A 72,089-nucleotide genomic window follows, 5' to 3' on the forward strand; every position below is an offset into this window, starting at 1 on the left:
CTTCCGTGGAGTTGACCCCCAATGCCCCCTAAGTTAATCAAGGACCACGATAGAATCCACGATTTTTGGAGCCCTTGACGGACCGTGGTGCCCTCCATGGAGACAATCTCTCCTAAGCCAAACTCACTCGTAGGACCACGGCCACCGCCACAGACTGTGGTGAGATTCATGGGACGTGGTGGCCTTTCGTCCAAGTGTCTCATCCAAATTAAGTTAGGGGTGTTTTGGTATTTTCTCTATTGACTCATTAATGTATTTGGATGGTTTTTGAGTTAAAATCATATTCTATTAACTACCCTAAACTCTCATAACTCTCTCATTCACTCCCTAACACCCAAATTATAAAATCCTATCTCTAAAGTTCTCTCCCAAGGTTCATCTTCTTTCTCAAAGCAAATTACAATGGTTTCAAGCTCAAGTCTCCAATTCAAGTGTAATTCAGGGCTTCTAAAGTCTAAGGTATGTGAGAATTCATCCATGGATCCTTTCATCCATGGAGTTCCAAGGTTTTCTCTAAAATTCTCTTGATGAATTCTCCTTCTAAGCCCTAATTTTCATGAAATTGCATTTGATCTTCTTAATTATAATATATTTCATTATTATTGATCTACTTATGCATAATTCACATTACATTGCATGATTTCACATTGATTTTTATTGACACATGCCATATAATATTATCAAGGAGTTATGATCATGATTTATAAAGGATTTCTATGAATGATTATCAAGGCTTATGAATGACCCTTGAAAAGTAATGAATGATGATGAACTATGAACTCAATGATGTGTCAAGCAAAGTATTAAGGTTGTGATGGATTTTCCTCACATACTCATGTTAAAGTAGTGAAAGGTTTTTCTCACCAATTCATGAATTCTTATGAATCAATCATGTTAATAAGCTACTCTTATGATTACTTTATGATGAGGATTGATATCTTTTATTGTCTTTCCTAATAATATTAATGACTATGATTTATGACTTTTCGTTGGGATAATAACTAAGAAACGAGAGGACTTTAAGGTGGGGTTTGGTTCGGTATCCAAAGTAACTACCCAAGAAAATTCTAGTAGAAACCTAAATCCTTAACCACATTGCCCGCGTATGTTTCTTATGCCAATATGGCCTAGCTAGTGGATCTACATATAACTCATGATGTTATGATGCCCTCACGGTGTCTCCCTTAGCAAAATAGCTACTCCCTTCTCGATGTGGGAGTTACATCGGATTTCATGTTGTAGGTCGCATGGTCTTATTATTGGTTAAAGGTCCTATCCCACACCAAGGTATATGAAAAGGTACAAGTTTTCAGGATGATGTTTGATGCATTGACCACATGATTATGATGTTTAAGTGTTTTCAAGGTTTTACTTATTTTTTAAGATATTGGTCATGCATCCAATGTTCATATTAACTATGTCCTATTTTCATTGTCCATGCATACTTCTCACATAGTTAGTGTATTCCATGTACTAGCTCATACTTTTGCCTATATTGTATCATAATATAGGGACGAACGATCATCACGCACCTTCCACTTGTGGCTAGAGTTGAGCTTTACTTTCTTATAGTTGTTGAGTCCTCATGCTTCCGGGATAAGACTTTTTATCTTTTCGTCGTTCTTATGACTTTTATATGTTGTTATGGGTGAGATAGGAGCTTGTCTTATGCCTCAATCTAGACTAGTAGAGGCATGTTAGATGTTCATGGAGTGTATGTTGTCGCATCCTTTGATGTTGTTTTCTCCTTTATTGGGACATTCCTATTGAGACTTTACTTCTGCATCTATATTTAGCGTTAATGCTTTAATTACCTTATGTATGCTCATGAATGATATGCTAAGAGTCTTGGTTGGAGTTCGATCATCATGTCACACCGAGGGTCTAGCATGGATCATGACATGATGATTGTGGCAAATAATTGTGGTTGTAACTGATAGGTGGTGGTAGTTGATAAATGGTGGGCTACGACAACCGTTATTAATAAAAGTATATAGAGTATTGGTGAAATGACATTTTTGATTTTTTTTTGAATAGATAACATCTCGTGCCCAAAAGCTCAGAAATTGATTTTCAAGGGTTGTATCTATCATCTAATACGAGTTAGCGATACAAATTTTAAAACTCCTACCCTTGAGTCAGTTTCGATTGTTAATGAGTTTTCAAAAGTATTTCTCGACGATCTCTCTGGTATCCCTCCTAAAAAGGAGATAGACTTCGGTATTGATCTTCTCCCCGGTACCCAACCTATCTCTATCCTTTCTTACCGAATGGACCCGCAAAACTTAAAAAGTTAAAAGAGTAGTAGAAGATTTGTTGGATAAGGATTTTATTAGACTAAGTATCTCTTCATGGGGTGCTCCGGTTCTCTTTGTTAGAAAAAATGATGGTTCTCTCTGCATGTGTATTGGCTATCGACAATTGAACAAGGTCACGATTAAGAATAAATATCCCATTCCAAGAATTGATGATTTATTCGATCAACTTCAAGAACCAAACTACTTTTCAAAGATTGATCTTCGATCGGGTTATCATTATGTCACGACCCAAAAACTGAGGTCATGATGACACACATCTCAAAACCCAATCTGATGTGTAACCCTAAAAATAAATCTCATACAAGACTTCCAAAGGGAAAAGTGATGCCACGATTTAAATAAAAAGAAAAAAAACAATGAAGAAATTATCCCAAAATCTGGTGTCATAAGTATAAAGAGCATCTAATACAAGGTTCGAATCTGAAGATACAACATAAGTCTCTGAATGATACAAAAGACTGAAAAATAAAGATAGACTAGTGACGATCCGAATTCTGGGACCTCACCACTAATCTGAGAATACACAATCCGCTAGAATATTAACTGTCACGTACCTCAACTAGTATCTGTATCAAAAAGGGACACAGAAGTAGGGGTGAGTACAATTCACATGTACTCAGTAGGTTTTAGCTGACTGAGTATAAGGAATTAATCAAACCTATGAAATAAACTAAGGAACGCTTCCACCTGCATACAGAAAAGTCCCACTTCGGCATCGGTGCCGCCAGTTTATATATATAGTGGCACGAGTAAAGTAAACCCATAATAACAACTCATAATCACAATTAATCAAATAATTCAATCAGCACAAATGTCAATGCAATGCAATATGATGATGCAATGATGTGGTGGTACGGTGGAATCAAGACTGTCGCACAGCCTGTCGTATACACCTGCCGAGCTGTGCTACCAAGCAGGACCCATGGGGGTCTCGCAGACCATATACCTCAATCACAATATCTCATTATCCTTGTCACCTCCTCGTGGTCAAGGGATCACAATGCATCCACTACCCTGCCGGAAAACTGCCTCGGTTAGGGACTCAAGATACAAAGGTTAGGATCACAATGCATCCACTACCCTACCGGAAAACTGCCTCGGTTAGGGACTCAAGATACAAAGGTTGGGATCACAATGCATCCACTACCCTGCCGGAAAACTGCCTCGGTCAGGGACTCAAGATACAAAGGTTTAAAGGTGTTTCATTTTCTTTCTCAAAAAGAATTTCCATATTTCTCAACTTCCCATGTTTTATGGTATGATGAATGAGGATGAATGCATCAAAACACATATGCATGGAAGTAATAATCAACTCACATGTGGTATAAGGTTCAAAGTTCTCAAAACTTAACCTACACATGATATTCACCCTCAATAAATAGTAACGGGAAGAACACACTTTCATTTAAATATTCACCCCTTTCTCAACAATATTTCAATACTCAAGTATGCTCAAAACCCCCAACTCAATCTCTCAAGCGGCATTACAAGTCAAATAATATACTCAAGCCTCTCTCTTAGGCAAATCATAATTCACATGCTCTCAAAGCAAATAAGATAACAAATAAGGCCCCCACACGGGCTATGTAATACAAATAAACCCCGTCACGGCAACACATTAATAAATAAGCCTCCACACGGACATCACAATATATATAACATTCTCAACTCATACTACAACCCCATCTCAAAGTCTATAACATATGAATGACTAATTACCCCATCTCAATCTCAAAGAAAGATAGCCAAACCTACCTCAATTGCCGAAACCGCACTCGAATACCTCCACCGGACAAACAACTCTCGAATTCAGCGCTCGGAATAACAACCCACTATCAACAACGAAACATACACGTCACAAGGAGTCCAATGACACCCATATTGATAGGTTTCGGAAGTGGAGGTAAAATGGTCCAAAAATTAACTATTTTTGAAAAGGGTCAAATCTGTAAATTTATTGAAAAATCTCATTCTATTGGTAATAAGGAACTCATGGTTGAAAAACCCATAAAAATAGAGCTCAAAACGAGTTGGAAATCACAATTTTCCTTAAATTCAGATTAGGGAAGAAACAAAGATTTTTGGTGTTTGAAACTAAAATTTAAGAGTTAAAATCGTCAAAAACTTAATGAAAAAGGAAGGTTTTAGGTGAAAAATCACTTACCCAACACTTTGCCTCGAAAATTTCTTCTCAAATCACCTCAAGGAGTTCAAGAACTCAAACAAATAATGAAAAATATTAGAATGGGAAGAAAGGGGCATTTTCTGCCCAAAAAGTTACTATTCACGCATGTTACTGATCACGCGTATTTTGTATAAATTTTCGAAAATCACCCTCAAGGTCATTACACATCAACTCTGACTAAAAGAATGTGACATTTCGAAGGCGACTTTTAAAACTTGATATGATCACTTTGAATTATTGGTTATGTCTTTTGGGCTAACGAATGCTCCTGTAACTTTTATGGATTTGATGAACATGATTTTCAAAAAATATTTAAATATTTTCGTAATTATGTTCATTGATGATAATTTGGTCTATTCTCAAAGTGAAAAGGAACATGCAGACCATTTGAGGATTGTGTTGCAAGTCCTCAAGAACAGTCAGTTATTCTCTAAGTTTAGCAAATGTGAGTTTTGGTTGAGGTCAGTTGCTTTCCCTGGCCATATTGTCTCCGGTGAAGGTATTATGTTTGATCCTAAGAAGATCGAGGAGGTTAAGAATTGGACTAGATCTTTGTCTCCTTCTGATATTCAGAGTTTTTTGGGTTTAGCCGGTTATTATAGACGATTTGTGGAAGGTTTCTCTTTCATTGGATTGTCCTTAACTACTTTGACTAAAAAGAAGGTAAAATTTCAATGATCATAGGCATGTGAAAAAAGTTTCCAAGAATTGAAATATGGGCTTACTCATCCCTTCTAGTTGGTCCACTGCCAACTCTAATACACTACTTCACAAGGTTTCTCCTAGCCACTCCTCCCTCAAGTCGACCACCATGGTTCTGACTTGCACACAATCCCATATCTGGGATATTGGAACATATCTAACCATCACAATGTGATAAACAAACATATACATGAATACATTACTAACTACTATTTTGGGAGCAAAATACAGTTTTACAGATGACTTTACCACATTTAATGTCATAGATAACATTCAAACTTTTGATCTTCTCACATTAATTATTACATAGGATGGGTCTGATCAATTATCATTGTGCCAATTTCAATTACAACAGTCATCACATATGAATTCATATTCAATCATAAGTATTCAGTCAATAATGGTTCTCTCATGAAATCCATATCCAAATTGTTAGTTTGTACCGGCATGGGACTCGATCTATTATATGTGTCAGAACGTGACATTCATCTAATGTATGTATCAAAATATGACACTCGATCTAATATATGTGTCAAAATATGACATCCGATCCAATATATGTGTAAAAATGCGACACCCGATCCAATATCACAAACACAATTACAATCATAGTTCACATACTTGGACAATCGAGTAACAAGTTCATTGCATGCAATTGATCAAAATAGTCATTTCATTAAGTCCATTATATTTTTTCCTAGTTTCATGCATACATGCAGTACTATCAATTGTAGTTTAACATGCACACATAACACAAACAGGAAATAAACTATCACCTACAATTTTACATAATGGTTTATACCTCGATATACATTAATAACTAATATTGAACCTCCCCTTTTGATCGTCGTAAGCCTTAAGATCTTACACATACCCGGTGGTTACTCCACACTTAGTGTCACAACAGTCATCAACCTCCTCAATAGGTATTACCAAGGTTTACGTTCAAACATGGGTCCACTATCATTAGTCACAGGCTAATCATGATCCGTACACATAAAATCTTGTCCTACACAGTAATAACCACTTTCAGCCATCCAAATTCCGTGCCCGAAGGCTTAAGCATGAAATCTCCTGTCAACTACAGTATAATATGCGTGAGAACAGGTTTACAACTATTCAATTTAGAGAAAACCTAGCCTACCTGAGCGCCAAGCAGCAATAGAAGGATTATCGCACGATCCCTGACTTTCGAACGGAGAAATAATGAAAACGGGCCTTAAATTTGTGCTTTGTAGACTTCCTTACGCTAGAATTCTCTTCCTCCCTTTTTCCTAGGCCTAGAGCAACTTTTGAAAGAGTTTTTAGGTGACCCTCACCTATTTTGATACTTAAGAGAAGAAGGAGGAAATAAGAATTTGCGTCTTTTAATTCTACCCCGATGTGGCGATAACTATGCCGCCATGGCAGCACCGTTGTGGCTGGAATACTCCCGCTATGGCAGGATGGTAAAGGTATGATCAACTTAGTTCACAAAATTTTTGGTCCCACCTAACTAATGATGGTTTGAGTCGTTACAATAGGTGTTTGGACATGCGATTTCATCTTGTGATTTCAAATAATGAGATGAAATCAACGTTTGAACATGCAATTTCATCTTATGATTTCAAATTATGAGATGAAATCTCAAATTTCCCAAAAAGTTTGAAAATTTTTTAAATCATGATTTCACATTTTTTAAATACAAAAATTGATCCACAAATTTATATTTTGTATAAAAAATATATTGTTTTATATTTACCAATCATTTATTTTCTATGTAAACAAAATTTATAGTTGATATTACTACCCTTATCAACCTTTAAATCATTTATATCGGATATAAACATCACTCTCACCAACCAAAATTTTTATTTCTTCAAGTTAATATCAAAGGAATAATGAAATATTCAGAAAATATGAATTGATGATATAATTATTAATGATATTGATCAACAAACGGTTCAAAGTAACAATATTGATTCGTCTTCTGCATGCTCATAGTGAGGAGATTGTTAGGACTATGTAGAAGGATTATATTAAACAACAATACACTATAACTCATGTTCAATTTTATTTATTTATTGAACTAAAATTAGATCAATAAATGTTATATATATATATATATATATATATATATATATATATTTAAAAAAATAGGTTTGTGATATTTTATTATACTTTTTGTTATAAACTTTTGCTAATTTGCTAAGATTGTATAAAGAATTGGGATAATTATGATACTTTTTATAACGTTTGAGTTTTTATGTTTATAAACAAAAATATAAATTACATATTCAAATAAAATTTTAATGTTATCACATATAATTTCATCTCACATGATCAAATACGTACTTAATATGAACCAAAGAGAGTACCACTTAATATATTTTGTTTTTATTATGAGCAAGCTCTTGGAAAAACATCTATTTTAAAATATTGCTATATGTGACATTTCAATATTTTTAATATTGAACCAAGTGTCACGGTACTTTTCAAATTGTGAAGATGAGTCATGTGACACTTGTTCTAAATTTGCTTTTCCAATTGATTTCTCCTATCACTTCCAAGTTCCACTCCTTGTAAATATTGAAAATTTATGTCTTCACAAGAAGGGAACGAATAATGTTTGTGTAATCATTATTCCATTATAATTATTTTTTTAATTAATTTTTGTATTATTTAAATTTTATTATAAAAAAGACTTGTTTAATCTTTCAAAAGTATTTCTCATTAAATGATTTTTTAGGTTAATACTAACATAATATCACGATCCTGACCTATCGTGATTGGCACCTACACTAACTCTTCGATGGGAAAATAGGTACTACACCCAAAACTCAACATACTTAACGAAACAAAAGCATTTAAAAATGCGGAAGGAATTTTAAATAATGAAATAAGGATTGAGTTTTCATAACTCAGAAAGTTAAACCATTCAACCAAAACATGCAGAAATTTACCCCTAGAATTTGAAAGTCCTTGTATCAACACTCTTAATAAATCACAAGTCTAAAAAAAGAAATGCAACCCCGAAAAGTCATAAAAATAAAGTGTCTAGAAATTCAAGTCTGGAAAAAAGGGACCAAGACAAAGAACTCATGGTAATCTGAAGGAACTGGTTCACCCTTGAATTCTATCACTCAACAGTCGTCTATGCGAGGTCTCTCAACAACCGCCTGAAGATGTCCTATACTCAACAAAGAAAGAGCAAGTATAATATCAGTACATTAAATAACGGTGTACTAGTTGGATCACATGGCTTTTCCAGTAAGTGAGATATGAACAAGTAACTACAAAACAGTAAACACACATGTATAGAATACCATTTATCATCTCATAAGTAGTGCATATATATATATACACACAGGTTAACAGTCTCAATTTCAATACACAATCAAGAATGGTTCGCTCATGGAACCTACACTTCAACTATTAATGTGTTGGAACGTGACACCCAATCCAAGTACTTGTTAAAACGTGACACCCGATCTAGTTATATGTCAGAACGTGACACCTGGTCCTTTCAAACACAACACAATCACCATTACAATGCATACTCTTAATAGTCATAAATACCAAGAATTGGTTCATTGCATGCCATTGACATTAAACAGTCATTTTATGTGGTTCATTTCATCTTTCCCAATTTACATACATGTATGCATACAAATGAAGCAGTTAACGAGCACATATGACACATACGGAAAAACAAAACTATCACCTACCTCGAAATCAAGCTTTGAGAATTTAAAGAGTTAGAGCTTTCCCTTTTCGAAGTCTCTCGTCTTGTTCTTGGTCTAAAAACAACAACAATTACAAGAAATCAATAAATAATAGCCCATAATACTCGGATTATATCCAAAATACTAAACTTGGCCACTTTCATTTATTTATATATCCACACAATAGAGAATTATTTTACCTATATATATGATCTAATTTTCCCGCAGATAGTGTTCGGCTGACCACCCTTATTTGGGTGTAGCTCCGCCCCTAATATATATATATAAAGAGAGAGAGGGAGAGAGTGTTATATTTTTACCCTTGTTTCTTAATAATCTAAGAAATATGGCAAGCAATGTTTCTAGTGAAACTATTGATGATATTGATGTTGGTATTGTTCTGTCTGTCTGTGTTTTAGTCATCTTGTCAGATATTTATGGTATTACAAAATACAAATATGTCAATAGACACAATTACATGTTCAAAGTTTATAATAAAAGATTCATTAAAATTGCACGTTAATCCAAAAAAAAATTGAGAAATGATAATTTTGTTAGGCCAGTAATAAATTTGATTGATGCAGATGAATGATAATATAATATTGCGGTCATTTTTCAAGTAAATGTTGAGATTCATGTGACAAACTGAGTAATAAATTTTGATATTATATACAAGACATATTTGTGTAAATAAAAATGACATTGTGTCTTATACCGAAGTTGAAGAAAAAGAAAAAAATATTTATCTTGATTATTCAAGGACAACTTAAATTTTTGAAAAAGAAAAAATTCTTCTCAAACTTATATTTGGTAAAACTTTATAATCGAATGATGTATTGCATGTTTCTAATACTCAAACCAACTTGATTTTTGTAGAACAATTAGAAAAAGTTGGGGTGATATTTACTTTGAAGATGATGAGGTCGTGTCGAATAAAAATAATATTTTGATGGACAAAGAATTTTGTAATCTTGATTTATTTATACTTTAACTTTATTGATGATAGCAGTAAAAATGCATCCACTTCTACTTAAATGATTGAGCCTATTTCTCGATGACATGATTGTAAACATTAAAATTATAGTGGATTTAAATCCGTAAATTAATTTAGACTATATTAAATTTAAGAAAATAGTTTAAATAATATGGCAATTCAAGTCAAATAAATGAGCCACTAAAATCATGTCACGTGTCGAAGTTATGTGACAATCCAAGTCAAATTAAATAGGCCACTAAAATCATGTCATGTCTCAAAGTTATGTGGCAATCCAAGTCAAATTAAATAAGCCACTAGAATCGTGTCATATGCCAAAGTTAGGTGACAATCCAAGTCAAATTAAATAAGCCACTAAAATCAAGCCACATGTCAAACTTATGTAGCGATTCAAGTCAAATTAAATAAGCCACTAAAATCATGTCAAAGTTATGTGTCAATCTAAGTCAAATTAAATGAGCCACTAGAATAATGCCATGTGTATATGCAATATGTTATGACCAATCAAATTGAAGTTTTCACCAAAGGCATCTGATTGGTTAGTTCAAACCGACCAATCAAATCACACAAGCATACCACTCCCTACAATTATAAATAGGGATCCTCATTATTCTCAGGAGAAGGGGTTTTTGAAGAACAATAAGCAAGAAAAGAATTCATGGATCAAAGGCCGCAAATTTTCTACAAAGCTACAAAGTTCAAGTAATCAAATTCAAGTTCAAGTTCAAGATCATAAACAAAGGCAAATATCAAAAAGTTTGAGATCAAGTTACTTGTTCATATTTATTATTCGCCATAACCGTACAAGTGTTCGTGACGAATAATTCAAATCCAAATTTGAAGACGAAGATTCAAGATCAAGCTATTCAAACCCTTGACTCTAAATCAAATTCAAGTTCAACATATTCCATATTATTTGAAGAATCAGAGGATTATAATAGAGATTGTAACACGCACTACATTTTGAAATCAAATATTACACTTTGTTACTCTAATTTTTCGGTCTTGATTATTTATTTTTCTCGGCTCAAAAATTTGTTGTTTACAATGCTAGATTAGAATATATTAATATCTCATATTTAAAGAATATGATGTTACCTGACTTGATATATGACTCAGATTAAAATTATATTAATAAGTGTGAAATATATGTTCAAATTTACTTAAAAAATCATATATTCAATAAATAGAAATTGAATTATTATCTCTGATTTAGGAGATTTAAAACACATAATGATTACACATAGTACAAGATATTTTGTGATCTTTATTGACATTTTTCTGAATTTACTAAATTGTATTTAGTTAGAAATAAAGATAATGCTTACGATGTTTACGATATACAATATATATATATATAACACATTAAATTTGAAAATAAACTTAGTCGAAAAATCAAGAGAAATAGATTATATAGAGATGAAGAATATTTATCTTTAAATTTTTTGTGAAAAAAAAACTATTCATGAAACAACTTCGTCTTTATTTTTTCGAAATAGATTATATAGAGATGAAGAATATTTATCTTTAAATTTTTTGTGAAAAAAAAACTATTCATGAAACAACTTCGTCTTTATTACCTGAATCTAACGAAATTACTAAAAGAAAAAATAGAACATTACAAAAAATAATGAACTACATGTTAATAGTTATAATGCACATGATAAAATGTGGGATGAAGTTATCTTATTTGTCGTTTACAAAATAAGATTTCTCATAATTCTTTTCGACAAAACTTCTTATGAATGTGGAATGATTATAAATCTGACTTGTGTGTTACTTATAAAATAAAAAATTTCATAAAAGAAATGATAAAACTCCTTGTGAATTATGAAAAAATTATAAATGTAATTTGAAATATTTAAAAGAAGGGAAAAGTCTCAAATATGCCATTGAATTTTGAGAAAAGACTCATCTATTCCATCCGTTAAAAGTTTGACTCACATCTATTCCATCCGTTAACAATTTGACTCATTTATGCTATTTTCTTTTGAAAAAATGCTCATCCATGCCATTATTTGTTAATTATTTTCACAAGCTTTTGAGTCATCAAATATATGTTAAAATATATTTTTACATGGTGATTTAGAAGAAGAGATTTATATAATTCAACTTGAGGAATACAATTTTTGAAAAAGAAAATAAAGTTTGTAAATTAATAAAATCACTTCATGTCTTTAAACAAATTACTAAAAAGTGACATAAAAAATTTGATCAAGTCTTAGTGAAACACGAGTTTTCTTCGGTTGAAATAGACAAATATGTTTATACCGAAGCAACAAATTTTAAATATGTGTGTCACGATCCGAATCCAAGTATAAAGGCACTTATCCTTTTTCACCGGACAAGTCAGCCTAAACCCTAAATAGTTTCAGAAAGATAATGTGGAAGCAATTTAAATAGATAGATATACATAAAAGCGGAAGTCTTAGTCCACTACAATACCCCAAGGACTGACTGTCACATGTACAAGCCTCTAATATAACGGAAATTAAAGATAAGTACAAGTCTCAATGTCTTTATTTCTCAAATAGAACAAAACATAATAAAAAGGGACAAGGGAGATCGCCAACATTGAACAACTACCTCTCAAGTCTTCTAAAAAAGCCACGGATGAAGAAAGGAAAACTAAATCATTGTACGGTCTTGGAACCTAGACAAGTGTCGATAGGAAGGAGTGAGTATCAAATAACACAGTACTCAGCAATTAAATCACTAAATAGAGGTAAAGCTAAATAGAAACGAATACTCCTGTCATGCCACCCTAACCTCCATAACTACAATCTACAAGTAGAACAAACCAATCTAACAGTCTATAACTCATGTAGCATGTAATTCAATGGTACATCTCAGCAATTCAGGTGCACCAGATAAGTATCAATGGTATCACATGTATATTTGTCACAACTACACAAAAGTATGGGCATGTCCTTAGATAATCAAATAGATGTAATGCAATGCAATGAATGCCCAATGAGATGAATCAGATATGTCCATGCATCCATCATGGCATGTGACACGACCCTTGATATCATTTAGTAACAACCATGGTGTATGACAAGTTCCTCGAATGTCATATTGTAACACCCCTCAAAAAAAATTCCCTAAGATTTGGACCCTTCTTGTATACGGGTGGGGTCGAACTCGAGTATTGTGAAGTATATGCATGAGTTAAGATGAGTCCCTGAGAAATTAAGCAGTGTTAGAGGTGATGTGGGGTCACAAAGGACCCCTGGGACCAAGCTAAGTCCAAAAGGTTCGTCGTGGCCAAGTTTTAGGATGAGTTCGTTTAAGGGGTCGACTTCTAACAACCCTATCTTTTGAAAGACGACAATTTGGGTGGCCCACGACCTACCAAATTAAAGATCATCGAGTCTTCTTTCCATCGCCACCAAGAATGTAATTTTTGGGGTTCGGAGTCAAAAGATACGACGATCCTAAGATGAACTAGCACGGCAGGAATTTCAGGCCTGGGGTGCAACTGCTGGGAATCTGGGCTTGGCGCCGCAGTGGCGCGATGCACCACTATCGCGCCAGGAACATGCCTCAGTAGTTTGGTCTCTGGCGCGGCGCGCCACTAACAGATGTGCAAGTTTTAGGCCTAATCGACTTGGCATTGCAATGACGCGATGCACCACTATCGCGCCAGGAGCGTTTTCAGCCTATTTTGGAGAAAGGACAATTTGGGAATTGTCCCAAATTATATATATTCGAGCCTTGGGCATTTTGGGACCATTTTCAGCCTCTCCCTCTCTCTCTAAAAAGCCTTAGAAATCTCTCTCTCTCTTCTTCTTCTTCTCCATTTCCAACAAGAAATTGTTCCAAGAGCTTCAAGACTCCAAGTTTCCATTGAAGACCCAACAACAAGGTTTTTTCAAAAATCTATTCTAAGGTATGTAAGGTTATTCAAAGCATGGGTTGAGTCCACCCATGTGCCCTACTCTTCTTTGAGGTTAGATGTCCATGAGAATGGAGTTTCTTGATATGGTTTATGTTTGAATGAGTCTTGTCTCCTATTAATTTGATTCTTATTGTGTTGAAGTTGTTGAGCTAAGAATTTCTAAAACCTTTATGTTAGCATGAGTTGATGGAGATAGTTTGTTAATATGCTCGGTTGATTTTCTTAACCATGTGATTATGTTGAATGTGTCAATTCTTTTAAATGTGTTATTTCTCTTGAATTGTTGGTTTAAAATTCTTAGAGTTGTGATGATTCCTAAGGAGGTGATAAATGAGGAGAGGATTGGTTTGTTATATTTGTGAGATGTTATAAATGCATATCTAATTTAGACTTGAATGAGTTGATTTGAGGATAGAGTTGACGAGTTGGCAAGGTTCTAAACGAGACTTACCATTGTGACTTGAATGAGTTAAATTGAGGATAGAGTTGATGAGTTGGTAAGGTCCTAAATGAAACTAGCTGTGAGGGCTTGTTTGAGATGATTGGAGGGAGTCTTATGAGCATGGAGTCATGGGAGGAGTATCGAGCACCAAAGCGGGTGAGAGTATAGTCCATACTCGAACCCAAAAAACTATGCCGCCAATGTGGTTGGGATGGAACCGTTAAAGTTGGATGCTTCCCGTGGGATCGAACCTTTAAACTTGGATGTTTCCCATTTTATTGTCCTAAAATGATAGGACTTGACTAATTGATGGAATTCATGATTAGGGAGGCATTCATGCACTGGCAAGGTATGGACGGACGTGGCAACAACGTCTGATTGTTGTACTATCACTAGCTCATAAGTGATGGTTGTCGGATAAGAGAAACTCCCATTTAGGTCTCGATAGTGCTCCGAGTCAGTTGAGTTGAGTGGCATGTGAATTGGTCCCATCTAAACCATTTCTTGTTAAACTTAACTTAGGACCCTTGAGTGAGTTATCACTTCTTTATGAGTTGAGATTTCCGAGTTAGTTGATCCTTTTTTGATGTTGTTTTATTCGGATTTCTTTTACATACTCGTACATTCTATGTACTGACGCTATTTAGCATGCATCATAAAATGATGCAGAGACAGGTACCAGAGATTATCAACCAGCGCACCATTGAAGATCTACACACTTCCAGCTACTTGGTGAGTCCTTTTAGTTTCCGGAGGATGTTGAGCCCCCTATATAGTTTTGTGTTGTTTCCTTTATTTTTGATTGTTGGTAGCCATGGGTTTGTCATTGGAACCTCCTAGACTTTGATAGAGGCTTCATAGACAAGAGTGTGGGGAGGTTGGGCTGTTATTTGAGGAGTCTTATTATATTTGTTTTGTTGAGTTGATAGTGTTTGGCCTTCTGCTCCCATAATGAGAATAGTATGTTTATGACTGAATCCTCCATTGAGTGAATGTGATTGAATGATAGTGTGACTAAATCAGGTGGTTCGCTTGAAGGCCAAAAATGGATTTCGAGTGCCGGTCACGTCTAGGGTACCCTCCCGGAGCGTGACACATATAGTATCAACCAAGGCATGTGACACGTCCCTCAAATCCTCTTTGTTTTTCTCTTTCATTTATACATTAGCCAGAATCATTTCCCATCGGCATAATCATCAATTGTACTTCAATATTAATATTCAAAAGCAATACATATGAACATGCTCACACAATCGGTGAGAAAAAGATGAAGTCCAATACAATACACAATTCATCAAGATAATTACGGTGTATTTCCCATATTGAGTCAAAAATATCAATCATTTCAAACACATTATATCATTCATCAAATTTCCTTTTAATTACCCTATTAGTCGACCTTAGGAGTATTCATGATTCACAATTAACCCAAATTCGTAGCTTATTACTTCCTAACATACGTAGCAAGAAAATACAAGGTTCTACAAAGCTTAACGAAGGTTTAGAGTTTTACTTGCCTTAGTATTGACCTCGACATCTCTGAAACTTGTGTTTTTCCTTTACGTCGATACTCCAAATGAACAAAATCTAATCAAATAATGATTCAAAATAAAAAACTGAGTCTAATGACACCAAGAACACGAAATTCGGGTAAAACGGTTAAATGGCTAAAAAATTGATATTGAAAATGGGGTTTAAATTTGGAAATTTTTATAAAAAATATTCTTTAAAATATTTAGAACTCATTGACGAAAATCATTTTGAAAATGAAGCTGTATTCAGCTAACAATCATCAATTTATCAAACTCAAGTTTTTGAACAAAATCCTCTAATTTTGAAATCCAAAAACACTAATTTTGATGTTAAAAAGGAGTTATAATCAATGGGTTATAAAGATTCTAGTTCAAAATATCTTACCCAAACCTTCTTGAAATCGCACCTCCCCGAGCTCCCAAAGTCTGAAAATGGAGAAAAAAGACCAAATCCCAAGTTTTGGGAAGGGTTATCGTTCAGGGATTTTTATCCGTTCATGATTGCGACTCACTTAGCCCATTCTCCAGGTCAAGCCATCTGGCCCTCCGACATTACGATCAAGGCTCCGCGAACGCGGAGGCCTATAGAGGTCTACCTTTGTGAACGTGGCATAAAGCCTTGCGAATGCGATAAAAGGGAACTAACACCAGATAACAACAACACTTTAAGCACACACAAGTCAAAGATTGATCCCTCGAGATTTCTTTGAAATTTTATGCACACAATCCAAATATGCTACCCCACTAAATTCGACGTTTCAGAATCAATGGAATCGTCAGAATTTAACTTAAGGTCTCCTTGACCCAGAACTTAAAGAGTCATAACTAAACTAAATATATGCTTAGAAATACCAGATATAGCGGCATTGTCATGCCCCGAGAGGGACCTTAGACGTGACCGGCACTCAGAAATTATTACTGACTCCCAAGCGAACCACTTGGCCCGTTCACCCATTCATTCATTCAATCAGCGGAAGACTTAAAATAAATAGATAATTAAGTGGGCAATTTCAATCAACAATCTAGCTCAAGGAAGAATGTTCATGGGCCAACAAATCGAACTCCAATCTATGTCATTAAAATAGCCTGACAAGAACAATTCAAGGAAATAAAGTACTCAATCGACCTATCACTATCTAGTCTATGAAGTTTTTATCACTACCATCTAATTAGTTCCAATGACAGGTTCATACCTACCTCAGATCAGAATGAAAAGACTAAACTCAACGCACGAATAACATAAGTGGTATCCTCCGAATGTAGGGGAGGACTCGCCAATAAGATGAGTGTGAATAGATCCTCAATGGTGCGCCTATTAATGATTTCTTAAACCTGTCTCTGCATCATGAAATGATGCAAGTCCAAATGGACGTTAGTATGTGGAATGTAAGAGTATGTAATATGGCAAAATGAAACATGCATCAAGGTATAATAATATCAATTCAGATATCTCAAATCAGAAAGATAAGAGATTAAATCAGGATGTCATAAGTCTAAGGTACGAATACGATTTAGGCAGAGACCAATCATATACAATCCGATACGATCCAATCATATATACAAATCGATCCAATCAAATCATATACAATCAACTCAATAATAAAGGCAAAGGACTCAACTCAGTAGATATGCAAATTAGAATTTAGCAATATTTTACAATTCGACTTAATCATCTACAATCTCAATCAAACCAATCATATCATGCACAATCAACTCAATTTGAGAGTTTTTCTAACTGACAACTATCACCTATGAGCCAGTGATGCACAACAAAGTGGTGTTGTTGCCACACCCATCCAATACCTTACCAGGGTAAGGGATGATTCACTTTCATTGAATTCACAATCAATCAAAGTCCATCGTTTTGGGACTTAAGAGGTTTAACCCTCCATCCTACGCTAGCTACGTAGTTCATGAGATATGAGTTATACTATACTCTTACCCAAATCGATGATCAATACTCCTCCAAAGACTCAATATGCTCATATCTATCAGGTAAAATATTCAAATCATCTTATCTGGTCTCATTGGACCCTTTTCAAAACTCAATCTATCTCAATCATCACTTCTTTCAATCAAACAATCCTTTCAAGACTCATTCATGACTCATCAGGACTCCGAGTCAACAATCATTAAAGTTTTCATTTAAGACATGCTTTCAACTCAATCATGTAGTCCCATCACTCTTTCTCAAAATGGTTATTTATCTCGAGGAAATATTCATGTTTCAAAGTAGTAAGATGCTTAAAGACATCAACTTGACTCATGCTTAATGCATCCTCTTTCAAGACATTCAAAATCATGCTTTCAAACTCAATCAATGCAGTAGATATTAAATGTATATAAAACATAATTTTAACTCATGAACTCATTCACAAAATAGATATTTTAATGTAAACATGCTCAACTCGTTTATACTCAAAATACTCATGCTTAAAATAAAAATCAAGAAACTTCTCAAACTCAAATCATACCTTTCCAAAACTCCAACTCAAACAATCATTTATACTCAAAATGTTCATAAGATTCCAATCAAATCGAATTATGCAAATCATATCATGTAGTCACATTAGACTCTAATCCATTACATCTCAAAACATCATCATCAACATTACCTCTTCATCAACCATTTCACTTTTTAAAAATGAACATCATTTACATCATCATCAAACATCTTGCTCCAAAATCCTTATTTAATTCTATGCTCAATTTCATCAAACTCATTAAAATATGCATCATATCACTTTGAGAGCAATACTTTATTTATATATGAAAACCATCAATCTCAACCTCAAGGCAAATTATGACAAAAATAAAATCTCATCTTAGATTCATGTGAATAAATACATGAATGTATACCTCAAATACTCAACTCAAAGACATCATCAATACATATGAATTTATATACAAAAACTCAATAGAAATTTTAGATAACTCAAGAACTCAATTCATGGAACTCTAAACTCAACTCAGCTCGAATTAATGAAGATGTAGAGCATGAGGACGAACTTAGTCCAACGTTGTGAATAGCCTTACATACTTGAAATGAAGATTATCTCACCGAAAATCAAAGACATGGATTGAAGATCTTGAATCTTAGCTCTTCTTCTCCTTTCTAGTCTCTTCTCTCAAATCTCCTAAGGTGAAGGAGAGGAAAACCTCTTTGGGAGCTGATAAGGGGCAGATTTTTGTCCCAAAATGAAGTGAGTTAGATTGGGAAAGGTGGGAAAAAGACCAAAAAAACCCTCAAAATATTGAAAACGGGCAGAAATTTGAACTAGGGTGGAACAAGTCCGCATCACAGAGTTGTTCCCCTATAGTTTATTTTTTTCTAAAATTTTAAGTTGAACCAAAATTGGCCAAGTCCGCGATGCAGACTAGTCGCGTACCCTTCTGGTTAACTTGACATAAATTTTTATTCCAAACTCCACAAAATCCAATCTTAGTGGCGTTGAAAATAAGAATCAAAGACCTTTCATTTGATAGGTCATGGGCCACCTAACTCTTAATATTGTGAAAGTTATGGTCATTTGAAGTTAACCCTTGTATGGACTCATCCGAAAACTTAGCCGATAGAAATTTTTTGGGCTTGACTTGGTGTTAGAGATCCTTTATGACCCTAAACCACATCTAATACATTTTAAATACTTAGAAATTGATCCTATATCATATATAAAATTTGAAGTCTTCGAGTTCAAGCCTATACGCATACGAAAAATGATCTGAGTCTTGGCGAAAACAATTTGGGGTGTTACAAGGATCTCTAAAAATTCAACCAAGGCCAACCCTACGCTCAAAATCATCCCCCGAGTCCAACATAGTCGTCGAAATTTCATTCCGAGCATTCGACCTCCGAATGTTTACAAAAGTCAACTCTATGGTCAAAACTCAATAATTTCCAACTCAAGGCCTCAAATCCATGATATAACCCAAATTTGATTCCGCCAACTCTACTAGATCAAATTTCACATTTCGAAGATGATGGAATCGACAAAATTTTATTTCAAAACTCGAAACTCCGAATACCACTATTTGACAACTTAAGCCTTCAAAACTCAAATCTTTCCAACAACCTTAAGTTTTCATGGGATTTCACCAAACTTACTTCGAATATTGATCAAACCTTACTCAGAAAAACTACCAGAAGGGGTAAAATGGTCATTTTCTGAAAATTACCAAAAATGACCTTCAAAATCATTACAATGTGTTATATGCTTATATGTTGATGAGATGCTTCTATTTGATACACATTTAAATATAATGCAGTATACCAAATTATTTTTATCTACTAATTTTAATACGAAAGATTTGAGTGAAATAATATATATAATATTGAAAGTTAAAGTTTTAAAAAGTAAAGATGATATAATATTGTCACAAGAACATTATATGGTAAAACTCCTTAAAAATTTGAATATTTTAAGATTACACGTATGGTCAATCCTTATAATGCTAACTATCAATCGAAAAAAATTAATGATGACCAGTCCACGTTACAACCTTTAAGTCTTATTGGATCTAAAACTTGACTTTCTTGGAATTAGTAGAATAATTACATCAAAGACAGACTTATAATTTATCATACATGACGTATGTGAAGTTCTTTGTTAGAGTGAGTTGCTTCTTGTTTTATATGCCCTGTTGTGTGAATTATCTATGCTTAAGATGAGCAAGTGTTTGTGAGGGCACATGCTTGACACAAGATAAGTGGGTTGTTCGATCTTCTGAGTTAAAAGTCATAAAAGTGTCAACACGTATTTAAACAAATTGAGTCAGCTCTTGAGGCTAGGATGTTTTGAAAATATCATTTGCAAAATTTAATTTTGAATGATTGCATGAGTCAAAAGGTTGTTGATTGAGGTTGTAGCATCCTTAGCTTGGGAAAACTTTTTCAAATTGATATAGCTTTGTAAGTATCTTATTAGAGTCAAAAGTATGAAATTGTAAGGCTTGTTCGAGAACGAGCACAAGCATGAGCACGAGCTAAGTGTGAGGTGTTATGTGACACCAAAAAATCATAGATTTAGCTATCATTTGCCTCACATTTATTGCTTTTATTGTCTTTTTACCCATTGAATGTCACACCCCATAAGGGTATCCTAGGTGTGACCGGCACTCAAAGACTATTGTTAGTCCTTATGTGAACCACTTGGTCTGTTCACACATTAATTCAATGAACACTCTATCAGCAGAAGACTTAACCCATCAACAAAATAACTCAAAATGGTAATCAAATAGCTAACTTATAGAATAAGGCCAAAGGACAACAATCTCTCTAATCCAAACAACAAGACTAGTATGAATGAAACTAGACAAAAGACAATATCCAATCAACACATCAACAATCTAGTCTATGAAGCCTCTATCAACTGTCTAAGTGGTGCCAATGATAGATTAATGGCTACCTCAAATCAAAATGAAAAGACTAAAATCATAGCAGGAATAACATAAGTGGTATCCTTCGAATCCAGGGGAGGACTCATCAATCAGTTGAACAGAAACAAATCCTCTACGGTGCACCTGTTGATGATCTCTAAAATATGTTTATGCATCATAAAATGATACGGGTCCAAATGGACGTCAGTACATGAAATGTACGAGTATGTAATATGGTTGAATGAAACATGCATAAGGTAGAATAACATCAACTCAAGTGACTCAATCAAGAGTAAGAAACTTAATCAAGATATCATAAGTCTAAAGCAAGAGTAAGATTTAGACGGAGACTAATCATATACAATAAAATCCAATCCAATCAGAGTACTATCAAGACCTATATGGGAGTTTCTCTTATGTAATGATCTAGCCCATCATTACTAAATATATCTGCGGCAAAGGTATACAAATCTCTTTCATCATAATATGACTAGTATCAATTCCTTGATGTGAGAGTGCATTAGTTGTGAATTAAGGTCGTACTATGCTCTTATCTAAAAGTTAAGTTGAAAGTGTCTTTTCGATTTAGTTTTGGACTTGAGTTCAAACCAGGGTCAATTTCAAATAACCATATCTCTCAACCTATAATAAATTAGATAGCTCATGACCAATCAAATTAAAGGTCTACGAGTCTTCTTTCCAACACCACTAAATTTACCTCATTTGGAATTTGTAATAAAAAGTTATGCTCTTTTTATTAAGCACTATCTGTGTTGAAGCTGCTGTGGCGGGATAGATGGAATTTAAAGTCGGAAAAAAACCAGAATAGTTTATTTCATTCCCACTTCTTTCTTAAAAGAGCATAAGTGATCTACGGTGATTTTCTACTGGTTTTCACTCCAATATGTGCTAAAAGTAAGTAATTTACTTCATAAACTAGTAATTCAATTCCTAGAACCCATAAATATTAGTGGGTGATCATTGAGGGAGGGTTTTGGCTTGAAACTAATGGTAGAAAAATCCTAATCTGGGTGAGAAAATTATGGAATTGGCTTGGAATTTGGGATTTCATATAATCTGGAAGTATATAGGCCATTTGTAATTGAAGAACTATTTTTCTCAAGTACCAAAATCAAATTTGGCTTCTACAAATCAACTTACACGGGAAAAAATGCCAATCAATCCAATATACCATTGCATTCTTCTCAAAGACAAGAAATTGATTTAAATTCTTTAGAGTTCGATCCAGTGAAAAGAAGTTCAATCTTGAACTATCATCCAAATGATCGTGATGTAATTAGGAGAGCATACCTTCGATAAGGTCCTTGTCAACTTAAGAATCATATTTTTCGTCAAACAGTTTTTTATGGAGCTATGTGTCGTTTTAATCCTGAATAATTTGAAGAATATCATGATTGGTTGGAATATAGTGTAACTAATGATGCAACATATTGTTTAAATTGCTATTTGTTTAAAGATGATAACATTCATCAAGGTGGAGGTGAAGTATTTTCTACTATAGGTTTTAAGAGTTGGAATAAGAAGAGAAGTTTGAACCAACATATTAGTGGGTCAATTAACATTCATAATCAAGTAAAAAAAAGTGAAGATCTAATGCGATAACAACAGTCTTTATATTTGCATTTGAGAGATAATATGATCAAGTTAAGCATGAGTATTGGCTTCGCTTGCCTGCCTCAATTGATGTAGCAAAACTTCTTTTGAATCAAGAATTTGCATTTTGAGGTCATGATGAATCTAAATCTTCACTTAATAGGGGTAATTTTCTTAAAATTCTCTCATGGTATGCGAAACACTGTGATAAAATTCATGATTATATATTGGAATGTGATCCTCAGAATGATCAAATGACTTCTCCAATGATTCAAAAAGATATTGTGGTTGCATGTAAGATAGAAACCATCAAAGCTATCATTGAGGAATTAAATGGTGACTATTTTGCCTTATTGGTTGATGAATCTTTTGATGTGTCACGTAAGGAGAAAATGGCTATTGTTTTATGATATGTTGATCGAATGAGATTTGTGATGGAGTGATTGATTGATATTGTACATGTTCAAGATACTAGTGCTTTATTTAAAGGGGCAATTATTAATGTACTTCCTCAACATTCATTGAGTCTATCCTACGTGCGTGGATAATGTTATAATAGGGAAATTCGTAAGCAAGGCGAGATGAATGGACTTAAAATGTTGATTAGGCAAGAAAGTATCTCATCTCACTTTATTCATTGTTTTGCTCATCAACTTCAATAAACTCTTGTTGAGGTTTATAAAAAATGTATTCAAATAGGAGAGCTTGTATTATTGGTTTCAAATATTTTGAATGTGTTGGGAGCTTCTTTTAAGCGTATGGATGAATTTCGAGATTCTCAAAAGAAAAGAATTCAAGAGGCATTAGATATGGGAGAGCTTATAATCGGTACTGATTTGCATCAAAAAGTTGGTCTTATAAGAGCCATTGATACTCGTTGGGGATCTCACTACAAATCTTTTAGTAATTTTATTTTTATGTTTGGCTCTATTATTGATGTTCTTGATTCACTTGTTGTTGATGCATATTCTACAGATGAAACAACTAAGGCAACAGGATATCTCAAAGCTTGTCAAACATTTAATATTGCTTTTATGTTGCATTTGATGAGAGACATCTTAGGAATCACGGATGAGCTTAATAAATCTTTGCAAAAGAAAGAACAAGATATTGCAAATGCTATGTTACTAGTTGAAGTAGCAAAGAGAAGATTGCAAATACTAAGAGATGATGGATGTGATGCACTCATTGATAAGATATCCACATTTTTAACAAACGTAACATTTTTTTTACCTAATTTTGATGAGCCATATGTTAATTCTGGAAGATCAAGGCGTAAACCTGCTGATTATACAGTCTTACATTATTATCATGTTGAAGTATTTTGTAAGATTATTGATTGGCAACTTTAAAAACTCAATGATCATTTTAATGAGGTGACTATTGATTTGCTTCATGGAGTTTCTTGTTTGAATCCAATTGACTTAATTTTTAGTTTTAAAAACATTTTTATTGATGTTATTGTAAAAACATTTCAAGAGATGAAACCGCGTCAAGTATGGTTGTAATAATGTGATTATGTTTTTCTTTCATTAGTAAAATTTATTTTATTGATTTTTTGTGTGCTTACTACTTTATATTTTGGCACCCCTCAATTTGAATCCTGGCTCCGCCACTGCCGACAACAATAGCTTATGAGCGATAGATACATTCGCCATAGTTTTAGCATTACGGCAAACCCGTGCGTCTTGAAATAGGGATATTCATAGCAGTTGGTGTCATGTAGAATCCCAAGATCCAAAGAGTAGCCTCGAATGCCAGTGATCGTACAACAAGTTCGTTGTTGTTGCCACAACCATCCAATACTTTGCCAAGTTAAAGGACGAACCAACCTCCAACAATCAATCAAGTCCTATCTTTTCAGGACAATAAAATAAAGAAATATCCGACTTAATCGTTCAATCCTATCCTACGTTTGGCGATGTAGTTATTGAGTTTGAGTTATTACTTACTCTTTCCCAATTCGATGCTCAATACTCCTCCCAAGACTTAGTGCTCATAAGACAATCAATCCAATTAACCAATCAATAAGTGTCATATAGACTCTCATCAATTCATGAGTTCAGCAGTTCTATCCAATCAATCCTTTCAACCAAACATTCTTCCAATCATTCACAATCATTCATTTAAGAGTAGTTGAGACAATCATTTATGACAACATTCAGTTGAGACCATTCAATTGGATTCAATTATGAAGATATAAAGGACTATCAAGTTTTATCAAGACTATCATCGTGCTCACATCCCAATCACAATCATGCATTCACAAGTTCAAGGCTCTAGACTCAATCCATAGACATATACATTTAATATTAGTCAAAATACTATTAGGGTTTATGAAATAATTAGTTCAAATCATTTGTGGAAGAAACAAGTTTGTAGAAAACATCAATTTTGCAATATTATGTAAAATATATTAAATTTAAAGAAACATTCTCAAGAACACAATCATGGGGACTCAATTCATTCACAAATCAACCTATCACAATCATGGGGCACATGAAAGAACAAGGTTCATGCTGTAGTTTAGCCTTACATACTTGAAAGAATTAGATTCTTGAAGAGCTTTGAAGAACTCAACGAATGCTCTTGGAATCCTAGTTTTTTCTCCTCTTGAAATAACTTAAAACGTGTGAATTTTTTATTTGTCTGAGGATTTGGAATGAATGGGGAGGTTGTAAGATGATAATATAGACTTAGGGAAGTTAATTGAGGGTAAAAGGTCAAGAATATCATTCTGGAAATGTAAGAAAACCATAATAATTAAAAGAATGATATTTTAATGAGTCTCGTCGGCCAAATTGGCGAGCTAGAGGTCTCCTCGCCGAACTATTAAGTAAGTCGCTAAAAGGGTGCTTTAGATCGCCTAAAATAACAGTTTGTGAAGGTTTTCAGGTCCATTCAGTGAGCTAAGTTGGGGTATCACAGAGCTATGCGATGAGTCGCCAAATTGGCTAGTGAGCTCGCCTAACTGTCCTGTCTGTACATGCTTTACTAAAACGATCATAACTTTCTACTCCAAACTCCAAATGAGGCAAACTTAGTGGCGTTGGAAAGAGGACACATAGATATTTAATTTGATAGGTCAAGAGACACATAATTCTTAATATTCTGAGAGATATGGTCATTTGAGGTTGACCCTTATATGATCTTATACGAAAACTCAATTGGTAAATGATCTTTGAACTTGACTTAGTACTAGAAGTTCCTTGGGGCCCTAATTCACCTCTAATACACTTCAAATACTTAAGAATTGATCCTAAAACATATATACAATTAGAAGTCATCGGGCTCAGACTATATGAATAAGAAAAAAGGCTCGGGTCTTAGCTTAAAATTTTTTGGGGTATAATATTGAATTTATGAAGTACGCTTGAGTTGAATGTTTTTGATGTGTAGGACGAAAGTGAAGGAGTTTGAGCATAAAAAAAAGCTTAATAGAGCTTTAACGTGTGAGTACATAGAATCCAATAATCACCAACCCAAAATTAATTCAAGTGCAATACTAAGAGCGGGGATTAAATGTGAAAAAAAATCAAAATATGATAAAAAAAAAATGTACTATCGTGCCATGCTAGGCAAGGCTCAACACGCCGCGACGGAGGACAAGTGCCAAGCCCCAAACAGGAAAAAAGATTGCTGGTCAAAAGGCCTGTCGTGAGGCGCCAAGTAGAGCTGGTTGCGTGGCGGCAATGCAAAGATCGCTGGTTAAGGAACCCTATATATTCATCATAAACACGATTTTTAGTGGATCATCAAGACTAGAACACAAAGAAAGGGAGAAGAGCTTTATTTTAGTAGATTTTCATTATATTCTTTTCATTTTGATCATTGAACACGTGTTATTCATGAATTCTTTAGGTTGTAATCAAGGACGGATCTAGATGGTGTCAAGTGGGTTCATATGTGTTATAAGTGAAGGAGTATGAGCTAGGGGCATTTCTGTCTTTGCTATTATCTGTTAAAACCAATTAGTTAGTTAATTGGGTGAGTTGGTTGTAACTGATTAGTTGTTAAGATTCTGTTGTGAGTATTGTGTATTAATAAATATACACTGATGTGTAATGAGGTACAACACACAATACACAATGAAAAAGATATTTTCATCTCTCTCTCTTCTCCACATTTCTCTTCTTCTTCTTCGTCTAATTTCTCTCTTCTTTCCTTGTTTCTTCTGAGCTAAAATCTGCTTTAACAAAGTAGTCTAAGCTAAGATTAAGCTTAGAATGAGTTTGTTCATGGTATCAGAGCCTGTATCGCAGTGATTTACTGCGATAGACATTCGATTTTTGAGTCAAAGAGCCGAGTTAGGTTCACAGATTCATCAAGTTTTTTTTTTGATATACAGGTCTAAGCTCAGGTGAAGCTTAGATCGTTCCTACAACTACAGAAATCAAAGGAATTTCTTGAAATATGACAGGTAAAGAAACCCTAGGTCAACGGGTTCAGCCGAATCAAAGTAACAATTTCATATCTGGGCAAGGTATTGATTACAATCATCCTCTTTTCTTAAGTCCTACAGATGTAAGTGGAATCAATATTATCTCATTTCAGTTGATTGGTGTGGAGAACTACACTCTATGGAACCGATCGATTAAGCTAGCTCTACTAGGAAGAAACAAATTAGGGCTGGTTGATGGTACATGCAGAAAGGAGATGTATGGTGAGGAACTGTGGAGTCAGTGGGAGAGGGTAAATGCTATCGTCTTGTCGTGGCTGATGAATTCAATGTCAAAAAGTTTGCTCAGTGGAGTTGCATTTGCTTCAAGTGCAATGGATGTGTGGACTGGTTTATAAGAAAGGTTTGACAGAGTGGATTGTTCAAGGACCTACAGCTTGCATAAAGAAATTACAACTCTGCAGCAGGGGACGGCTTCAGTTTCTGCATATTACACAAAGTTAAAAGCTTTGTGGGATGAATTTGAGGTGTTAGTACCTGCACCTGGCTGTAACTGTGAGAAGTCCAGAGGCTTTGTTGCTCACCTGAATAGGCAGAGATTATATCAATTTTTAATGGGACTTAATGATTCGTATCATCAGGCTAGAAGCCAGATACTTATGATAGATCCACTACCAACTGTTAATCAGGCTTATGCCATGGTAGTAGGAGATGAAAATCAAAAATCTGTTGTTGCAGGCATCACTACTTTGGGCACCAGATTTTAAGTCAAAGAAAAAGATACAAAGTGCAAACACTACATATATTGACTCAAGTACCAGTCAACAACCTGCTCATGCTCATTTCTCTTATGGATTGAACACCAATGTATATGACAAATCAGTGTGGGAAAGGAACATCAATGCACAGTATAACACAATAGCAGCCAGCACATTCACAAAAGATCAGTATGATCAAATTCTGAATATGCTGAATCAACATTCACACTCAAAAGTTACTGCCTCTGATGAAAATAAAGCAAATGTTGCAGGTAAAACATTATTTGTCACTAAAAATAGTGATGTCTGGATTGTAGATACAAGTGCAACAAACCACATGGTGTCAAATTTGGATATGCTGAATAAGGAGTCTGTGTTAAAGCTAGATATTCCTAAGGAGGTGTCCTTACCAAATGGAAGTACCACACCAGTAACACACACTGGTTCATGAAGCTTGTCAACTAGAAGCCTTATTACTAATGTGTTTCACATACCAGAGTTCAAATATAATCTGATGTCTGTCAGCAAAATAACAAAGGAATTAGGATACTCAGTCTCCTTCTTTCCTGACTTTTGTGTTTTCCAAGAGCTTTACACTGGAAAGGTGAAGGAAGTTGGTAAAAAAGAAGGGGGCTTGTATCTGCTGTGGAGACAGTTATCTCAAAGCAACAATAAGGAGTCTGCTCTGGCTGTTGATTCTTCTCATGTCACTAAATTAGAGTTATGGCATCAAAGGCTTGGCCATGTCTCCTCAACAATACTTGCAAAAATGTTTACTCTGACTAAACACACTATGTGTCAAGTTTCTAAGTGTCTAGTTTGTCCAATGGCAAAACAAACCAGGTCTACTTTTCCTTCTAGTAGTATCAAAAGTACTGACTGCTTTGAATTGTTACATGTTGATCTTTGGGGGCCTTACAATACAGCTACTTTTGATGGCAACAAATATTTTCTTACAATAGTTGATGATTTTTCAAGGATGACCTGGTTATTCTTGCTTAAACAAAAATCAGATGTTTGTGTATCACTTTCAATATTTCTGAAGTATGTTCAGACTCAGTTTGGGAAAGCTGTCAAAGCAATAAGAACTGATAATGGTACAGAATTTGTTAATTCAGTTTGTGCTAATCTGTTTAAAGAACTAGGTGTCATACATCAAAAATCTTGTCCCTACACTCCTCAGCAAAATGGTGTTGCTGAAAGGAAACATAGACATTTACTTGAAGTCACAAGAGCACTAAGATTTCAAGGTAAAATTCCTATTAAGTTCTGGGGTCACTGTGTCCTAGCTGCCTCCTATCTTATTAACAGACTTCCTAGTAGTGTGCTTGGGTTTAAATCTCCTTATGAAAAACTATATGGTGTAAAACCTGGTCTTTCCCACTTGAGGACATTTGCCTGCTTGGTTTTTGCAAAAAATCTCACTGAGCATGATAAACTCCTGCCCAGATCAAGGTCTGCTGTCCACATGGGCTACTCTGAAGTGCAGAAAGGCTATATATTATTTGATTTGCTTAACAGGTCTTTCTTTGTGAGTAGAGATGTTCTCTTTAGGGAAGATATCTTCCCATTTGCCACAGATGACAGGTCTACACATCAGAGGTTGTTTGTAGATACTCTTTATGATTCAGTTATCCCTACATTGGATCTTGTACTCTCACCAATTCCTTACCAGGCTGTTGTCTCACCAATTCCTGCTCAGCCTTCTATACATGCAGATGTTGAGCAAGCTGAAGTGCAGCTACATATTGCTTCAATTGTTCTTGAGGAGCCTCCTACAGTAGTTTCTCAGCTTCCTAAAAAGTCAACAAGATCTAAACAATCCCCTGCCTTGTTGAAGGACTTTGTCTCTTTCAACACACTTCAAGATGTCCCTTATCCTATATCTAACTATGTCTCCTATTCTCATCTATCCCCTTCTTATTAATGTTACATTGCAGCTACATCCACTGTGGCAGAACCTGCCAGCTATGCTGAAGCAATCAAGATCCTAGGTGGATTGAGGCCATGCAAGCAGAGATCCAAGCCCTGGAGAGCAATCATACCTGGGAGATTACTCCACTCACTGCAGGCAAGAAAGCTATTGGATGCAGGTGGGTTTTCAAAGTCAAATATAAATCCACAGGTGAGATAGACAGATTTAAGGCCAGGCTAGTTGCAAAGGGGTATAGCCAGCAGGAAGGAATTGATTACACAGAGACTTTCTCTCCAGTGGTTAAGATGGTGACAGTGAGGACTGTTTTATCTATTGCAGCAGCCAACTAATGGCACATTCATCAGATGGATGTCTTTAATGCTTTCCTACATGGAGACTTAACAGATGAAATCTACATGCAACTTCCTCAGGATTTTGTCAGTCAAGGGGAGAATGTGTGCAGACTGACAAAGTCTTTGTATGGTCTCAAGCAAGCCCCAAGACAGTGGAATCAAAAACTCACTGAAGCCCTCCTAAGACTGAAGTTTACATAGAGTCAATATGACTACTCTTTGGTCATCAACAAATCATCAGAAGGAGTTGCTATAGTACTGGTGTATGTAGATGACATGCTGATCACTGGCAGCATCTTGAAGCTAATAGAAGAAACTAAGAAAGCCTTACAAAAGGCCTTCAAGATGAAAGACTTAGGGGAGCTTAAATACTTCCTTGGAATTGAGTTTACAAGGTCCACAGAAGGAATACTTATGCATCAGAGAAAGTATACACTTGAACTCATAGCAGAAGTGGGAATGTCAGCAGCTAAACCAGCAAGCACCCCAATGGATGCAAATATCAAATTGACATCCAAACAATATGATGAACATGTGAACAAGAATCAAGAGGAATCAGATGATCCCCTAACAGATCAATCAACATATCAAAGGCTTATAGGTAAGCTACTGTATCTCAACATGACAAGGCAAGACATATCCTTCAGTACTCAGACACTGAGTCAATTCTTAAATCAACCAAAAAAATCTCATATGGATGCTGCACTAAGAATAGTCAGGTATCTAAAGAGACAACCTGTACACGGCATACTGCTCTCAAGTCACTCAAACAACCAGGTTAGTGCATATTGTGATGCAGATTGGGCTGCTTTCCCTCTAACCAGGAAGTCAGTCACCGGCTACATGATAAAAATTGGAGAGTCACTGATATCATGGAAGGCCAAGAAGCAATCCACAGTGTCAAGAAGCTCAGCTGAATCTGAATATAGAAGCATGGCCTCAACTGTGTCAGAGTTGGTCTGGCTACTGGGTTTGTTAAAAGAAGTAGGAGCAGAAGTTGAAATGCCAGTACAGGTGTATAGTGATAGTAAAGCTGCGATTTAGATTGCTGCCAATCCAGTGTATCATGAGAGAACCAAGCATATAGAAATAAATTGTCACTTTATTAGAGAAAGGCTGCAACAAGGCTTAATTCAAGTACACTATCTCCCAACTCAACAGCAGCCAGCAGACATACTAACCAAAGGTTTGCCTAAAGCTCAGCATGAATATCTCTTATCCAAGCTAGGGGTGTTGAACATATTTACACCACCTAGCTTGAAGGGGAGTGTTATAAGTGAAGGAGTATGAGCTAGGGGCATTTCTGTCTTTGCTATTATCTGTTAAAACCAATTAGTTAGTTAATTGGGTGAGTTGGTTGTAACTGATTAGTTGTTAAGATTCTGTTGTGAGTATTGTGTATTAATAAATATACACTGATGTGTAATGAGGTACATCACACAATACACAATGAAAAAGATATTTTCATCTCTCTCTTTTCTCCACATTTCTCTTCTTCGTCTTCGTCTGATTTCTCTCTTCTTTCCTTGTTTCTTCTGAGCTAAAATCTGCTTTAACAAAGCAGTCTAAGCTAAGATTAAGCTTAGAATGAGTTTGTTCAATATGAACCCGTGAAAAAAATTACAATATATATATATATATATATATATATATATATATATATATGTGTGTGTGTGTGTTTTGTCTTCTGAAAAATACAAGTATAGATAAAATATTGACTCCACTTGACCAAAAGAAAGCCTATGGTCTACTGGCAAAGTGGTTCATTTTTGTAAGATGGTCCGTCCTGGGTTTGAAATCAGACAACAACACAATACATTATTTTACTCTTTTTCTTGTGTGCTTGGCCTCATTATTTTGATTAAACCATTTATTTTAATTTTTTATTTAATAAATAAATTATTAATTAAATAATAATTACTATATATTAATTAATATAATTTAGTTTAGTTGCTTTTTTTTTAAAATCTCCTTCATTTGTTCAACCAACTTGGTAAATTTTTTAGGTTCGTCACAAGTTGTAATAGAATCATGAGTAGCTAAACTTACAGTTTTTAGTGTTGTGGTATCAACATGAAGGTTGATGTTTGATAATCGTACTTTATATAGATTTTTCAATAATGAGTTATTTACTTTTTCTTCAACTTCATTATTTAATTCTTTTGGCCAATTATCGAATACTATCTGTGGGGCGTAAATTGAATTAAAAAATAATAATTTGCGTGCATATTAAGAAAAAGTAGAGTTTGGTTGTGAACCTTATAGGAAAAGGGGAATGATTCCTAACATGGATAGGAATATACATGTTATCCTTGTTCAGTTGTTACAAATGACATATCACATGCACTTTACTATCGACCAACGACCATAGAAATATAAGTATTAGGAATAGTCGAATAGCCTTAAGAGTTGTTGGCAAAATGCTTAATAAAGTATAATCAACCTACAACTAGTAACTCAGGAAAACACTTAAGCCTATGATTTGATAAGTCAACCGGATTGTTATATTACCATGACCCTGGATCTCTCTCATCTAAAAACAAAGTCTTTTGACTTCTTGTTAAATTTCATATTAATTCTAGTAAAGTAGTACAACAAGACGAAATTTCCAAAGTTGTTTGTTACTCGCTGAATAGTTAAAGTGAAAATTCAAAGTAGACAATCAATTCGACAAATTCTTGTGGATCGATAAAACACTTAACCTCATATATTACTTGTTCGACTGTGTATACTTGCGTATGAGTTTACCACAACCATAAGCATAGAAGAAGAAACTGAGTTCTCCAAGGGATAACAAATAATTTGAACATGTCAAACCTATAGCTGCAAACGTTTCACATCCTGCAGACTTGCAAAAGAGATGTTCACTGGATCTTTAGCCATATATTGATCAGTAAACTTTACCACTGAACAGTAGAACAAAGCTTCATGTCTCTTTCTATTAATTCCAATACACATGTACACAGGTAAAATCTAACCTTTTTTTATCAGTCTTGCACAGGCATAGTTGCCATACAGATATTCAGAAGCATCACATTAGTAAATATCACATGAAGATACAAAAAAATCTAGATTTCATCATCATTTTCGGTAGGATTAAGATTCTTACTATTGGAATGAGTGTCAAAAAACAAAAAAACACTTCCATCATGTGGTAGAGACCTTTGTTACCTTTTCTTACATAGATCATCTTTCGTATTCAAAACGATTCCATTGGCAGATTTCTTGACTTCCAACTCCAGAAAATTTTGGAAGCTTTTCACTTTTTTAAGTTTTTCAAGGACTTATAAAGTACTGCTGTCACATATTTGGTGCGAAATCTCTGTGTTGAACTTAGTACCACCATTGATTGACTGCTACGGGTTTTCTGTATGTAAAGATGGTTCAATACTGCTGGTAATGGCTTCTGAAATGTCTCCATACTACCAGCAGATGAAGACGGTTGGTCCAGGGGTGTCTGTTGTAACAGAGGAGGCAAATCAGGTAGTTTTTCGTTAAAATCTTCTGAACTGAAAGGCACACTGCTGTAGCTTGATTCAGGGGAAGGAGGTGCTTCTGACATATTGGTGTTATTTAGGACCTCTGGAATAATATCCTGCATAGCATATTAGTTAAAAGTAGAATCATTATGTTGTGTATAGGAAAAGAAAATGTCATGACAGTGCAATAGCCAGAGATAATTAACATGCTCCGTGTTGACTATTGTCCTTGATGGTTCATCATAGGAAGCAAGAAGTAGAACCTTCAGCACAATAAGAAATTCCCTTATTAGAATTTCGAAAAATTAGTACGTGTGTTATTCAAATTATCAAAAGTCTCATGTGGAGTAGGAAGTCAAATCTAATTAAGAACTGACTGCATGAGGTGACAGTGTTCAACAAGAGTACCTTATGCTGAATTTCTCCGGATTTAATAACGTTAGAAGTAACAGTGTACAGAGAGGTCACCTAGATTTGCTTGCCAACATTAGCGACAGTGACCAAATTGTCTTGCATTTTACAAAGGAAGCACTACGAATTAACTAAATCTGAAAGAATTCCAGTCTTCGAGCATTGCAACTGTACGGTTGTGCAATGCCATTTCCAATGTGGCGTGCCTGGTTTAAATTGAGCTCTAACAGCACTACATCTTAGTAACTAAGGATACAGAAACAAGCTTAGGCCTGTGAAAATGGAAATCCTCATTATTATTTGTCGAAGTTTAAAAGCTTACAAGAGTTTACAAAATACAGAGAAGGAAAAGAAAAGAAAATAACAGACAATGCCATAGAGCCACTGCTAATGCTTTTACCTGGCCTCCGCAATCAAATTCTCTTTCAGAAGATTAATTAGGCAATTGTATTCATTGCACATTTTTTGAAATCCAAAACTCTCAATAACAGATCTACAGTTGAATCCTATTCAATTTTAAGTAGTATATATTCCAGATGATACCATCTCATTAGCATGCTATGACCAAAAGTTACAGTATAACAGATTAAGCACATTAGAGTTTTCATTTTTGCCTCTTCATATTGCTTTTGTTTCTTTACCTTCTTTGGCAATAAGCAAAAGGAACAAACGATGCCAGTATTCTGTTAATCTATTTTTCTGGTCTACATGTGAGTGATATACTTGTGGGATCACACTGGCTATGTTGTTGTACATGTAAGTAATATAACGACCATTCATACATTAGATGGTGAAATTTTTTATGTCCGTTGAAAAGCTTGAAAGGCACAAGGCTGAAAGAACAAAATTTATTAGCCCTCAAAACAGGTAATAAATAGCTGCATCAGATAATGACAAGATCTGGATTCAGGAAGCAGCACTGTAACCTTATCTTCAGCTACTTGTTTTAACTTCAGACCTTATCCCAGTATCTCAATCTTGTCACTTCTTGACAGGACTATTTATCCCTTAAATATTTTAGCATATAAGAATTTATGCTTTCACAACTAACGTCTCACCAGTCATATTGACACATGAAAATGTGTGATCATTTTACTGTGGTATATATCGGCAAGGAGATCAAATGAATCACACTGAGTGTTGAGTTAAAATCAGAATGGTTCACAAAATGTTACCTGCAAGTCCAAGACATTGAACACATTTCCCGTATCATCACGTTCACATGGAAAATCTGGAGCATATCTCCATTGTCCATCTACAATGAACCGGTAATGATACACGCCTGATGGCAACACCTTCATGACAGTGAAGTCCTTGTCTGTTCTTTGTAGGTAATCTCTATTATAAAAAGTGAAATCACTTCTTTAACAAGCTTACGAGACAGAATACAACAAAAGAAAGAAGAATCAATCAGGCATACTTTGTCTTCCAGCCATCCCATGATCCCTCAATAGCAACTTCATGTCCTCCATGACTCCATGTGATCATTGTTGGTATCCCATTTTCACAAGGCATATCCCCATACTCCATTGTCTTTTGCACTATGTTACCACTTTGATTTTGCATTAATATTTCATCTGGCCTTTGTAAGGGGAAAACTGGAACCTGCAGAATAGAGTTTCGACAAAGATGAATAGTTGGAATCTAAGTGAACATAGAGGAAAGTTTCAATACCTGAATTCTACTAAATATTCCACTGAGGAATTGAAACCAGTGAGCTGTAAAAAAATAAAGAAGGCATATATTTATGCTTCGCATTTATTGTGTCAGTTGGTCCCCTCCATATTATGTAACTAACAAATGGCCAAATGATTTTCTTGTGTGTCCATTAACGTACCAGACACAACACATTAACCCCACAAAATTTGTACAACAGGCAAGAATCTTATACTACTGCCACTTAAATCTCCCAACTCCAAAAGTAATTTCCTCCACTTCAGGCAAATACCACCTACCAAATATATTCTTCACAACACAATCCTAGTTCAAGAAGAGCTTTTAACAATTTAGCATTTCCTTCTTAAATATACTGCCAAAAAATAAATTAAAATTTCTACAGTACTTATAGAAGACTTGATTTTCTTGAAACAGATATACATACATATAACATACCTTCACCCCAAATAAAAGAATACCAATGACTTACCATAACACTAGGTTCAACAGGTAAAGCTACGACACCTGAATCTAACTCAATCCAAAAGCTAGCTCATAAGGAGATTGTCCAAATCCATATAAGCAAACCACCAGTTCATTTCCCAACTAATGTGGTACTCTAACCACTCTAACACCACCTCCAGGCTACGCCCAACTGAAGCATGGACCAGAAGCTCAAATGGATATGGACTAGACCCGCTTACCATATAAAGATATGACGACAACAACAACATACCCAATGAAATCCCACAAGTGAGGTCCGGAGAGGGTAGAATGTTCGCAAACCTTACCACTACCTCACCTCGTAAAGGTAGAGAGGCTGTTTTCGAATGACCCTCCACTCAAGTTCAACAAATCTAGGTACAAAAAAGGAGGAAGTGAAGATAATATAGAGCCCGTTTGGATGGACTTAAAAAAAATAACTTTTATGTATGAATTGTTTTTAGAACTTTGAAGCGCTGAAAGTTATTTTATAAATAAGCAGTTGAATGTTTGGATAAAAGTGCTTAAATGAGAAAAATGATGTGAATTTCAGGGTTAAAAGAATAAAAAGGGTAGTTTGGAAATTTAGTTAAAACATAAGGGTTATATAAAAGTAATTTTTATGGTCGAAGAAAATGACTTTAAGCCCTTAGGAAAAAAAAAGTTAGAATCCTAACTTTTCATTTTTGACTGACTTTAAAAACTTTATGACTTAAAGTTAGCATTAGGCAAACACGTCCAAAAGCTAAAAAGGGGTTTTAAGTTAGTTTTATCCAAACGGGCTCATAACAAGTAACAAGGAAACGGTGCAAAGTCTAGGATGAATTAATATATGACACTTGAGGGGGGTTTGCCCAAATCAATATAGGCATACCACCGGTTCATTCCACGATCAATGTGTAACTCTAACCCACTCTAACAAAATAAACAACAAAAAAAAAATGTATCTTGATAATGCCAATCTAACTGACATAAAAATACACTGTAGCACTTGTAGTTTTGAGCCTCTTACCTGTGGAGTAAAAATCAAAGGAGAGTGATGATAAGCTTTAGGGTTATGAGGAGGAGACTGAGCCATGGAATCTGGGAACAGGCCATACTCCATAGATTCCTCCTCTTCATGTTCTTGATTCTTGATTCCAGATCTCTCTGCAGTTTCTTCTTCTTTCTTCTTCCCACTCACATTCCCCATTACTGCATAATACAAAAAACCCACTTCATATCTCAAACAAAATCATCTAAATTCCTTGTCTAAACCTCAAAAAACACATAAAAATTAAAACTTTCCTAGTAGTATATATGCACAGAGACTTAAAAAAAAAAAAAAAGGAAAGCCAAGCCATGCCAGTTAAAGAAAAAAGAAAGTGATAAACCTAGAAATACAGAGAGACTGAAAGATTTGGTAACTTACCCATAATAATTTTGCCTCTCTCTATATATATATATATAGAACTTGAGAGCAACCCCAGAAAGCAAATCAAGAACTTTAACTCAAAGGGCAGGTAACATGATTTCTGCAGCTTTGTGTAATTGATTGATGGAAAGCTATTTTTGTCATCTCTTTCTCTCTCTCTCTATTTCTACTTCAACTGCTACTCTTCTATGAATAAAGAAAAGAAAAGGCAACTGAAATAATGGGGAAAAAAGTGTTTTTATTCTCCAATGAGTTTGGAAGATACTTTGGCAGACTAATGATGCTTTGTTTAAATAAAGGAATGTTCCATTATTTTGGAAAAAAGTTTCATCAGTTTTTTTCTTTATATTACAGTAAGTAATAAGTACTTCATGCACCTACCAACACATCTTGCAAACTGCACATTATATACCTTATGTTAAATTACTTTTTTCTCCTTCAAACTTTGAGTCACTCTAAAATAACCTTTTGAGGTGGAAAACATTTGGATGGAGGCGGAATCAGAAATTTAGCGAAAAGTATGTAAATTTTCTTCATAGTTATTCTAAGGGAGTGTAAAATTATATATATATATATATATATATATATATATAATTAATGTTTAGCCTTTATAAATCATGTAATTTTATGGAGAAGGATGTTCACCGGACCATCCTTCACCTAAGGTGGCTCTGCTCTGCATCTAGCTAGCTAGTCTTTAATTACTAGTTTTAGTTTAACTATTGAGATTGATTTTTTATATAAATGTACTTTTAACTCCATGATTAGCGATTTATGTTAGTTCCTAAGCATGCATAGAGTAATATTATAGTACTAAATCGACGTTATGCGCTTTTATTAGTCACTATGCATTATTCTTTTTTCGAGTTGAAGTATTTAGCGGAATGAATGAGATTTTTTCACCTCTAATTTAAGATTTTAAGTTCTAGTTTAGTTTCTTAACCACTAGTTTACTTCGCAATTACTAATTTAAGGACCTGATTCTCAAATCAAAGGAGAAAAGCAAAAATAAAACTTCATGATCACCCCTCACTACTAAAAAAAGTTACTATTTTTCCATTGATATTTCCCATAAATGTTGAGTGCTATTTTATAAATATTTTTATTGAATTGGTGAGAAAAGAAAAAAAAACAGTAATAGTGTTTTCATATGAAAAAATTAGAAAGTTTCACAATATTTCAGTGAAAATCTATTTCAAACCATGCATATTTTCAGTGAACTGATTCAATGAGAAATAAGTGAAAAAAAATCATATTTTGACAATACAAATTTCTTATTAATTAATTTGCGGTGAGAAAACATCTATCTCTAATATTGTCTATATTTAAACAGTTTTAATAAGGGGTGTTCATGATTCGATTAGGATCAAAATCAAATCAATTTAATCGGTTTTTAAATTCCAAAAATCAAACCAAATCAAATCAAAAAAAAAATTATCGATTTGGTTCGGTTATTTGGTTTTTTGGGTTTGAAAATGATAAGTTTGTTGAGGGCAATATGCATCTCGATAAACACAAACACCTACTACATGAACAATCCATAGGAATGCTACTGTGGATTCAATTAAACAATACTAGAGTTATTATTATACAAACAAAGTGATTTAGTTGAGAAATACTAAAGACATTATACACCGAATATCAAAAGATCAAATCTTTATAACAAAATAATAATCTCAAGCTCAATAATTGAGGAACTATCTGGGGAAGGGGCACAACAAAATTATATACCAAATTTAAGCGTTGGGTTTGAGAAAATGACAAAGCTAAAGACTTAAGTTAATTAAAATTTAACAAAGTATTTATATTTATTTATGAATAATATATAATAATTTATATATATAATTTTTTGGTTCGATTTGGTTATTTTTGCGGTTATATTTAATAAAATCAAAACCAATCCAAAATAGTATTGATTTTCAAAACTTAAAATCAAACTTAACCAAACTAAACCAAATATTTATTTTTGATTCAAATTGTGATTCGATTTGATTCTTTAACCATAATCATGAACAAGCCCTAGTTCTAATAGGCTTGTAGCTTCGATCGAGATATTTATTTAAAATTAATAGTGGTACTCATAATACAACGTTGTTGTCAAAAGGTTTCAAGAATCTTTTCTTGTACTATTTTTTGTAATTTCTAAAATTCAAGACAAGAAAATGTTTAGCTAACTAGCAAGTCACGGCTGGTGCACACAATTATATATAGTAACCCTGGATCCTCTATTATTTATGTGTAGTTTTTTTTTTATTACTTACAGCAGTTAAAAAGTTTCACTCAGTTTAATTATATCCATGCATGACTTACTAGGTAATAGAGGATCTTGTGCAATTTATGACCTATGGAATCCTTTAAATCTCATTAATTAAAATCAACAAGCAGTATTTGATATGAGTTTAGATGAACCTAAAAAAAATTATTTAGATTCCGTATTTATACTGAAAAATCATTAATTATGTACAAGTAAATATCTAATTGCAAACTGACCAATAACTAAAACGAACTTTGGGTTCAATGACAACTTCAACTTTTGATTATTCGTTTTTGTGTGACAATTTGTCTGTTGATGTTAATTTACCCCTACATAAATAATTAAGAATAACAATTAAATATTCAAAGTTTAAAGGCACGTGAATTATAATGATCAAATAGAATATTCTTGATGCTAAATAACTTGCTAATGAACGCAATAAAAAATAATAGTAAAAGATAACAACAAATTAGTAAGTAATTAATGAGTAGAAGATACCAAGTAATTAATCTTACCATTTATGACTTAATGCCACGTCCAGTGTTACCTGTTGGGTTTAAATGAAGTGTGAATGGAAAAGAATAAGAAAGAAGAATTGAGAAATGTGGGGGAACCAAATAAAGGGAAAATGAAAAGTCATTTCTCCCTCATTGGTGAAAGAAAGAAAATGTTTTATCCTTATATAAGAAAACACTTCTTTTAACTCACAAAGGGTTGAGTAGAGATTGTCCCCTCACGCCGTCGTCGCCGCTCGGCTCGGCTTCGACTTCGGCTTTGGCAAGACTGTTATGTCTCAAGTCCAAGAACTATAAGTCATTATTTATGATCTCCTGACAGAAGGTATGATCAAATTCAATAGTTTTATTGTTAAAATTGTTGAATGTGTTATTGAATTTAAATTATCCATTGTAGATATGATCATAAACAAAGCATTTGTAGCATAAGCAAAAGGAGATGACTCTTGAAGACTTGATTGTTCGTCTTAGGATCAAGGAAGACAATAAGGCTGCCGAGAAGAAGGCTAGAGGAAACTCAATAATTATGGGAGAAAATATTATTGAGGATGGTCCAAATAAATCAAAAAAGAGGAAGAAACCTTCTGGACCGAAGAATTATCCTAGTAAAAAGAAGTTTAAAGGAGACTGCCATAACTATGGAAAAACTGGACATAAGGCTGTAGAATTTCGTGCTCCCAAGAAGGAAAAGAAGAAAGGTCAAGCCAACATGGTTGATACAAATGGGGGTATTGAAAACTTGTGTGCATTATTGACCGAATGCCAACCTAGTAGGAAATCCTAAAGAATGGTGGTTTGATCCAGGAGCCACGTCACATGTTTGTGCGGTCCAAAAAGCTTTCGCTACTTATTCCCCTGCTGCTCCTGATGAGACTATCGATATGGAAAATTCTACAACAGCTAAGGTTTAAGGATATGGTAAAGTATTCCTAAAAATGACCTCTGGCAAGGTGGTGATGCTGAACAAAGTTTGTCATATTCTAGAAATGAGAAAATAACTTGGTTTCAACCGGTCTTCTAATCAAAAATGGATTCAAGTGCGTTCTGGTTTCAGACAAAGTAGTAGTTAGTAAGAATGAAATGTATTTAGGAAAAGGCTACCTCACTAAGGGCATTTTCAAACTGAATGTAATGGTTGTTGATAATAATAAAGTTCAAGCTTCTTCTTACTTACTTGAGTCAAATAATTTATGGTATTCACACTTAGGACATGTCAATTATAAAACCTTGCGAAAACTGATCAACTTAAATGTATTGCCTAACTTTGAGTGCAATAAATCAAAATGTCAACTGTGTGGTGAATCTACGTATGCTAAGCATCCTTATAAATCTATTGAAAGAAATTCGAGTACATTAGAATTGGTTCACACAGACATTTATGATATGAAGTCAACACCAATTCGTGGTGGAAAAAATATTTTATAATTTTTATTGACGATTGCACTAGATACTGTTATGTCTATTTGTTGAATACTAAGGATGAAGAAATAACAGCATTTAGACAATACAAAACTGAAGTTGAGAATCAGTTGGATAAAAAGATAAAAATGATAAGAAGTGATAGAGGTGGAGAGTATGAATCTCCTTTTGCAGAAATATGTTTGGAAAATGGAATCATCTATTAAACTACTACCCCTAATCACCTCAATCTAACGGAATTGCAGAAAGCAAAAATCGAACTTTAAAGAAAATGATGAATGCTTTACTTATAAGTTCTGGTTTACCATAGAACTTATGAAAAAATCCATCCTTACAGCAAATCGAATATTCAATAGAGTTCTCCACATCAAAACACAGTCTATTCCATATGAGAAATAGAAAGGAAGAAAATAAAATTTGAAATATTTCATAGTGTGGGGGTGTCTAGCCAAAGTCCAAGTTTCTAAACCTAAAAGGGTAACAATAGGATCTAAGACTGTGGACTGTATTTTCATTGGATATGCTACAAACAGTAAAGCATATCGATTTTTGATTCACAAGTCCAAACATCCGGATATTCATGATAATATGGTAATAGAATCAGATAACGTTGAGTTCCTTAAACATATCTATCCATATAAAATTAGACTTGAATTATCTAGTGAAAGGTCTAAACGACCTCGAGAAGAACCAAAGGAGAATGTACCTAATAATGAGAATCCAAGATGTAGTAAACGTCAAAGGACATCTACTTTATTTGGATTTGATTTTGTAACATTTCTTCTTGAACAAGAGTCTCAAACATTCAAAAAAACTATGTCCGTTTCGGACTCATCCTTTTAGAAAGAGGCTGTCAATAGTGAGATTGATTCAATCTTGAGTAACCATACTTAGGAATTGGTTGATCTTCCTCCAGGAAACAAACCTTTGGGTTTAAAATAGATTTTCAAAAGAAAAATGAAAGCTGATGGAACTATTGACAAGTACAAGGCAAGACTTGTCGTTAAAGGATTTAGACAGAAAGAAGGCCTTTATTATTTTATACATACTCACCTGTAACTAGGATTACATCCATTTGGATGTTAATTGCACTAGCTGCGGTATATGATTTTGAAATCCATCAAATAGATATAAAAATAGCTTTCTTAAATGAAGAATTGGAGGAAGAAATTTACATGGAACAATCCGAGGGTTTTGTGGTTCCTGGTAAAGAAAAAAAAGTGTGAAAACTTATTAATTCATTATATGGACTAAAACAAGCACCCAAACAATGACATACGAAATTTGACCAAACTATATTGACAAATGGATTTAAGATTAATGAGTGTGATAAATGTGTTTACATTAAAGACACTCCAAACAAAGTTGTCATTGTTTGTTTATATGTGGGTGATATGCTAATAATGAGTAACGACATTGCAAACATAAATGCTAATAAGCGTATGTTTTCTAGTAAATTTGATATGAAAGATATAGGAGTTGCCGATTTGATATTGAAAATTAAGATTCAAAAACACTCCTCAAGGTCTAGCATTGTCTCAAACTCATTATATCCAAAAGGTACTTGAAAAATACAAATACTTAAACTTCAAAAGTGCAAAAACACCAATTAATGTAAATCTTGATCTTGTTAAGAATAAAGGTGAAAGTCAGGCTCAATTGGATTATGCAAGAATGTTGGAAAGTTTGATATACATTATGAACTGTACACGGACAGACATAGCTTGTGCTATAAGTAAATTGAGTCGATACACAAGTAATCCCAACCAAAATCATTGGATGACAATGAAACGAGTTTTGGGGTATTTAGAACACACTCAAAATTTTGCTTTGCATTATAATAAGTATACAACAGTTGTTGAAGGATATTGCGATGCAAATTGGATTATTAGGTCAACTGAAACTAAGTCCACAAGTGGATACGTTTTCACCATTGGTGGAGGAGCGATATCTTGAAAATCATCCAAACAAACATATATAGCTCGCTCTACAATGAAGTCTGAGTTCATAGCCTTAGACAAGGCTGGTTAAGAAGTAGAATGGCTCTGGAATTTCCTAGAATATATTCCATTTTGGCCCAAACCAATGGTTCATATATGCATACATTGTGATAGTCAAGCTGCAATAGGAAGAGTTGAGAGTGTTATGTATAACGATAAGTCTCGTCACATACAATGAAGACATAATACCATTAGAAAACTACACTCTAGTGAAATTATCACAATTGACTATGTAAAGTCAAAGAATAATGTGTCGGATCCACTTACAAATTAAAAGGTCTAACTAGAGAGGGAGTTGAGAGATAATCAAAGGGAATGAGACTATGGCTGAGGACAAATCATCATGGCGGTAACTCTACCTAGAAGACTGGAGATCCCAAGATATATGTTCAAGGAGATCAAATAAATTCATTGACGATGGTTCAACATTGTCAAAATAATTTTTTATGATCCATTCTCATAATGCGACAATGTTCAGTAACAAGGATAAGGCATCAGGACCTTTTAATGATATCTAAGTTTGATACAGGGCATATAAAATGGTGTTTCTATGGGATAACATATTTAAATATCACCTATGTAAGCTGCTTCTAGGGAAATTCGGTAAGGCCAGTTTTCTACGTACTTATGAATCAGGAAGTGTTCATGGCTGAAACGAACAAAATAATGAGAACCAAAAATAATTAAATGGTTAATTGTATGACTTATATTGTCTAGGTATACACCAAAGCTCGACGGTTCAAAGATATCAAATCTACCGATTGACCAAGCATATCCGATATATGTTCACTATGTAAAGTTCAAAGGAAAACCTACTTATCCAGATGCAATTAATCCTTACTTACAAATCACACAGTTTTTCATGCATATGTTTTTAACAATAGTCATTCCCCATTTATGTGGGAAATTATTGGGTTTAAGTGAAGTGTGAATGAGAAAGAAGAATTGAGAAATGTGGGGGAACCAAATGAAGTAAAAATGAAATGTCATTTCTCTCTCATTGGTAGAAGAAAGAAAATGGTTTGTCTTTATATAAGGAAACACTTCCTTTAACTCTTAAAGGATTAAGGAGAGGGTGCCCCGTCGCGCCGTTGTCATCGTCGCTCGCTTGGGGCTTTGGCAAATGATGTGATTGACTGATAATTTTTTAGGTAAAATTTATTTATTAATCTCATTACGTGATTTCCTTTTTCTGAATATTAATTCAAAATTATTGATTATTATTATTAATTAATTCGATGATTAATTTGAATTAATTAAATTCACGAAATTAACTAAAGAACCGAATTAACTAAACGGGATTATTTAAATTTCGCGAATATGTTTCAGAAAGGGCCTGTTCCTTTCGAAAAGATATTTTTTTCCAAAAGACACTATGCATATTCTGAACAGATGAGACTGTTCTGAACAGGCATATTCAAATCCTCTGTTGGCTATAAATAGAGAGGCCTTCTCTTAGTTTTGAACATCGAATTTCTTCTCTTCTGCATATATTTTCTTACAAACAAAGTTGTGTCTTTGTGTGATTACGTTGATGCTTTCTGAATTCGTTGAAATTAAAGAAGTTTGAGGCACCGCTACTTCTTTAATGTTCTATCTATTTTATTATGGGAGGAAATAATCTATAACATCGGGTACAGTGAAGAAATTAAATTGATTAACAATATACAATGAATTTTGTAGACTCAAATACTGTTTTTACTTTACATCTATATTGTTTTTGGTTTACTAACTTTAGTAACAAGCTTATCATTATCATTGTTGAATTGAATACGATTAAACTTAGAATGCCATATGCTATTTTCTAATTCGTCCAACTTTCAAGTCTCTATTTTGAACCATACAATTGATGGAAAAAACACATATAAAGATTGATCTGCAAGTCTTTTTTTTTTAAGGGAACAAACCCTACACGAGGCTCCCACCTCTCGTGCGCGGCTAGGGGTTGAGCCGCTCACCCCCAAGCTGTATTATACATAAAAACAGAAAAATACACGGAGGGGGATATAAACCTAACCTCCAATGTTCATAAACGACCATCTTACTAAGGGCAACCAACTCATCCCCGATACAAGCACATGAAAAGAAAACCTAGAAACTATGCACCTAAAGGAAATGACTCCTCTCGATACAAAGAAACTAGGAAAACATAAATAAGGGAGACTCTCCCTTTACATAAAATAAAGAAAAAATCTAAATAAAACTGGGGATGAATCCTCATAAATGCTATATATACAACAAAATTAGCGTAGACGAGGAACATCAAATAACATGGCTAAGATATAACATGGAAAATCACAAACACTGCAATTGGGTGCTCAATCCAAGGATGCAACACAAAATAGTAGATCATGGAGACTTTTTAATCCGTTTGGTCTTCCTCCGTCTGAAGCTGGGCAGGCCGACTCTATCTAGCATGTAATAACCTCGAGTACCACGAGGTAGCTGCTGGAGGGTGGTGTAGTGGTCTGGAGTGGTAAGAGTGTGACTGTGCTTGGAGAGAGCATCCGCAGTGAAGTTTGCCTCCCTGTATACATGCCTGCAAGAAAAGCGAACAAATAATTTGGAAATACCAACAAGGTCCTGAGTTACCTGGTGAAGGACAGGAGTGCTTACCTTATACCTATATAATCTATGGCAAGATAGCCAATCCCAAATAGCCAAAAATAGCTGTGTGATACTAACTAGCTATGCCACCATGAATTATAAACATCACAAGTCTCCATATGAAACGCTAGGGATCAGTCTATGTATTGACTATGGAGTACCATAGATTAGAGCTCTATCATTATTATTTTTTCGATTTAATCCTTCGGAATACAAATTCATTAATTCGATTAATTTAAAACTACGTCTAATGAAAAATGTTATTGTATCATATTGCCTCCCCTCAAGAAAGATTAAGAACTTGTTTGACGATGAAATGTTTTCACTTATTTTTAAGATTTTATTTGAAATTAATGTGATAAAAATTTCAAATATGACTTCAATTTATACTTAAATTTCATAAAACACTAAGAACCTTGTTTTTATTATATTTTCTTTTGCAAATTTTACCCTAATTTTTTATATTTCATATTCTTTTAAGGTAAAGTATATTCAGACAATCAAATATTATTTGCAAAAACTATAATCAAATATAACTCCAACTTCAAAAGTTTCAAACAAAGTGAAAAAATATTTGTAATAATATGTAGTTGCTTGTATATGGAAACTAATGTATGTCATTATGTGTCTATCTATTTTGAGATATTATTATTTAGAGTAGATTTAATTGTATGTTTCAGGTAAATTAGTTAAGTTGGACGATTTAGCTAGTTTTTAGAAATTGAGGGTATAGAAATCATATTTTAAAAAAGTATGTATATTCAAATTCTAAAATTCTTTACAAAAAGTATAAGCACAAGTACTCCAATTTCAACTTTAAAATTCCAAACAAAGTAAAAAAATATTATGTTTTCGTAACCAAACGCTCACTAAAAAGCTCCAAATCCCTTTATTCATGCGATTTGCACTCAATTTTGTCTAGCCTAGCTATATATCATGTGTATAGAATTGAAAAAAACCAAACATTACTAAAAAAATATTATTTTTTTATTGAATTTTTTTATTAAAAAAGGTTTAGTGGCCATTTTTATAGTTTTGGTTAAATTAATGAGAAAGAAAAAATAGTAGGAGTAGTGTTTTTACATGAAAAAAAAAGGAAATTTCCTGTTATTTTAGTGAGAATCTATTTTCCACAATGAATTTTCTCAGTGAGCTGGTTCAGTGGAAAATGGTGGGTGAAAATTATCCATTGATTCGCGGTAGGAAAAACCTTTGTTTTAGTAGTGAAAGAAAAACTGTAATTAGAGGCATACTTTTTTTTGTTTAATGTTTTCGAAATAGAGATGAGCCCGTGAATGTTGAGATTGGGAAGATATAGTTAAGATCTTTTAACCTTCCAAGTAAGTTAATATAAATTTGCATTAATCACTGAAATGTGATTCAAATAAGTTAAAATAAAAGGAAGCGAAAATAGACGATCTACTTATTGTCAAGCTTATCACAAAAAAAGACATATAGTACCGTCATGTGTTTTTCTTTTAGGGCTATGATTGAAGACTATAAGTATTTGTTGGAAGTCAATAAAACCAACATCAATTATTTGGAGGGAGTTAACCTAACGTATAGATTTTCTGACGAATGAAGGCCAAAAAAACAAAAAAATTTGATAATATAGTAGAATACACTTAAGAAAATGAAGTTTCTTGTCCCGGAAAATTTGAGTCATGTGGCCTTTGGAAGACTTTAAGATCATTATTTAGACAAAATTTCAGGTTAAAAAAAATAAATCAAAGTTTCAAAACTTAAAATATGGAAATCAAACGACATTATAATAAAGTTTTTTTGATGCAAAATGAGTTGAAACATGTATGCAAACAATAATGACCTGTTAATACCGTTGGATGTTTAAACAATTTACTATACAGCTCAAATAAATGAAAAAGAAGGGGTTAGTGGGGCAATAATTTGTGATTATTAAACTATAGTATAGTAAAATATTTCACCCATTCATTGTGGCTTTTTTACTAAGTTAATTGAAAATATTGTTACTTTGAACTTGCATTACTAATTAAGGGTCACTTTCAACTTGTACCACGCTTGGCCAATTAATATATGAAAGGTTATTTAAGTATCAATTGCACGAAGGAACCTAACACTCACTTTGAAACTATAAGGCAAACGTGGTATTTTTCATGATTACTTTTTTTCGTTTTTTGTCCAGTATTCAAAGTTCATATTAAATTCTTGATTAATTCAAATTGATGCCACGTAAAAAAAAATATTTTCTAACAATTTGTTTTCATATTCAGAGCATAAAAAAAACCTATCCATCCAACCTGATTGATGGTATCTTTCATAATAAAGCAATTTATGGAAATAAAATAGGGGCATCTCTTTAGTTCCTTTTTCTCTTCCAATCATAGCATAACAAGAAGCTCAAATCACAAAGCAATATCAGATGCTAGTTATAGAATATATAAGGTTACACATTCCATATGCACATTATTAATGGGGCCTAGCTAGTTGTGTGACCTAAGATAAAGCTGAAGTTTTTACAGTGAAAATGTTTTCTGTTTTAATCTCTCTAAGGGCACGTTAGGGATGTTAAATGGGTGAATTGAGTTGAATATAAACATATAAAATATGATAAGTCATATTGAATTTGGATGAGTACTTGTAGTGAGCTAAATATTATTGGTCATAGTGCAATTCGATTGACCCGCCCAAAAGGTTACTGGATAATAAAATGGATTGAGTCAAGATGAGTTAAATAACGGATCATAGTTCAATCTAATAGACCTGCCCAAAAACGTTACCTTAGCTGAGATGAGTTAAGTTAAGATAGGCTAAATAATGGATTATAGTCCAATCTGTTCAATTCTTATTGATTTCTAATTTATTTAGTTACTAAACAAAATATATTTTATTCATTTATTAGGGCTAGCTACATATAACATATTAAAAATATATATTTTGATAATGTTTTTATAGGACAATTTAGGCTACATATATAGCCTAATCAATCCATCTATATTGGGTAGGTGAAAATGGGGTCATTTGCACTTTTACCCCTACTTTATGTTGGTGTTAATTTATGTCACTCATAATGAATAATGTTTTTATTGGATATAAGCTTATATTTTCATATCATGATATTCCACAAGTTATGCTTGAAAATAACTTCAGTTTCTAAAAAATATATGCCCATTACACATAACTTTGATTGCTAGTAAAGACCAACGTATTTAAAAGGCAAAAATTTAAGACCAGTCCATTTGAAGGGGAAAATGTGAAATTTTATGATTAAAATGGGCGGTCATTAACTCGTCTAAATTAGGGGTGGTCATATTTTGATGATCTAATTTTTGTCACCCCTATTAAAAGCATCAATAGAAGGCGTATAACAGTGACGACGAAGCTAGAAATTTAATTAAAAGTTTATAAGATTTAATATGCATAGAAAAAGTAATTAGTGAACTGGGAAGTTAAAGGTGGCCTGATGTCTATTTTTGGCTGAGTCTAAGTTTGACTGGGAAGGTTTTTTAAAACTCTAAAAATATATCACATGGTCATTTTAGAAGGGGTTCGAACGTATTTGCAAGGTTTTAGCACTTGGAGCACACAAATTCTTTTGGTATTTACTTCTTTTCATATTTAGTAGACGTTTGTATGCATCATAACTTTTTATTCATTGTTGCTAATTTCTATGAACATGAGCGGCTAATTTTCTTGTTCTGGGGTTATTGTAGCTGCGTGATTGATGTTGTATGAACTTGGATCGACTTATTAAGATATTTATCGTCGTGCTATGGATTGTATGGTTATTTACTTTATCTTACTTAGTGTAATTGTTTTATTGCCTCGTGACAATAAAGCACATTTTCGAACCCTAGATTGAACTCTAGAGAGCGTATACATCTAAGACATGCAATAATGCTAAGTAGAACACAATCCCCGTCCTGCCTAGGGGCATGATTTGTGCAGTTTAGTATAAAAGTAAGAGCCTAATCACAATATTAATAACTTGGTAGATATTAAAGTCAGTTCAAATAAATACTCAATATGTGATTGCTAGCAAATCCATAACTCTAAAATTACATTTTCTATTGTGTTAAAATCCTAACGCCTCATCATTAGATATTGATAATTGCTAGAATATTTATCCATATGAAATATTGTGATTGTCATGACCTAGCTATATAGGCTTTGTGCCTTAAACATTGTACAAACATCGGACGGTGCTTTTAATTTGTGGCCACAACTTGCCATTCTCTTTAGGCCTTAAATGACATTTCTTTAATAAACTTTCTTCAACCCTTATACAAGTAGAATCAAATTTGATTTGTTTGGTTTTTTGTACAACTCGAAATAATTGAGCTTCATTTTTAATTTACCTTCTTTATTTGCAATTTATTTATTTATTTATTTATTTATTTTTAAAATGTCTAAACCAATGTATGTGACATCTAATTAGGGTTGGACTGTGCACGAGAGGTGGGAGCCTCGTGTAGGGTCTGTTCCCATAAAAAAAAAATTAGGGTTGGACATAATTTGAGCAACACCGAAATTCAAACCAAAATTTGATTTTTTTGGATTTTGTTTTAGATTATGAATCAGATTCTGGATTTAAACTTTTAACTTTTTGAATTTTTTTTAGATTAGGGACTTACATTTGAAAATTAAAAAAAAAAAAATTTGGTCATTTGAGTTGTGACACCAGGTCCTTAAGAAAGCATATAATTTGATGTTTAAATTATAGAGTTTATAAGAATCGAACATTATATTTTGATGATTAAATTATAGAATTTCTTTGACAATGGTTTCATTGTTTGAATAAACATTATATTTTGATGATTGTGTTGGGAATGAGAGAAATTATTAAATCCATTTGACATGAATATTTTATTAGGATATTTATTTTTGTGAGAAGAAGAAACTCAACGTATATAGACTAAAAATCAAAAATTCAAAATAATCAAACCGATTAATCTGATACTAAACTAAAGAAAACAATTCCAATCCAAACTTTATTGAGTTCGAATTTTGATTTCTTGAATCTAAAAATCAAAAATCCAAATTGAAATTTTCTTATTCAATCCGAACTGTCCGAATGCATGAGTATATAAATACTTGATTTTTGCTTAATATATACAGTAAAAGTCTTTCTTCTTCTTTTTTTCCTTTTTTTTTTAAAAAAAGGTTGGTAGTTAGATGTTTGCATCACCATATAGATGTGGGACGTGACAGTGAGAGGAGAATCTGTTTTATACCAGTGGACAATATGGAAATATGACATCAAAAGATGTCCTCCTTTTGAAATTTGAGTACTGATTGTATGTTCATTTTGGTTAATTGAAGACAAAATATTTCATATCTTGAGAATTCATCATAAATGCTAGGTAATAGGTATTAATTAATCATAACTTTTGCCCCTTCTTTTGAGCTCAGAATCATCAATGTGAGTAAACTTTGGTATTAAAATGTCGATTTAAATTTTCTTTTTCTTGTAGTGTCAAACTAAAACAAACTTTGGTGGGGCGACCTTGATATTAAAAATATATATATATAATCAATTTTAACTTATTTGAAATCAGGATATAATAAAAGTTAAAGGATTTAGTTGAAGATAAAAGGGTATATTAAAACTAAGAATATTTGGCACCATTGAGTTGTCGTTTGGAATCCTTTTATACCAAGGACAAAAGTATTCCAGTGAGAGATGATCATCCTCAATCATTGAGGGTCAGGCCCAACTTTAGTATTTAATTTTTTTTGGCCCCATTAATCAAGATTCTCGTTGCCTATAGAATTCAACTGCTGCAACCCAATTTATTTTTAATTATGAAAAAAAGGATCTCTTCCAACCCAAGAGTTATGTATTTACTATATATAATTATAGTTTAAAAGAATTGCATTACACAACTATGATTAAGGTTTTATTGTAAATCTTGCCTCTCTCTCAAATTCTCGCTCGCCTCTGTCCCCCTATCTATCTATCTCCATCTCTAGCTCACCGACTACACAATTTCATATATCAATCACTACTAAAAATAATCCAAAAAGCTACAGAACAAGAAGCGACTGACAGCATCGCAAATAAAATGCGACGTATAAAACGACGCTGTCCATCGTTTTTTAAAAAATTTAATAAGAGCGACGGACAGTGACACCTAGTCCATCGCTTAGTTTGGCAGTTTTTTCTGCTAAAATTAAATATTATTTTTATATAAATATTTTATATATTTTATTAAAAAATAATTATTTATAAATTAAATATTATGACACCGTCCGTCGCAAATATTTTTTTATAGTTTTTTTTAATGTAGCGACAGACAGGATCGCTAAGTCCATCGGTATTGGTAAAAATATTTGGTCAACATATTTAAAATAGTGACGGGCGTTGTCACTTTGTCCGTCGCATTGTGGTCAAAATGGCAGTCAGTTATTTTAAAAAAAGTGACAGACTTAGAGACGTTGTCCGTCACTTTTTGTTAAAATATGTACAACACAAAGCGTAATTTTTCCAGTTCTCCCTCTCTCTAAACTCTCTCTTCTCTCTGTCTTCTCTCTACAGTCCGCCGCTCCACCTCCACCGCAGTCCCCCCACCCCTGTCTCTGTCGTTCGTCAGTCACCCGCCGCCGCTACTGCTCTGCCATTGTCTTATGGTGCTTATTATTCGTTTTTAAGAGGTTAGGGCTTAAACCTAAAACTAAGTTTTAATTTTTCTTATTTGTCATCTGTTAGTTAGTTAATTAGTTGATTACATTTAGTTTGTTGTAGTTCATTTGTATATTGAATTGTAAAATTAGTGAATGTAGTTATAGTTTTGATTTTAGGGCTTACGTTAGATTTGAGTTGTTGAATTAGATTGTAAATTTTTTAGTAATTTGTGATGTTAGTTAGTTAATTAGTTGATTACATTTAGTTTGTTGTAGTGCATTTGTATATTGGATTGTGAAATTAGTGAATGTAGTTATAGTTTTGATTTTAGGGCTTAAGTTAGATTTGGGTTGTTGAATTAGATTGTAATTTTTTTAGTAATTTGTGATGTTAGTTAGTTAATTAGTTGATTACATTTAGTTTGTTGTAGTTCATTTGTATATTGAATTGTGAAATTAGTGAATGTAGTTATAGTTTTTGATTGTAGGGCTTAAGTTAGATTTGGGTTGTTGAATTAGATTGTAAATTTTTTAGTAATTTGTGATGTTAGTTAGTTAATTAGTTTATGCCATTTAGTTTGTTGTAGTTTATTTGTATATTGGATTGTAACTTAGGAAGTTTTGAAGTTTGAAACTTAGAGAAAACTATTGGAACTTAATTAGAGGCTTGTGTTTTAGGACTTTAGAACTTATAATTAGAATAATTTAGATACTTTAATTTTAGGATACTTAAATTTAGAAGTTGAACTTAATTAGAACTTTGAAGTTGAATTTTTTGTTAACTTTAGAAATCTTGTTGAGGTTAAACTTTCTTTTGAACTAATTAAGCTAATGTTGAACTTTAGAATAACTTAGATACTTGAATATAGGAAATTTTGAAGTTTGAAACTTAGAAAAATATTGGAAATTGGATACTTGAATTATATATAGGACTTTAATTTAGAACTTATAATTAGAATAACTTAGATACTAATTAGAACTTTTTTAGATTTGTATAAATTTTGAACTCTTTAAACTTTATAGCTAATTTGAATAACTTAGATACTTGAATTTTAGGATATTTTAATTTAGAACTTCAACCTGAATGTCATGAGGTTTGAAACTTAATTTTTTACTTGAATTAATTATAACTTGAATTAATTAGAATATAAACTTAATTATAAGTTGAATTAATTAGAAATTGAAATTAATTATAACTTGAATTAATTAGAACATAAAATTAATGATAACTTGAATTAATTAGAATATGAACTTAATTATAACTTGAATTAATTAGAACTTGAACTTAATTATAACTTGAATTAATTCGGACTTGAACTTAATTAGAATTTGAACTTAATTATAACTTGAATTAATTATTATATTAATTAATTATAACTTGAATTAATTATAACTTGAATTAATTACAATTTGAATTAAGTAGAGCTTGAACTTAATTATTATATGAATTAATTAATTATAACTTCAATTAATGACAGTTGTAGTCTCGATGAATTGTAGTCTTTATGAACTAATTAAGCTTGAATATATATAATTTTGTAGATGGATCATCGTTTGTGGATGTATAACATGCATTATGAAGTTGGCGGTGGTTTGAAACCTGAATTTATTGATGGTGTAAGAAGTTTTATCGATCATGCAATGACACTTGATGTTTTTAAGCGAAATGGATTGGTTAGGTGTCCTTGTCGTGAATGTAGGTGCTTGAAATTTTTTAATCCAGATATAGTTATGATTCATTTGTATGGTAATGGATTTAAGTCTAGATATTTTGTATGAGTTGATCATGGAGAAATAGATGAATTAAATAATATATTTTATAATCTGCTGCCCGTGGATGAATATAATATGATTGCACCACATGGTCAAATTAGGGTTGAACATGATAGAGTTCAACATTATACATTTCAATATGATAGAGTTCATGAAATGATTAATGATGTGTTCGGGGTTAAAGGTGGGATGGAACCCAAACAATATTTTTATGAAACTTCCAATGAAGAAGCAAGACGCTTCTATCAACATTTAGAAGAGGTTAGTCGTCCACTATGTGAAGAGAGTCTGCATTCTGCTTTGTCAGTTGTAGTTAGATTAATGAATATTAAATCAGATTGGAGTGTTCCTCGTGCGGCTATGAACTCAATGGTTGATCTTTTGGGCGAACTAGTAAATCCTGAGTTTAACATACCTAAGAACTTCTATCAGGCAAAGAGATTGGTTTCCAAGTTAGGATTGTCGTATGATAGAATTCATTGTTGTGTTAATGGCTCCATGTTGTTCTACAAGACTGATTGTGAATTAGAAAATTGTAAGTTTTGTGGACAAGCTCGTTATAAGAGGACTCTTGGTGGAAAGGTGGTCCCAATTAAGGCGATGCATTATTTACCTCTTATTCCCAGATTAAAGAGGTTGTATGCATCTATGAGATTTGTCCACATATGAGATGGTACCGTGAATATAGAAGGCCGCCGGGTGTCTTATCACATCCATCTGATGGAGAAGCATGGACACATTTTGATAACATGTATCCTGATTTTGCTAGTGAACCAAGAAATGTACGATTGGGATTGTGTGAAGATGGCTTCACATCATTCTCTAATGCTGCCTCACCTTATTCTTGCTGGCCTGTATTTCTTACCCCGTACAACCTTCCTTCTGAAATGTGCATAACAAGTCCGTACATCTTTCTAAGTTGTGTTATTCCAGGTCCTCGCAATCCTAAAAGTTTGATTGATGTCTATCTACAACCATTGATAAATGAGCTTAAACAATTGTGGTTTGAAAGAGTAGTGACTTACGATAAATCAACTAAGCAGAATTTTGTTATGCATGCTGTTTTAATGTTGACTATTAATGATTTTTCTGCATACGGAATGTTGTCTAGTTGGATGACTACTGGAAAGCTTGCTTGTCCTCATTGCATGGAACATAGTAAGGCATTCACCTTAAAGCATGGCAGAAAAAATTTATGGTTTGATTTTCATCGTCAGTTCTTGCCAATGAACCATGAGTTTAGAAAGATGAAACATGCATTAAAAAAAATAGGATTGAAAATGACCCTCCACCTCCATCACAGATAGGACATCAAATTTGGGAGAGAGTTTCTCAATTGCCTAAAGTTACAGAAACTCCATAATCTAGACTTCTTGAATATAGTGTTGAACATAATTGGATCAAACAGAGCATATTCTGGGAGTTGCCGTATTGGAAGGATAATCTCCTACGACATAATCTTGATGTGATGCAAATTGAGAAAATTATTTTGATAATTTGTTTAACACAATGATGGATGTTAAGGGAAAGACAAAAGACAACACAAGGGCTAGAATGGACTTTCAGGAATACTGTAGGAGAAAAGAATTGTGGTTGCAAGAACTACAAAATGGTAAAACTGTTAAGCCTAAAGCCAATTATTCATTCACAGTGGATGAGAAACGTGACATATGTGAGTGGATTAAAAATTTGAGAATGTTAGAGGGATATGCTTCGAATTTGGGTAAGCGGGCAAATCTGAATGAAGGAAAGTTGATAGATATGAAAAGCCATGATTGTCATGTATTCATGGAAACATTGATTCCTATAGCTTTTAGCCATCTACCTGACAGGATATGGAAGCCAATCACAGAGGTAAGTCTTTTCTTTAGAGACTTATGTTTTGAAAAGTTATTGGAAAGTGGTTTAGACAGGATGGAGGAAAATATTGTTGTTATTACTACAAAACTAGAGAAGATTTTTTCATGTGGTTTTTTTGATGTGATGGAGCATCTTCCGATTCATCTTGTAAAAGAAGCCCGCCTTGGAGGTCCGGTTCAAACAAGGTGGATGTATCCATTTGAGAAGTAATGATTTTCTTACATAAGTAATTAATTTATTCTTTTTATATATGCTATAATTATTAGTTAACATATATTTAGGAAAATTGAAAGCTGCAAACAAACAATTAAACAGAGAGGAAAAATCGAAGGCTCAATTGTTCAAGCTCATATTGCAAGAGAAACTGGTGATTTTTATTCTGATTACATTGGGAATGAATTTCCCTGTAGGAGAAATAGGCATAATCTCAATGATGAAGGTGATAGTGATTCGATGTATCCATCGATTTCAATTTTTAATCATTGTGGTCGAGGATCTAAATAGCTTGAAAGACGAAGCTTCACTAACATGAAAAGACAATCAGCTATGACCCATGTTCTACTTAATTGTCCAAAAATTCAGCCATATCTTAAGTAAGTGTGAAATTAAATTATCAAATTACATAGTAATAAGTGGTTATTAAAATTGTATATGTCAATATCAGCTTGTTCGTAAGCACATGGAGCAATGAAGCCATATATACGAGGTTTTCCAAATGGCTAAAGGATTATGTAAGTGTGAAAGCTTATATTGAATCAATAGGTCTAATTTGTAGGTTTATGATGAATACTCAAGTGTCGAACATTCGCCATTTGTAAGAGAGATCGCACTCGGGCCTACATCTCATATTCATACAATGAATACATATTGTGTGAATGGTTTTAAGTTTCAAACTGAAGAAGTTTCTATGCACAAGAAAATCAATAATAGTGGTGTGTGCATTCAAGGTGATGTCGATGGTAATGGCCAAATTGTAGAATATTATGGTGTCATTCAAGAGATTATTGAAGTAAGATATTCAGGTTGGCCTAAATAACATAGTATTGTTTCGGTGTAAGTGGTTTGACCAATCACACAGAGGCACAAGAGTGGACAAACAACATAATATAATTAAAGTTAAGCACACCAGATAATACGGAAGTTATGATCCTTTTATCATTGTCCAAAATGCTAAGCAAGTCTATTACGCTCCATATCCATTGCGTAGAGATAATGCTGATTGGTGGGTTGTTATTAAGACAAAGACTGTGGGAAAAATTGAAATTGAGAATGTATTAGATGTGGCATACCAAAATGATATTGCACTTGTTCAACGACAAGTTGATGTTGAGTTGGAAACCACATTAGAACATCCTCAACACATAGTAGAAGAGGTTTTCGATGATGAACTTCTAATGTCAAATGTTGAGAAAGAAGTAAATGAGGAATATGAATCATTTGAGGGGGAGGAATGGATTGACAATGAATATGAAACAACTAAGGAGGAGGAATGGAAAGATGACGAAAATGAAACAAATGAGGAGGAATAGAGTGGTAGATTATCACTAGTATGTAAGTTATTTATTTCCCTAACCCTAAATTTATTTAATTTATGTTTTTTATATATTGTATTGTTACTTTACATGCAGATGTCATCTGGTGATGGTGATAGATCCCGGGATCATCTTGGTGTTAGCCATTCTGGTAGAAGTAAAAAGAAGTCTAGAAGACCTGTTGATCCTGAGGATATCCCAGGACATATTTCTTTAGCGCCGGAGATGCAGCAACGTTGAGCTAGTCCTACACATATTCATGTTGTTCCTTTTGAGACTATAGATCCTTTAGTTTACCATAGTCAGTTTCGCCGACCACGCGACACTTCTTCTTCTTCACAGGTCAGATATACTTCATATGATTAGATCTATCAGCTATCCACAGAGGTTATTGCTTACCCCCCAAGAGTATCATCTTCTTCTACTCCATCTCCCGGATCTCAGTCTCCTCACATATCTACTCTGAGACTTAGAGATTCTAGTGTAGAGACTGACACTCCTACAACATCACCTACACCTTCTTCTGCTGCTAGAACAGAGGCAGTACATGATATGTCTGGGTTAGCTCCTAGGCAGAGGGACAGACTTGGGAGAGTCATGATTGAGCCTGATGGATCCTCGTAAGTTTAATATTTTATTTATTTATTTTTGCTACATTAATAACTTATTGATAATATAATTACATCTTTATTATGTGTCTTGCAGGTGACATCCTTTGAAGGAGGTTGTTAGGGCTCTTCAGGAGAGTGTTAGGAGGCTATATACTGAGCCCTATCACTCTTGGTGGGAGATTCCAAACAGTATCCGCCAGGCAATATTTAATGAATTCAAGGTATATATATGTCTAAATCTATTTTTAAGTTACGTTTAATATTTTTACTATACTTTACTTAACTAATTATTTAACGTTATTCATTTTTTTCAGACTTTATGTACCTAGGAGCCAAGGTATAATATGATCATTGCGACCACTTTTGAAAGAAAAGCGAGAGTTAAACTGTCTAGCTGGCTAAAGAAAGATAGGGATGATCGGGCACCTTCGAGTTGGATGCCTTATATATTTGAAGAATTATGCCGGTATTGGGATATCAAAGAATTCAAGGCTTTTTTCGATCAAGAAAAAAAAGCAAGAGTCAGCCTAAAGGGTGGCTCGTTGCACATCGGAGGTGCAAAGAGTGTTGGTACGATTTAGAGGGAGATGGTAAGATTTTTAAATTTTAAGTTTAAATTCATTTTCTAAAATAAATCATTTGACAAAATATTATTTCATTAATTATATTTTTATTTATAGAAAAAAGAATTGGGACGCACTCCCTATCGTCATGAAGTCTTTAAAAAGACTCATGTGAAGAAAAAGACTAATGAGTCGGATCCAGATGAGTGGGTGGAGGAAAGGGCCAAATGAGCCTATGTAAGTTATTTAAAATATAATATAATATATTTTGATTCTAAGTTTTATTTTTAATATATATATATATATATATATATATATATATATATATTGATTATAACATTTATTTTTTAATATGCAGTAAGATTATGAGCGGCACGTACGTGAGATGGGAGATTCAGTTTATCTAACGCCTGAACAGTCCACTCAAATTTGGACAAAAAAGTAGTTGGAGGCAGACACAAGGACCGAATATATGGAATGAGGTCTAGAAATAATATACGATGACTCTAATTAGATTTAGAAGGTATTGGATCATCACGTCAAGCCGAGGCCATTGACGGGGTTCAGATAGCTGTAATATCTCAGCAAATTGCAGAACTTACACGCTCATTGGCAGAATCAGAGAAAAAAAGGGTCGAGGATAAAAAAAGTATGAATGAACAAGTTGAGAAAATTAAAGAACAAGTTGTCAACCTCGCCCGACAGCCTCCGTCCCGTTATTCAAGAGGGTCCACTCCGAATGATTTCGACGATGTGATGAATACATAGCAAATAGTCCTTAGGGTTCTTTATGTTAGTTTATGAACATTTTGAATTTTTTTGTTAACTTTAGAACACTTTAAATCGTTCTAAATTATGATTTTATTCATTTTAAGTGTTTAATTATGTTTGTTATTATGTATTTTGCGGATTGTGTTTGTTGTTATTTGTGTTTGAATGAGCTGAATTGAATATAATTGAATTGAATTTTGATTGCAGGTGGATAGCAGAAACTGCAGGTTTCTACTATCAAAAGTGTTGCAGAAAAGCGACGGATAGGGTCCTTTAGTCTGTCGCTTTTCAGTGTTTTTTATATATTTTTTCCAGAAAAAGCGACGGAGTACAGGACCTTGTCCGTCGCTTTTCTGCAAAATTTTAAGAAGACCAGTAGAAACAAAGTGACGGACGGAGACTAAAAGTCCATCGCTTTTTATTAAATAATTTCTTTTTTAAACAAAATAAAAAGATGGAGTCCGTTATTTTTTTTTATATATTTTTTAATTAAAAAAATTAGGGGCGACGTAGTCCGTCACTTTTTATGGCCCTTCCTTCGCTATTTTAAAAGCGTCGAGCAAAAAAGCGACAGAAGTGACTGCGTCATTTTTCCGTCGAGTTTGATCAAAAAAGTGACGCAGTCCGTCGCTTTTTTGCGTAATATTTTGACAGTTTTTTAGAGTGAGTCGTTTTAAACTACATAAGATTTCTAAGAACTTAAGATCAAAGTTTGAGATATATGTTTCTCACTAATTGCAAAGATAAGACAATTTGGGGCCAAAAACTTACGCATAACTTTGCATGATTATTCGCAAATTGGACTTGTGTAACTCAAAACTCCCCCTTTTAATATATATACTTGATACAATTATATTTGTTGATACACTTGATACAAGTGAATTCACAATTAAGGAATATATACACTTGATATAATTGTATTCGTTGATACAATTGTATTCATTGAAAATGATATATTTCAGTGATACAAATACAAATGGTAACTTTTTCAAGGCAACAGGTGGTAACATATACAAAAACACAAAACAAGAAAATATAAATACAAACACACATGGTAACACATAAATACAAATATATATGGCAACAGATGAATACAAATATAATTTGTACGAAATATAAAATTGATACAATTGTATTCATTGATATAAATCAATTGTATCAATTATATTCATGATTCAACTATCAATAAGATATACAATTATTATAACGACCTAATCCGTCGTTACTAAAAATATTTGCGGTAAAGGTATACATATCTCATTCGTTATAAGACTAGGATTAATTTCTTGGTATATGAGTGCATTAGCTATGAATTAAGGTCGTACTATGCTTTTATCTCAAAGTTAAGTTGAAAGTGTCTTTTCAATTTAGTTTTGGACTTGAGTTTAAACTAAGGTCAACTTCAAATGACTATATCTCTCAGCCTATAACGAATTAGATGGCCCATGAACTATTAAATTAAAGTTCTTTGAGTTTTCTTTCCAACTCCACCAAGTTTGCATAATTCGGAGTTTTGAGAAAAAAGTTATGACTTTTTTACTAAACACTGTCCGGACTGAGCCGCCGGAGTGGGATCTAATTGCTATAGCGGGATCCAATGGGCCATTAAGTGCATATTTTTATTATCTTATTCTTCCCAAGTACGAAAATAGATGAGAGTTACCCTAGAAACCCCCCAAAAGTTGTTCTAGGCTTGGAGAGAAGGGAAGAAGGAAATTCTAGCAGAAGGCTACAACCCATGGATTTCAGGCTTGTCTCCATAGTTTCTCCTTCTGGAAGTCAAGGATTGTGCTATAATCCTTCAACAATTACTTTACGCCTAGGTAGGCTAGGTTTTCTCAATTGAGTAGTTGTAAATGCGTTCCTATTGTTTAATATAACGTAGATTGACGGTTGATTTCATGCCTAGGCCTTCGAGCATAGAGTTTGGATGGTTAAATGGTTGTCAATTGTTGTTTAAAGTGGGAATGTATGATGCGGGTCTTGACTATTATGTAAGTAACAATAAATATCCAATCTTTGAATGTTAACCTTGGTAAAAATTGTTTAGAAGGTCAATGACCCTTACGGGATTAAATGTAGACAATTGTTGATTTATTAAGAGATCTTGAGACTTGTGAGTTATGGCTATTGATGTATATAGAAGAATGTGTTTATGCAAATAATTGTATGTGTTTATGCTTGCTATTCCCTGTGAAATACTTGAGCAATGCGTATCATGAAATAAAGGGAGAATGTGAACTAGTGTTGATAAATCTCATGCCATGAACCTATTTAATTATATGTTGTTGTAGGTTATGATTTAGTCTATATCATAAAGAGTCTCTTAATAGTTCATAATAATGATTGAGTAATGTTGTGAAATTTTCTATGCATTTAATTATTATAGTTGTGTGATTGATATGTAGTGTGATTGGTTTACAATTTCAAGACCGTAAAATCTATAATCTTGAACTTACTTTACTTAAAGTGATGCCTTGAACAAGAAAAGTTTGATGAAATATTGTTAATGAATGAAAATATAGAATGAAACTATTAAAACGACTAATTATGAACAATTGCATGCAATAAACCTGTTACTTGATTATGCAAGTATGTGAACTATTCGTTGTGGACTATGATTGTGTTACTGATTGTGATATTGGATCATGTGTTACATTTCGACACATATATTGGATCGAGTGTCACATTCCAACACATATATTGAATTGGATATCACATTCCGATATATCTATTAGATCGAGTGTCACGTTTCGACACATACGTCGACACACTAGCAGTCCAAGTGTTATCATGTTGATTGCTGTATTTGAGAAACTGACTGGATTATAATTGAGCATGCCTATCCTGTGTAATAATTGATATGATAGGATTGAAGGTCCAAGTGTTATCATATTGATTCCTGTAGTTAAGATTTACTCTATGAAACTGTATATTGCTCTTAAAATGGTAAATTGATAATGTGTTTCTATATATATGTCTGTTCAAATTATATTATAGTTTCTAGATGCATCCGTATCGTAGGTATGAGGCTGTGGTAAACAAGGGGAGAGTAGTTGATGTGTAGTTTAGTAAGATTAATGACTTAGAGTTAGATATTGATGGTGTCCTATTGGAACATGTAAAAAGGAGGGATTAGGGGAGTAGTCAGAGTTACTGTCTCCGGCCAGGCCGCTAGGCGGGAGGAATTCCACTGTGGCAAAGCCTCCACAGAGGGTTAGGTTCCGCCACAATAGACCAATACGGACCAGAGAGGATCTTAGGTCCCTTAAATATTTACCTCTTCCAATTGAGATGTTAATTATTCTAAGGCAAGGTATTGGTGTGATCGCTAAAGGTAGTAGACTTGTTAGACAAAGTTAATACTGGCTCGTAGTTTGAAAACTTCTCTATGTGATGGAAGGGCTAGGCCTTGATTTGTATTAGAGTTGAAAACGGACCAACTAGAAGGGATGAGAATTATGCTTGAACGAATTTAATGAGGTTATCGGGAATGGTAAGAGTTGTGCATAAAGGTTTGGCGGTGTATTTCCTTAATAGCATGTTTTTTTCTTGTTGATTTCTTTATATTATGCGGTGGGTATCGAGTTGATCGATAATGTCTACTAGTATAGGTTGCTTGTACTGATACTACTCTTGCTATGCCATTTGGCATAGTCTAGTTGCAGGGTCAGTGATGTTTTTAGGTGAAGACAACGATGATTCTCCAACAGCTTCTACTCTTCCTTCCTTATGGTGAGAGTTATGCATTACTTTATTTATACTCTATATCTTTAGAAGCTCTTGTACCTGTTTAGACTAGTATCCTTGGGAGTGTTAGTATGTTTCTGGTAATAAATCTTAGAGTTTTAAAAATTCAATTATGGTGTATTCTTGACATTTTAGGCTAGTATTTGATAATTGTTAAACTTTCCCACGTTATTTCTATAAGGGTTCTCCTATCTAGGTGTTAGAGTAGGGATCCGCATGGCCTAGTGGGTTGGGTTGTGACAATTATCAATGAAATATATAAATCAATTGTATCTCTCTTCTAGATATCGCTCGCCTCTCTTCTCCCTCTCCCAATCTCACTCGCCTCTCTTATCCTTCTCCCAATGTCACTCACCTCTCTCCTCCTTCATTGATACAAATCAACTGTATCAATTGTATTTGTGATACAATTATTGATTAGATATACAAATCAATTATATTTCACTGGCCTCTCTTCTCTCTCTCTCCCAGATCTTGCTTGCCTCTGTCCTCCTTCTAACATATAGCTACGAATCATAAAAAAGGGCAGCCCGGTGCACTAAGGCTCCCACTATGCGCAGGATCTGGGGAAGGGCTGACCACAAGGGTCTGTACGTAGTCTTACCTTGCATTTCTGCTAGAGGCTGTTTCCAAGGCTTGAACCCGTGACCTCCTGGTCACATGACAACAACTTTACCAGTTATGGTCACATAGCTACGAATCGTAATTAAAAAAATATTAACTAAGGAGCCTGATTATGTTTCTAGTGTCAGTTGTTTTTGAAATTTCCCTTATTTGGAATTGTTATTTTTGATTTAATTAACAAGATGATTTTGATTCAAGAAAAGTATTCACATGAAATATGATGATGAGTGTTGTAGAAATATGAATGCTGAGATAGATATGTGATCATATGAAATTAAATAAGATTATAAATGACCACATTTGTCAAAACTCACAAGTAGCACATATTGAAGATATAATGAGAAAAGGCGTTTGAAATTGTTTGATCATATCGTGCGTCGATCTACAGATGTACTAGTCAGTTGTGATATTATGGTGAGCGAAAGTATTAAAACAAAATGAGAGATCAACCCAAAAATCAATAAAAGAAATTATCTCGAAAAACCTAAAAAAAAATAAATTGAAATCAATACAGACTTAGCAAAAAATATATATGACACAAAGGATCAGAAGAAATGTATAGGTGATATATATTTACTAATGACCAATAAGATTTAGTCTTGTTATATTATAATTTTAAATATTATTACCTATTATACTTATTTTTCACCTTTATTTTTATTTGATACGAAGATAACATGAGTTCATAAACTTAAATAGAGAACTAAGAATTTATAGAGATGATTTCAATTTATTTGGGATTGAAGTGCAGTTAATTATAGTTTTGATTTTTTGAGGATATAATGGTAGCTAGACACTCAATGTGAATTTCACATAATATTATTATTATTATTTTCATATTCTTATCAATAAAATCGATGGAACTACTAGCATTTCACAAATTTGAGTAGTACATTGACTATAAGAACATTAAAAACAAAACTCCCTCTGTGTGTGAGACCCACTCTTGAAGACAAGACTTCATGGTTCTAGCCGAATTTCTTCAAAAAATAATAATATAAGGTATTTAAAAAATATATATGTATATAAAGAAAGAAAAAAAGAGAGAGATAGAGATGTATATTGAACCTCTAGTCTTGAACATAGTATTAGATGTTGGGTTAATAGTTCTATTTCCTCTAAAGCTCTTCCTGTGGGAAACACAATCAGTCCATACAAGGACTTACTGAGTCATCCATCCTTGCATCTATTCGATGCATCATCACATGAGATTTCAAATTTAAATTTTTAACATTATATTTTTTATTTTTCAAATCTTTCAGTGAAATATCCTGAATCTGCGACTGAATTATCGAGCTCGGGGATAGTTCTAAAAAGAATTGTGGCGCAATCAAAGGTTGGTTTGTAATAAAGTTTTTCATTTAATTTCAATGCATGTGCATCTGTTTTATTAATAATTTCAGGTGCTACTTGATTTAAATATTTGTACTAACCACCACACACTCGAAACATATAAAAGGCTAAAAGAAACCCAAAGGAGAAAGTTCATAACCTAATATTTCTTCTTTTAATCGAGAGCCACTTTTTCTTAATTATTTTCATATAACAACAACAACACGCTCAGTATAGTCCCACCATGTGGGATCTGGAGAGGATAGAATGTACGCAGATCTAATCCTCACCTTAAAAGGTAGAACGACTGTTTCCGAAAGACCCTCGACTTAAGAGAGAAGAACAAGAGAGGAGGAACAAGGAAACAAGACATGATTTTCATATAACATGATGTTAACATAATCATATTAAAGAAGAAGAGTTAGTTTTCTTGCTTCTCTTTTTGGGAACAACCAAAAGAGTGAAGAAAAATGTAAGGATAGTTTTACTATAGAGGCCCATGTCATGATAGTAAATGAGACATACAATTATTTTTGAAATGCTCTTACCGCTAATAGTTTGATGTAAAAATGTTGTAATTTTGACTCATTAAGTAATAATAATAAAAAAATGGGATTAAATTATTAATTGAAGACATTTTTATTCAATTTCGCATAATTCAAAAGCATATTTAACCTTTTTCCGTTAAAATTAATTTAAGCTCCGCTTAATAATATCTTTGATGATTATAAACAAATGACCGTGCAATTTTAAAAAGGAAATAATAATGCTACTATAAACAAATTCAGAAAAGCAGGCCACTCATATATATATATATAGTTCATAAAATAGTAAGGGGAATCCTGCAGTAAAAGTGTAATTAATTACATAATCAAAGTCATCATTAAAACCACTTCCTCTTACTTAAAAACGATTAAATAACTATGATAAGCTAGCACCGTCATTTTATTGTGAGTAGTACCAAAGCTAATTAATTATGGTTAATGATGGACAATTATCATCCTTAATGAAAAAATAAATCATTTATGGTCTCCATCATGATGAAGAAAAGCATAATAATTAAAACAATTTTAGTTCATGTAAATTACCGACATATTAAAGTTAATGTCATTGATGTTTGATGGCTCATTTAATTAGTTTCAAGGAAGTACGTACTATTGAAATAAAGTCAAAAGAAAGTTGGTGTCATGTCGTTAATTAGTTTCTTCAAAGGTTTCAATCACTAACAATACAACAAGTCAATAATTTAACTACTACTTCCACTCGTTTTAAAATAAATGAATTATTCAATTAATGCTTATTCATTAAAAATGTAAATGAGGGGCAAAATGACTTAGAAAATATAAACGAGGGACAAAAATAAAAAAAATTCTAACACGTCTCTTGAATTTTGAACAATTTACTTATTTTGAATTATAAAAAAATGCCCAACGATTCATTTATTTTGAAATGGAGGGAGTACCGACTCATTAATTTGCCACAACTTTTAATTTTTTTTTAATTAGATATGTATTTTACTAAATAATTTTATTAATGATATTTTGAAATTCTAAATTTGGTTACTACTACTTTAGTACTTTATGCAGTTATTTAATACCCTCTATATTCCATATTAACTGAATTTTTTGTGGTTTTTTTCATAGTTTAAAATAAGTGAATTGTTTAAAGTTTATGATAAATGTTTGAACTTTTTTCATTCTTGCTCTTCATTAACATTTTTTAGGTGATAAGTTCAATAGAGTTAAAATCTCAAATTTATGATTTTTCTTCGAAATTATTTCTATTTTTAAGAATAGTTTGACAATTACTAAAAAGTTAAAAGTGAAAAGTGATGTTCAACTTATATCCTAAACTTTTTTTCTTAATAAGTGTGTATTTCCTCACAAACTCAATTAATATAAAATAATGGGAGTACTAAATATAGTATAAGAAAAAAGTAATAAAACACTCTTAATTTAATCAAATAAACAAGTAAAATGAAATATTTATTTTTAATATAAAAATCAATTAAAAAGAGACGGAGGGAGTACATCTTCATTTGCAATATGACCAACATTGTCAAAATTCTAGGTCATCTCCTTGTTATAGGAAAAGAAACAAAGAGACAAAAATTCAAGTCATTCATGTTTAATGGCTCATTTAATTTCAAGCAAAGTAGTACCGTTGAATTAAAGTTGGTGTTCTATCGTTAATTAGTTTCTTCAAAGGTCTCAATCACTAATAGTGCAACAAGTCAATAATTTATACCGTACTCTCTTCCTAATATATTCCTAACTCATGTTAACTTGATACATTTCTTCAGAAAATTTAAGTTAGATGTATATTTAGTTAAATTAATCTTATTAATAATGTTTCATAATTTTAAATTTGGATATTATTATTTTATGTAGTTATTTAATATCAAGAATAATATAGAGAAAAAATAATAAATATTTCTTGATTTGCTAAAATAAACAAATAAAATGAAATATTTATTTTTAATATAAGAACGTAAAAGGGTCAAAAATGTCTTTAAACTATGTGAAATGAAAAAAAATACCCTTCGTTTATAGTTTGGTCCAAAAATGTCCTTGCTGTCAATACTTTGGTTCTAAAATGCTCTTATTGTTACTTCAAAAATGCCCTTTTCAAATAAATGTATTCTTTTTTTCTTTTTGAACACATTTTTTCCTAATAATAATTTTTCATTAGCAAATGCTTATACAATTTCAATAAAAAAAATTAAAGATAAAAATATTTTTTATTTTATTATAATTATTTTTTATCATTATTTAAATAAAAATTCAGGATGAATTTACTATGATCTTATATATATGACATAAATTATCCGTTAAAATTTAAAAGAGTACATGGAATTATTCTATTTTAATTGATAAAATGAGATTAAGAAGAAAAATAAATAATTTCCTACATTTTTATTACTCAAAGTGATTTAAAAAAACAAGAATAGGGTTCTTTAAAAGTAATTTTTTTATAAGGAACAGATTCTTTTAAAAAAATATATATATTTATTCGGAAAAGGGTATTTTTGACCCATTTTATAACAACAAAGACATTTTTGGACCAAACTATCAACAACAAGGACATTTTTGGACTAAAATATTGATGATAAGGGTGTTTTTGGACCAAACTATAAATAGAAGACATTTTTATTCATTTCACATAATTTAAGGACATTTTAAACCCTTTTTCGATATAAGAATCAAATAAAAAGTGATGGCAGGAGTACATTTTCATTTACTATATGACCAATATTGTAAAAATTCAAGGTCATTTCCCTTTGTTAATTTTTAGGAAAGAAACAAAGGGACATGGATGAAATTAATTAAACCAATAGATACGAGCAATAATGGAACCATGATTTTTATCAGGCAAGTAAAAACAATAAAAAAGCAAACAAACGAAGAAATTATAAAGTAATCAAAATACATTTAAAACGTTTGATCCACCACCGTATGCAAGTGTAAAATTAGGTGTAAGAAAAGCAAGGATTAGAATGGAAACAAACACACTTAGAACAAAAATTAAATTATGTAGTTAATCAGAAAAATTCAATGTTAATCTTATTTAGGAACGAATTATCCAAAAGATATTTTAGCTACAAACAATAGAGAAACAAAGTTCATAGCTTATTTTTTTTAAAAATAATAATAAAATTTATCTGCACCCAATATATATATCAAACTACCGTAATTTATCATAGTCAAGTAATAACTTTTGAAAAGAATATATATTAAGTAATCATAACTAAATGATTGGCAATAAATAACCTATTTTATTTTTTTTGCCAAAAAAAGATATTTAAATATTTATTTGGCATTCAATAGCCACTTTCTTTTTCTTGAAAATGATTTTTTAAAATTCTCTCTTTCCTAGACACGGCCTTTTATTTTTTGAAAAGAAAAAAATATTACTATATTGTCCTCCTTTTCTATATCTTTAACCGTATCTTTCTTCTTCTTTTTTCCTAAAAAAATCTCTTCCATTAGATATCCATTACACCATAATTCTCTCTCTCTCTTTTTTTAATGGGAAATGGACCTTGCCCCGAGGCTCCCACCCCTCGTGACGGTCAGGGGTTGAGCCGCACACCCCAAGCCTTATTATAGATAAAAAGAACAAAATACAAGGAGGGGGACATAAACCTTACCTCCGAAATTAAGGTGGTTCATAAGTCGAGTAGCCTACTAAGGTCACCGACTTATCCCCAATTACAACAAAGGAGAGATCTTAGACTATGTACTTAAGAGAGGACTCCTCTCGATACAAAACAACTAAGAAAACATAAATAAGGGAGACTCTCCCCTTTACAATATAATCCTAACTATAAGTTATTCATGAAAGCTATATCTAACTATAGATACAACAAATGTGAAGCTCAAACAGTTGAGTTATATACCAAGGTTCAAGTCAAGGAGGTTGTTTTATCCTTTTTAGTTTTCTTCTTCTAAAACTTGTCATCCCTAGCTTGTCCAACTTGATATAGCCTTTAGTTTCTTGTGGTAGTTCCTGGAGATTGTAGAAGTGTAGTGTGTGATCAAGCATATGGCTGTACTTAGCCAAAGTATCTACAGGAAAGTTTGCTTCTCGGAAGACATATTTGCATTGGAAGAAGTCCAGCAGTTGGACCAAATGTTGGAGCTCTGCAGTGAACTTTTGAATGCTCTAAAGTGGTTTGATGTCTAGCTTCAGCCATTTGATCACAAGTTCAGAATTGACTTTCAAAATGACTCTACTATAACCATGTTGGAGGCACCACGTGATGCCAAAACTGGATGCCTGCACTTCAGCTTGATTATTGTATTCTATTCCTAAAGGAGTGGCAAAAGCATATATCAGATTACCCTTTTGGTCCCTTACTATGCTCCTGCTCCTACTTTCCCTGGATTTCCTATGGCACTCCCATCTATTTTAAGTTTAACAATATTAGGGGAAGGTTTGAGCCATCTAACTTGAGTTAACTTTATGCCATGCTTGAAGTTTTCTATCAAAATAACTAGATCCTTCCAAACAGTTGGCCAGGAAATATATGGAAAAGCAGTAGTAATCAGCATGTATATGTTCTTGACTATAGTGAACTTCACTCTAGTAGTACTAGACTTATTTCCTCCATATTTACTTGCCCACCTGTTCTTCCAGACATTCCAGCAAATAAATATAGGGATGACTTACAGCATGAGTTTATGTACAACATTTTTTGGTTTGTAAGTCCACCATTTCATCAAGTTGCTTCTGATGGAGTTGTGGTCCTGCATAATTCCCCACCAGCTGGAGAAGTATTTCCAGATGTGCTTAGCAAAGCTTTCAGAGACAAAAATATGATCTATGTTGTCTAAACCAGGCCTGTAACAACAAGAGCACAATGCAGGTTCTCTCCCAAAAGAAATCAGTTTTTCATTGGTTGGAAGTTTGTGTCTCAATGCTCTCCAAAGCAAGAATGAAGCCTTGAATGAGATGTTAGTGTGCCATTCAGAGTATCAGTCAATGTCTTGTTCTTTTTTTCCTCACATGTTCCCAAGCTGATTTACAAGTGAAGTTTCCATATGACTGCAACTTCCATTGAGCTTGATCAAGAATATCCTGCTAGTACCTGATTTCAGTGTTGAGAATTGTTTGTATCATGTGTTGAGGAGCTTGTTGTCTGACTTTCTCTTCATTCCATCTCCCATTTCTCAGAAACATAGAGACAGTAGAGTTGTTGAATCTTGGATTATATTCATAGTGGTTGGCCAAAGGGAAAACACCCAACCAATTATCCCACCAGAAACTATAGTTACCTGAATACAAAGTTCACTCAATATGAGGCTATATATCACCCTTATTCTTCATAATGTTCTTCCATATGAGAGATTGGCCTGTGTGCCACTTTTTTGTGATAGGATGGGCTCTTTAGAAATATTTAGCTTTCAGGAAATCCCCCCATATAGATCTCTTAGACCTGAATAACCACCAGTGTTTGTATTGCAGTGCTAAGCATACATCTTCCAGATTTTTTACACTAATACCTCCCTCCTCATATGGTAATCTAAGAGTTTCCCATGAGGCTCAATGGTACTTCCTTTTCTCCTTATCCCAACCCTAGAAAAAGTCAGCAATAGGAATTTAATTTGCTTCAAAGTAGTTCTGGTAGGGGTTATGGCAGATAGTAGATGTATAGGGAGTGATTGAAGCATTGATTTGACCAAAGTAGCTCTACCCCCATAGCTTAGCATCCTTGTCTGCCACCCTTGGATTTTAGCAAT

General features: G+C 33.2%; 3 protein-coding genes across 5 annotated transcripts; 2 read left to right on the top strand and 1 right to left on the bottom strand.

Annotated features, from left to right (window-relative positions):
• The first annotated feature begins 23,526 nt into the window (after positions 1-23,526).
• LOC129892705 (uncharacterized) lies at positions 23,527-24,120 on the top strand. Its single transcript, XM_055968282.1, has one exon. The coding sequence runs from the start codon at positions 23,527-23,529 to the stop codon at positions 24,118-24,120; it is 594 nt and encodes a 197-aa protein (XP_055824257.1).
• Positions 24,121-30,469: 6,349 nt separating this feature from the next.
• Positions 30,470-31,237, top strand: LOC129892706 (uncharacterized mitochondrial protein AtMg00810-like). The gene has a single exon (XM_055968283.1). It carries the CDS (start codon positions 30,470-30,472, stop codon positions 31,235-31,237), a length of 768 nt encoding a protein of 255 aa, XP_055824258.1.
• Positions 31,238-33,106: 1,869 nt separating this feature from the next.
• LOC129892152 (SNF1-related protein kinase regulatory subunit beta-2-like) lies at positions 33,107-37,921 on the bottom strand. 3 transcript variants are annotated; one of them, XM_055967702.1, is made up of 5 exons: positions 37,634-37,921; positions 37,235-37,416; positions 35,504-35,688; positions 35,259-35,421; positions 33,107-33,788 (listed from the first exon to the last, which is right to left on the bottom strand). In XM_055967702.1, exons 1-5 carry the CDS (start codon positions 37,635-37,637, stop codon positions 33,453-33,455), a joined length of 870 nt encoding a protein of 289 aa, XP_055823677.1. In that variant the 5' UTR covers positions 37,638-37,921; the 3' UTR covers positions 33,107-33,452. The 3 variants fall into 3 exon arrangements, with proteins under 3 accessions (XP_055823677.1, XP_055823678.1, XP_055823679.1); XM_055967703.1 differs by lacking the exon at positions 37,634-37,921 and adding an exon at positions 37,596-37,613; XM_055967704.1 differs by lacking the exons at positions 37,235-37,416; positions 37,634-37,921 and adding an exon at positions 35,758-36,649.
• Between the last annotated feature and the right edge of the window lie 34,168 nt (positions 37,922-72,089).

Source organism: Solanum dulcamara, chromosome 6 (assembly GCF_947179165.1).
Source record: "Solanum dulcamara chromosome 6, daSolDulc1.2, whole genome shotgun sequence".
In the NCBI taxonomy this organism is placed as follows: domain Eukaryota; kingdom Viridiplantae; phylum Streptophyta; class Magnoliopsida; order Solanales; family Solanaceae; genus Solanum; species Solanum dulcamara.

What these genes read in the sequence shown, in the direction of transcription:
- LOC129892705 (XM_055968282.1), top strand. Translation starts at nt 23,527, where the DNA reads ATGGATGAATTTCGAGATTCTCAAAAGAAAAGAATTCAAGAGGCATTA.
- LOC129892706 (XM_055968283.1), top strand. Translation starts at nt 30,470, where the DNA reads ATGCTGATCACTGGCAGCATCTTGAAGCTAATAGAAGAAACTAAGAAA.
- LOC129892152 (XM_055967702.1), bottom strand. An exon ending in TGGGATGGCTGGAAGACAAA is followed by an intron (nt 35,422 to 35,503) that starts GTATGCCTGATT and finishes TTTTTATAATAG; the next exon opens with AGATTACCTACAAAGAACAG. An exon ending in TCAATGTCTTGGACTTGCAG is followed by an intron (nt 33,789 to 35,258) that starts GTAACATTTTGT and finishes TATGCTATGCAG; the next exon opens with GATATTATTCCAGAGGTCCT.